General features: G+C 35.2%; 4 protein-coding genes and 1 pseudogene across 4 annotated transcripts in view; 3 read left to right on the top strand and 2 right to left on the bottom strand.

Moving 5' to 3' along the window:
• Nucleotides 1-2,807: 2,807 nt before the first annotated feature.
• Nucleotides 2,808-3,829, top strand: LOC143594118 (S-adenosylmethionine decarboxylase proenzyme 4 pseudogene; annotated as a pseudogene).
• A 31,288-nt stretch (nt 3,830-35,117) lies between these two features.
• Nucleotides 35,118-37,245, top strand: LOC143594108 (putative protein phosphatase 2C 35). The gene is made up of 3 exons (XM_077073504.1): nt 35,118-36,014; nt 36,774-36,905; nt 36,979-37,245. The coding sequence occupies exons 1-3, from the start codon at nt 35,118-35,120 to the stop codon at nt 37,168-37,170; spliced, it is 1,221 nt and encodes a 406-aa protein (XP_076929619.1). The 3' UTR covers nt 37,171-37,245.
• Nucleotides 37,246-39,444: 2,199 nt separating this feature from the next.
• Nucleotides 39,445-47,557, bottom strand: LOC143594097 (AP-5 complex subunit mu-like). The gene is made up of 7 exons (XM_077073496.1): nt 47,484-47,557; nt 47,299-47,415; nt 45,820-46,131; nt 41,721-42,004; nt 39,859-40,751; nt 39,702-39,758; nt 39,445-39,625 (listed from the first exon to the last, which is right to left on the bottom strand). The coding sequence occupies exons 1-7, from the start codon at nt 47,555-47,557 to the stop codon at nt 39,506-39,508; spliced, it is 1,857 nt and encodes a 618-aa protein (XP_076929611.1). The 3' UTR covers nt 39,445-39,505.
• A 9,163-nt stretch (nt 47,558-56,720) lies between these two features.
• Nucleotides 56,721-62,262, top strand: LOC143594088 (uncharacterized). Its single transcript, XM_077073492.1, has 12 exons — nt 56,721-56,846; nt 57,555-57,719; nt 58,480-58,598; nt 58,701-58,775; nt 58,855-58,948; nt 59,058-59,117; nt 59,211-59,276; nt 60,752-60,850; nt 60,937-60,981; nt 61,056-61,158; nt 61,487-61,575; nt 61,938-62,262. The coding sequence occupies exons 1-11, from the start codon at nt 56,724-56,726 to the stop codon at nt 61,573-61,575; spliced, it is 1,038 nt and encodes a 345-aa protein (XP_076929607.1). The 5' UTR covers nt 56,721-56,723; the 3' UTR covers nt 61,938-62,262.
• A 9,457-nt stretch (nt 62,263-71,719) lies between these two features.
• The window catches only part of LOC143594590 (peroxidase 24-like), a 1,540-nt gene continuing 1,170 nt past the window's right edge, over nt 71,720-72,089 (bottom strand). Inside the window, exon 4 of the mRNA XM_077073859.1 lies at nt 71,720-72,089. This exon is cut by the window's right edge and continues 40 nt beyond it. Coding sequence (XP_076929974.1) covers nt 71,720-72,089 — 370 coding nt within the window.

Raw genomic sequence — 72,089 nt, 5'->3', positions numbered from 1 at the left:
GGTCCGGTTTCGAAAACGGATTTTGACGAATGTCACAAAAGTGATATACTCGGGACAATCACTTAGGAAAATTCACGACCTTACTCATGATAAAGTGAAGTACTCGAGACTAACACTATCATTCCTTCTGGTCATCCAAGTGTTCGGGAAACACCAATGTATTCGAGGCTCTGTACTTAGGGAATCTCAGTGATGTTGGAAACTTTCATTCATCCTTTGACGCAACATAATTTTGTCTAAAACTAACTTGTATGTTCTGATTTTGTGTGTTTCTTATGATTTTGAAAGAGTAAAATGTTAAGAACCAAAAAGTAGGAAAATTTGTTGCTCGGCTTTTTTATTTAGGATTACTAGGATAATTTAAGATTATTCCGATTTTATTCGAATCTGATACGAATTGAATTCGGATAGCTTCAGATCGGACATCCCTAATTCAGGTTGGATCAAATTTCGGATATGGTCCTAAAGTTTTCAAATTCGAAAAATACGAACCAAATAACCCGTTATCCAATCAGATGAACACCCCTAATCACATCCCATGCTTTATAAATACTACATCTTTATATTTTAGAAAAAAAATAAAAAAATATGCAAATTCACATCTCCATCTCATTCTCTATTTTAAATATAAGTTTTATGGAATGTACTTTATCTCTCTATATTTATAGAGTTATTTTATATAATTGTTGTTAGTGTATTACAAAGAGGAAAAATAATAAAATAAGTGTTCGTGAGTACGATAAATATAGAGGTGATGAATGTGGAAGGTTTTTCAAAAGTATATAAAGTTTAGAAAAAATGTGTTTTTTGATTAAATTTTTATAGATAGAGATAAAGAAAATGATGTGAATCCTCTAACATAGATTGAATGGTGGAAAGAATGTCAATGTGATGTTGCTATAATGAATGGTCTATAATGGTAAATGATATATATAACAAATAGCCTTTGTGTGCTTCGTACGCGATTAAAAAAATTAGCACACCAAAACTAAAATTAATTAAGTACAATCTGGTCACCAAATGTACACATTTCCGTTCTAACCACTAATTGGGGTTGTTTAGCAAACTCTGCACAAGTGGGGAGTTAGTAACAGGCCTAATGGTTTAAGGGCTCTGAGCCAATTAGTGTTGAGTATGCCGATGTGGTGATGGTTGGTCGAGGATGTGGTGCGTGAGCGACGATCTGAGGTTTTGAACACATATAAAAGGACAAATGAGTAAATTTTTTATTTAACATATTTTGAAACTTAATAAGTAAGAGGTTTGCTGGGCAATTCAGAGGTGTCCTTCTGATAAACTAAACATACTTAAAGGGTGTTTGGGATTGCTTATTTTCACCAACTTATAACTTATAAACTTTTTGAAAAGTAATAAGGTGTTTGGAATTGCTTATATTGTGAGAGAAAAAGTTTCATAAGTTACACCTTTATAACTTATTAACTTAATAAAAAGTTATAAGAAGGTAAAAGAAGGAACCCCAAACACCCCTTAATGTTGGCAGATTCAGAGATAATTTATTAATAGAATCATTAACAGGCTACCGAACAACTCCTAATGGTATGATCCGTATTTTAACTCGCACTTGTCTTTTTATTATATATAATATTATAATTATTATAATATTATTATAACTATATTATTAATATTAATAAATATTCTATATATAATATTATAATAATATAATATTGATATATATATATATTAATATTTTAATCTATATTAATATATATATTAATATTAAATATATATATATATAATATTAATATATAATATATTATATATATTAATATTATATATATATAATATTTATTAATATTAATAATATAATTATAATAATATTATTATAATTATAATATTATATATAAAACTAGTTTTTCTAACCGGCGCAACGCGCCGGGCAGCTGACAAAACCCTAGTGTTAAAACATGGGCGTTGGTAGCATTACGACGATGAGTCGATACGAATTTGATCAGTATCGGCTGCGTTAAAACGCTAAAAAATAATTCGTCAAATTAACATATAAGAAAACAAAATATTTAATACGATGTTTATTTGGTTGGCAAACACAGGCGGTGGTAAAACCCAAGCATTGAAGCAGTGACTTGACACGAATCCGGTCGGTTTTTATTGCGTACATTAGGATACCAAAACTAAAAAACGAAAATAAATATAAAAATTGAGGTGGACCAACGACCAATTTTTATTTATTTATTTATTTATATATTTGGGGGGGGGTTCGGTAAACTTGAGCATTGGTAAAACCCTAGCGTTGTCGGTCATAGGCTATAAATAAGGCCGCGAGTCTGTGTGAACTTGGTCGGTTTATTTCAGGTTTGTTATGGTACCAGAACTTAATATATATATATATGACGTTTGATCGGTTCCCATTGCATTTATTATGATAACTAAACTAAAAATAAAATTCATTGAACGATACGGTGACGTCAAGTGGCATAAGAAGCCACTTACGTCACCAAACTTTTTGATTATATTATATAATAATAACGTAAAAGATTGTGTAATATTCCAAAAAGTATTAATATAATAGGAGATAGCTACAAAATCTCCCTTTCCAAGTACAGTTCTTGGGTCTAGTTGGAAGAACCTAATAATGAGCCAATGCCAACTTTATAATCTTTGTTGAGCACTGCAGAAGCTTAAATCTTGTACGTATTCATTATGCTATCAATCATATCTCTTTGTTGAGCATGCTCCTCCCACCACCTCTTCTCTATCCATAACCACACCCCTATATAACCCTCCCCTACCTCCACTCCATTCTTCTACCATCTCAAAACACACTCATAACTTATATTCAATGGCTGTTTCTGGCTTTGAAGGCTTTGAAAAGCGCCTAGAGCTTCAATTCTCCAGTCATGATTCGGTTGTCGGTATCGGTCTCCGTGAACTCGACATCAACTCTCTTGAACAAGTTCTTCATCAAGTGCAATGTAGTGTTGTTTCTGCCCTTGGCAACCAACACTTTGATTCCTACGTACTTTCTGAATCATCACTCTTCGTTTACCCTACTAAAATAATAATCAAAACATGTGGCACCACACAACTCGTGAAATCTGTTCAACCCTTCATTCACCATGCTCAAACTCTTAATCTTCACATTGTTGCTCTTCGGTACACGCGTGGAAGCTTTATATTCCCACAAGCTCAACCACATCCTCACACTAGCTTCCATGAAGAAGTTGCGTATTTGGAGGACAACATACCTCAAAACCTGTGTTACAGAAAGGCTTCTGTGATTCCCTCAAAACTCACTTCTCATTCGTGGCATTTGTATTCTGCTGGATCCGTGGAGTATTCGGATAAAGTGGCGTACACCGTTGAGGTTTGCATGACAGATCTTGATCAAACCCTGGCTCGAAAGTTTTTCCGGCATCCTAATGACGGGAAAAATGGGGATTCCGCTGGAAGAGAGATGACGGAAGCAACCAGTATTAATCGTATAAACCCTAATTCACAAATATGTGATTTTGCTTTTTACCCATGTGGGTACTCAATGAATGGACTAGACTGCGACCGTTACTCGACTGTTCACGTCGCACCAGAGGATGGATTTAGCTATGCGAGCTTCGAGTGTGTGGGGTCGTTTTATAACGACGATATTGCAGATATGGTGAAGAAAGCGATAAAAGTTTTTGGACCGGGAACTGTTTCCGTTGCTAGCACAGGCACTAGCGACGATATGTGCATGCGAATCAAGGGCGCGGTAGAGCAACTTGGAATGAAATGCTGGAGTTGGAGTATGGATGAGTTTCCGGCCGCCGGAATGGTGGTGTTTCAAACGTTTGCAACTCGCCGGAATAGAATATAAGGAACATAAGGGGCCAATGGACCAAGAGGTTACGATTTTGCATGAGTGGTAACAATATGCAAGTCATTGGATGGTGGGGTTGACTTGTGTAAAAAGATATTTGAAAACCCAAAAAAGAAAAAAAAAATATTTAGAGAGAGGATCTTAATATGGAAAAAAATTGAAGGGGATGGTGTGCTTGTTCGTCGCATTATGATAATGTACCCACTTTGGCTTGTCACGCCTAAGATTTTGAGGAATGTGTTTTCAAGTGGAAAATATATATTTTGTTCTTTATGACGTTCTTTTAGTCATAATACTTTTGTGTTTACATCAACTCATCATTTTTGAAACGTATGTAAAAGGGTTTATAGTCAAATTAACGATATTAGTATATACATAAAAACATATTATTCATTGAACTCTCTTCTTATTAGATTAGTTATGAAACTAGAAATTTTCAATCAAGTGTTCGAGTAGAAGTTTTATATCCGTTACAGTCTTTTTACCAACAATATTTAGGAGTTAAGTTATTAGAAAACAATAATGCTACAACATTTCGGTTTTGATGATCTTTTAAATAAATGTATTTGCCGTTAAAAAAATGAAAAAACAAATCGTTACTCATGATAAATCTTATAATTAATAAATTAGTTTTTTCTTAATTAACAAAATATCATAAAATGAATTAGTGACATTAAATTATTGTGTCTGATAGATAAAATCTTTGTTGAAGTTGGTGGCACGTAGGTAAGTTCAACTAATTACGCGTGCAAATGCACGAGGGCGACAACACATATGCGACATCATATTATTTATATACATGCATACATGCATATTGTCTTTCATGCGTCCTATTATAATCACAATGCTCCTTCTACAAATTAACACAAAATAGCCTTCAAGGGTGGCTTGGTTTGGGATATGGTATATTTATTTATGGATTACAAAGAAAAAGGTTTTAGAATAATATTTGATGGCTATACATAGAGGCAATGGCAGACCTAATACATAACTAGGGCTACCCTTCACTACCCCTCAACTTTTCACCGGTAGTACAAATTTTATACGTTTTGATTGGTTTTTCTATTTCGATACCTCTGAAAAATATAACGTTACCCTGTTTGTTTAAAGCCCAACTAAATTAAAAGCCAAAACTAATTAACGTCCAATCAAATTTAAGCACAAACTAATTAAAACCATTTGTTTGTTTTTCCTTTATGCTTAAATGTTTGGTTTAGGTTGGACATCAACATTCAACAAAACAAAATTTCATTCAGTCGTGGCTTCCACCCCACACTGCGCCAGCCCCCTGCATGCTGCAGCTGAGTAGCCAAAGGTCGGTGCTCCTTCAGTCCCTCACTCTCTCGTCCACGGTTTGAATTCTACTTGTTCAATTTAGGTATTCTTCTTCTACTTAAAATTGTAATTGTTAACTTGCTTATATAAAATTGTTAATTTGGAATTATTTATGGGCAATTAAATAATTTTTTAATAGTGAATTTCTTTTAATTTTTGTAGCCTTTAGGATTTGAAACCAAGATCTCACCTCCAAACTCAGGTGTTTTAAAGGTTTTACCTTTGGTAATAGAGTATCACCCCATTGGTACGTAGCAATTGAATGATTGATGATGGTTTTTTGGATATTCAGATAATATAAATTAGAAATTGTAATTGATTAGGGATTTATGGTTTATGTGTAAATTGAAATTGATTATAGATTTATGGTTTAAATTTTGTCTCTTTTATAATTAAGGAACTTGGAAGATAAAACAACAAAGTCTTATTAGCAATCATTTTTAGAAGAAAATTACAAGAAAATGATGATACGGACCAAATGAAAGTTAAAAAAATCAAAAAACTATTGTATGAAATATCATAAAATAAATTCGGTTATTGTATGAAATACAAAAAAAAAGGTTTGCATTGTATGAAATACGGTAAAAAAAAATATTTGAACGTTACACCTGATATTATGGTTTAAATCTACCACTTCATAGAGGGGTTAGTTTATCGGAGAAACAAAAACAAGCGGGAACTGGGGAGCCGTTGACCAAATGAACTGTGGTTGAATTTGTTTCAACGACATTGAAACCGACTCGCTGTACCGTAAATAAATATTGCTAAACCCTAAACCCTAACTCTATATGTAAACCATAAACCATACTTCTAAACCCTAACGCTAAAACCCTAAAATCTAAACCCCAAAAACTAAACCTTAAATAATATATTTAAGCGACAAGTCGGTTCCAATGTCATTGAAATAAGTTCAATTTGAGTTCGATTGGTCAATTGTTCCTCGATTCCTACTTTGAACCTCATGTTCTCTCAATTCCCCCCCCCCCCCCCCTCTCTCTCACTATATATATATATATATATAGAGTGAGAGAGAGAGGTGGGATCTAGTGAAAACTCCTCTTAAAGAGAAAACTTAAAAACTCCTAAAAAACTATTTTTAACTTTTTAAAAAAAAATATTTTAAGTTTCTTTTTTTTCCATTATTCTTATATGTTGTTATTGGTTCAAAAGAAAAAACTCTTGTCGGTAACCTCGTCGGTATAGTGTGCATTGCATATATGCAAAAGTGTTTGTATTGCATAGAATACAACACTATTGCACATATTTGAAACACACTATTGTATATATACAATATAAGACTAATACACACATCGAGTACACATTAGTAAGTATGTGTAATACAACATTAACACACATGTTCACCACATCAACTTTTATTTTATTGTTAATTTTTTTCCATATAATACAACACTACAACACATATACAATACACAAATATTGAATATATGCAATTAAACACTATTAAACTCAAAAATACATAGTAATACACTTGTGTAATACAACGGTATCGCACAGTAATACGTATGTGCATTATAGCAGGGGGTTTTTTTTCGAGAAAAGAGTAAGAAAATATAAGAATAATGGCAAAAACAGAAATTTGAAAATATTTTTTTATTTTTAATTAAAAATAATTCTTTAGGAGTTTTTAAATTTTCTCTCTATTATTGAGTTTTCTCTTGATCCTCTCCATATATATATATATATAATTTGAAAACCTTGTTGAGTTTTAAGAAACTCATTCTTAACCACACATTTAATTATGATCATTCTTAATCCGTTCTCTAAAATTATGTGAGGGGGATTTGTAAATTATATGGTATGATTATGAGTGATTATGAGTAGAGAAGAGAGAAAATTTATATGGAAAAGTTAAATTTGGGGTTTCACTATAGATACTATATAATTTTTAATATTTTTATAAAGTAGTTGTGAGTTAAAGAGAGATAAAATATGATGATAAAGGTATAAAAAATATTATTTAATTAAACAGAAAAGAGAAAATATATTGTTTTTAGTGTAATTATATGATATATATATATACATATATATGGATATAGGGTAGGGAACAGACTGAGAATGCTCTAAATAGGTTAGATTATGTGGTTGAGATTAAATCTGATTAAAAAATTAAGTAGGATAGAGAATAAATATGTACAATGATTATACTAATTTAAACATCTGTTACACCTATGTAAAAAGTCGATTCGGTGCGTAAAAAATGTTATGATTTTTCTACGTACATGTAACCTACGTATATTACATATATGTAAAAAAATTCAAAAAAAAATTGTTACATTAAGTTTTTTTGAGTTCTTAAAACTCAAATTGGTTCTCAAAATAAATCAACCCTATATATGTATATATATATATATATATGTGTGTGTGTGTGTGTGTGTGTGTGGATAATTTGAGAACCTTGTTAAGTTTTAAGAACTTTAGAGTCTCATTTTTAACCACATATTTAATTAAATATGTTATATTATATGATCGAGATTAAATCTGATTAAAAATTTTAGTAGGACAAAGAATAAATATGTACGGTGATTACACTATTTCAAACGTCCGTTACACCTACGTAAAAAGTTGATTCGGTGCGTAAAAAATATTGTAATTTTTCTAGATACATGTAACCTACATATATTACGTATATGAAAAAAAATAAAAAAATTGTTACATTTAGTTATTTCGAGTTCTTAAAACTCAAAGTGGTTTTCAAAAGAAATCAGCATGTATATATACACACACACAAGGCCGGCTGGAGGGTGGCGCCGGTTGGATTGTTAGCCGGGGCACGTAATTTTTAGGGGCCAAAATTTTTTGTATGTATATTTTTATATATATATATTGAAAAATATAAAACTTATAAAATATGAATTGTTGTTTACCTTCTTATAATTATTAGGCCCGAAATTATTTTTTATCCATAATCCATTTAATTAAGTTTAAATTATTGGGCCCAAACTAAACTAAAAACTAAAAAAAATAAATAAAAACACGATGCAAAATAAAAAAAAATTACGGTCAATTGAAATTTCTCTTTGGTTCCTTCCTTCTTTTCGAATGCTGAACAACGACCAACCCAGCTGACCACCACTGTTGGTTCGTTGTTAACCACCAGGCTCCTTCACGGTTGACCAAGCTAGCCACCAAGGACCAAGCTATTTCTTTTTTTCCAATGTTAGGACTTAGGAGAGTTTCATGAATCATTGGTTAATCGTTAATTATTACGGTATTTGATTTTAATAATATATTTTTTTATATTTATTTTTATAACATTAAGCATCGTTTAAAAATTTTAGCTTATATATTTCGTTACCCGTTAAGGCTATGGGCCATTTTTTTCCAGCTCGGCTGAGGTATTTAAATCCTCGGAGACGGCCCTGTATATATATAAATATATATATATAAAGAGAGAGAGAGAGAGCAAGGTTAAAATAAGAAATGAATATTTCGTAAGAAGTGTAAGAAAAGATCTGAACCATTGAATTGATTATCACACACGGGGGTATGATCGTCCATAATTCTTTTATTTATTTTTGGAATAAATTCTTTTATTATTTTTTGAAATGCATTTAAGTATCTTCTTTTCTCTCTTTCACCTTTCAATACCAAATTACCATCAGTTCATGGCTTCCATTATTTTCCGGCGACTCTATCTAGAAACACCTTACTGCCTAGCGCTGCCACCGTCCTCATAACCCGCCACCGTCCTCACCTGCCACCATCCTCATAACATCAGTTCATGGCTTCTATGGTTTTCCGATGACCAAATACACCCATTTCTGCCATAAGTTAAATCCTTTTCCGGCGACTCCATCTAGATACACACCATTGCGTGCCGTCCCCCCCCCCCACTTCACAGCGCCGCTGCCACCGCCACCGCAGCCGTCGCCGCATTCAGCCATCCACCGCCACCATCGTGTTCGTCCACCGGAAGTCACCACCACTTCCCACTCCGTCACCGTCGCGTTCAGCCCGCCACCATTGCGTTTAACCACCAGAAAGTTATGATTTTATGCTAAATGGGTTGATTCGTTTGTATGTTGTTTGTGGTTGGTTAGACGGGTGGGGTGATGGTGATGTTGTGGTTTAGCGGAGTGCCGATACAGGAGTTAGGATGTTATGTGGATTGCGGTGATAAATAGGTATGTGAAGATAGGGAAAGTGTAGGTTGCATGCCAACTGTTTGATGAAATGCCGAAGAGGAATAACGTGTCATGGAGTGGATTAGTGTGTTTCTGTTAATAAAAGTTAGTTTGTAGGTTGGACGCCAACTGTTTGATGAAATGCCGAAGAGGAATAACGTGTCGTGGAGTGGATTAGTGTGTTTTTGTTAATAAAAGTGTGTTTTTGTTCTTGATGTTCTTGACGTTCTTGGTGTTGTGCTTTAAATTTTGATTAAAATTTGGTGTTTTTTTTTAATTTTGATTATTTCTTATTAAAGGACGCTGTTATATATCTTGTTATGTTCTTGATGGTATGTTTTAAATTTGGATTAAAAAATGATAATTATAGATTGATAATGTTTCCATATAAAAAATAACACATTTTGACCATAATACCCCTAGAGTGTTATAAAGTAGATATTAAAATAAAACACACCGCCTAAAAAATACACTTTCCATCTAGACCATCAGATCACTTAATCTAACGCACCAGATTATTTCTTACACTTTTTAGACACACTTCACATCTTATTATAACTCCACCCTATACATATATACATACATATATATATATAATTTCGGGCGATAACTGATATTATTGCGAGAAATGCGAGAAATAAATATGGGCCACTAGTTTTATTTAAGGTTTTAAATGTTTAAAAGTAATTGAAAAATATGTAAATGCAACAATAAATGCACTCTCTATTCAATTAATACAATTAATATAATCATAATAAATCTCTCTCTAATTAATATGCCTACCTAATTTCATTATAATAATTAAAAAGATTAAAACACTAATTTTAGTTTTATAATTTATTTACCGCTCTTCATTTTATCCAAGAAAAAAATACAATTTATTCACATAATACTATTTCTTTATATTAAAAAAACAATTTTTCACCTCAATTTTTAGTATATATAAACGCGTAATTTTTAACAATAAATATCAAAATATAATATATTTTTTTTCAATTTATGTACCTCGAAAAATTATTGTGATAAACAATAATCAAAAAAATATCATACAAATGTATCCATTAAATAAACAATAAACATACAATTTACACAAAATTATATAACATACACTTGGTTTGAACAATAAAAACGTACAACATACAAAAAATTATATAACTATATATGTAATTCGACATCAACAATTATATATATAAACTACACAAAGATACACATATCCTATACGTTTGTTGGTTATATCTTTTTCGTGCGTAGGTTAGGTGTTTTCTTATTCTTAGAACAAGTGTAGGTTATATGTTTTTGTATAGGTTGTGTATTTTTTATTGACATTTTGTCAATACCGTGAGTCGAGTGAAACCTTAGAAAAGGTTGACAAGAACACACCGATTATGTAACCCAAAGGCCTATTGAATATCCCGGCGAAATCAAGATATCCAACAAGTGGGAACGAAGGAGTGAAAATAACAAACACGAAACGATAATAAGTAATCAATAAAATCACATTCAAAGACAAAGATTCACTGTATTAAATGATTGATTAATGAAACAGTGAAAGGAATGTCTAGGGTTTCGTGCGTGACGACGGCGGTGGCACTACAAGGAAACTCGAAGCCTTAACACTTAGAAGAATCAACCATTTAAGGTTCTAAAGACCTTGCTCGAAGTAGTAAAACCATGCTCGATCGTCTAGACTTGCTCGAAGTCCATACTTAGCCGTTTTCTGAGGAGGTTGAGAAGATTCCAATCTTTCTTATAAAAAATCCGACCCAACAATCTCCCCCTAGATTGGAACAAGCTCAGATGCACCAAAACATACCTGCATAGAGTTACACATGTATCAGACATCAAAGATCTATCATTTAGGAATATATCATTTCATTACATAGTTAGGAAGCCTCTTGGCCATTACACATTAAAGTTTTTACATCAATTACAACTTAAACAAAAATTATAAGATAAACAGAAATAAATTTAATATTCACTAAGCTCCATTCTGTTATCTTCTCCTGCCTCTTGTGTTGGCTTTTTCCTTTTCCAGTTTGACAAAGGCGGCCTTCTGTTTGATTATGTCAAGCTCCACCGAATCTTGAGAATCATGAGGGAATCTGGCATCTATTATATCTTGAAGATCTTGCGGATGTATGAACTGAAGATCACTGTCATATAAGATCACAGCTATTGTGCCTTCAGATGCATTCCTCAAGCTGATTGAGTCATTGTGTCTGTTATAAGTAAGGTAAGAGATTCTTTCATTTTGCTGTGCTATGGAATTTGTTTCCATCATCTCCCTTCTCATTACCAGACAATTTCTCAGAGTCATGTTTTTTGTTGAAGGGCTGCTAGCTTGAGTTTTCCTTCTTTTTGCATCAAAAAGAGAAAGCTCCACTCCTTTTCTCTTTCTTAGCTTGGCTGTGTATAACTCTCTTCTTTTGTTTTAGGAATGGAAATCCTTTCTCAGCTTGTTCCTCAATAAATTTTGATAGCTCATTCCTTGGTTGACTAGATGGTTGATTTCTGATTTGATTGTCATGCAGTGTTAATTCAGCCATCTTTGTTAATTGTTCTCCTGTAAAGTCCCTCAAGTCGTCCATGAAGATAATCAGAGTTTCCTCTTTATCTTTAGTGATCACCCTAAGAGTCTTGGATCTTTTATCAAAGAAGAGATGTGTGGGTAGATTTAGATTTCTTGGTTGCTCAGGCATCACATTCTCAGATCCAATGGGTATTCGGCTTGTGCTTGCTTGTTGAGTTTTCTTCTGTTTGTCAAGCCCCTCTTCCTCATACCATCTCTTCAAGGTTTCATCAGATTGGGTCATTAGTCTTCCCATATTCACACCTTTCTTGTGCAATGCACTCATCATCTCAGCTCTGACTAAGTCCTCCATCTTTCTTTTCTCTTCTTCTAATCTTCTTTGTGTTTCTAGATACAGTTTCTGCTCTCTATTGTATATGTCCATCAATTGTTCATGAGGCATGTTGTGAAACTGTTCTTCCATCGTTCCTTTCTCCATGACAATCTTCTTCAATATTTCTACCCTCTGAGGGTCTTCAAACCACCTTTTCACCTCCTCTTCTTTCTTCTTAGCTTCTTCTCTTTCTCTTGCCAATCTCAACTTAGCTCTTGTTCTTTTTCATATTCTTCCTGACTTTTCTTGTTTTTGTGAGAGTCTTTTACAAGTTGAATTTTTCTTTTTAGTTCTTCAGGAGAAAGCTTTATCAAGGACTCATAGTTGTAGCCATATAGTTGAAGAAACTTTATGTCGTTATGTTTTGCCTTTATAGTTTCATATTCCGTTTCATCACTGGCTTTCTTTTCAGTTCTCCTTTTGCTAATGTCCGACTCTTTTAACACCTTTTCTCCCTCTACCTTTTTTTTTGATACCTTTTTCACATAGTCTAAGATGTCATCCACAAGAGCATTCCTGTATAGTCTGTCTATTGTGTCAAAAGATTGTAAGTTCAGGAATGCAGGCTTGTGACCGGCTTTAAGCAAAGATTCTCTTTTCGTCTTCCTCATTGTCCAACCTTTAGCTTCTTTGGCTATGTCTTCTTTGGATATTCTTAGAAGGTACTTTAAGTCATAGTCCAAGCTGATCAGATAGTTTCTGTCTTCATTCTCCTTTTAAACACCTTTCATTTCACCTTCACTATCATCTTCTATATCAATTGTTTCTTCAAGATTGTGGAGAGCCCCAATCATTGGTTCTTCATTACTTGCAGATTGAGCCCTTCTCCTTTCTTCAAGTTTATCCAATCTTATTTGTACACCATTACCTTTACTGATTTTTGTCTTTTGGACTTAGGTGTTTAAATCTCAGCCGTTTCTTTTCTTTTTAGAGATGATTGAGATGGAGTGGGTGTGTTAGGTTGTGTCACTTCAACTTCTGGCTCTTCAATTATAATTTCTTCATCAACTGATTCAGAGGTCTTAGATTCTTCATCACTGATCTCTTCTGTTTCATGATCATCTTCATCACAAACTTCATCTATTATTGGTTCAGCTTTGTCTTTCAGCAGGAGTTGGCTTTTCTTCCACTACTCCTGTCTTTGTTCTTCTTAAGCTCTTCTGACGGCAGCCACAGTTTCTGGTCTAAACTCCTCAGGATGTAAGAGAATGTCAAAATGTGTTCTAAGCATAAATAACTGAGCAATGAACTTTTCATACACCTTCCATGGCATTTTTGGCACCTCATCTCTTTCAGGTTCTTCTCTTAATCCCAGACCAAATTCTTGTTCTTTATCAGTTTCCATCTCAGTATTGACAGGTTCAAGTTCCATAAACTCTTCAGGCTCAGTTGTCAATGGTTCTTCAGTTGTGTCCTGTTCTTGTTCATCAACATTCAGATTTGCTCTTAGAGCATCCAGTGTGGCCTTGATTACCTCATCTGCCTCCTTAATCCTTCTTTCATCCTCTTTTTCTTTCTGCTTCATATGGATTAGTGCTTCAAGCACTTCTTGAGGAATTTATTCCTCATCTTCTTGATTTAAAGACTCCAAATCTTCATTCATTAATCTCATGGCATTCTTGACAGATTCAACTTCTGCTACATCAGGATCAATTACATTTTCTCTGTACAGTATATCATTAGATTGAACTTTGTGTTGGGACAAGGGATGTAAGTCATCATCTGTAAAGGCAATCCCTTTCCTTTTTTCTTTCCTTTTCATCTTATCCTCTTCAGTTTCATCTTCACTTTCACTCTCCCCCTCATCACCAGATTCTCCATCTTCTATGCTTGATTTATCATGTTTAGTGCATCTGATGGTCCAACCTCCATAACTTCTTCATCAGAACTTTCATATAACTCTCCAATTATTTTTAAACCTTCTGCACATTCAATTTTCTCCCCCTGTTTTGGTGCATCTGAGGTCTTCTCAACCTCAGACTGCCCCTCTAGGGTTCGAATTTTCATTAGTGCCTCATTTAACGCAACCTCCAAAGCTTTGTTCCTAGATTCCAAAACCACATTCTTCTCCCTCAGCATGATATTTTCAAACTCCAGTTTGGCATTTTCACTGATAATGTCATACAAATTCGACCTTGAAGGTGGGGTTTCTTGAGTTGGCTTTGGTGCGTCAAAAAAGGATTCTGATTCGGCAGTTTCTGGAGATGGGACAATATAAGGCTCAGGTTCTATGGGAAGTGGTTATGTTGGCTGGGTAGTGGTAGTGGCATGGGTTTCTTGTAATGGAGAGGATGGTGGGGTTTGAAGATGTGTATCTTGATCAGGTTGGGCAGGTTGGGAAATAGGTGTTGTGATGATGGGTACAGTAAGTGGTGATGTTGGTGGCGAAGGGATATGAGTGTCATTAATTGGTTCAGTGTCTGAGATGGCTGGTTCAGTTGTAGCTGGTGAGGAAGGAGTATTGTCATTTACATCATTTAGGTCAATGGAGTCCGTGTCATCATTGTAAACTTCAGGTGGTGGTGAATCTGGTTGAGTTATCTTCTCAATGGTATCAGCAACATCCGATATAACATTTGCCACAAATACGTCGTCATCCAGACCTTCTGCAGCTCCACCCTTAACTAGTTCAGCTGTTTCTTCATTTACCTCCAAACTTGCAGTAACATCCATCTCAGTGTCTCCACCCATTATCTCTGCATCATCTCCTTCATGAGCAATAAATTCAATTTGAGGCATAGTCACATCTTGAGCATGTTCAACATTGACCACATCCATAGCATTATCACCATTCGGACCATTATCTCCTCCATCATTCTGATCATTGTCATCATCAGCACCATCACCATTTCCATCATCATCCTCTTCATCATCATTGTTCCCAGGGGTTCAAGGTACATTAATAGCTCCTAGTGCTGGCACAAGCAACCATGGGAGTACATCCCAATCATCATTGTCTTCAAAGTTACTCTTGGCATCTTTCATTCATTTGCAGATGTTGGGATCTTGTAATCTCAATATCTGTCCTGTTCGTTGAAGATCCGGTAAAGCTCTGTTTATCAAGATTTGCAGGAAACGAGGATACATAAGAAATCTCTGATTGACTTCTTCCTTTGCATTTGACACTAACCCTTGAAAGATTAGTCTTGAAATGTTGAAGGGTTGTTGGTAGAGTATCGCCACAGTGAGAGTCCCGAGCTCTCTGCTCAATAATCTCCAAGTCCCTCTCCTAGGAGATAAGGACTGGATAACGTGATGGATCAGGAACCGGTAGATAAGTGGAAAACTTCCTTTCTGAAATTGTCCCTCCATCACGCCTCCTTAGTATCCCATAGTCTCTTGAAAGACTCTCAACAGCCTTGGGACCGAGAAAGATGGTTGAGCATCAAAATTGTTATTAAGTTCTAATGCAGCTCTGATAGAGGCTTCTGTTACTTCAATGTCATTATTGAGGATAGAGGCCTCAATTCTCTTTCCGTTCACGTCATTGACATAGGTCGCTGACCCCCAAAAGTCAATAATATGGTTCCTGTAAATTGTGAGGTTCTCAGTTAGTGCTATCCTCAAGTTGGAGTTTCTGAGAAAAGTAATCATGTTTCCAACTCCATGTTCTCATCATCAAGCTCTAACTGAGCGCACATATTGTGCCTCTTCACGAATTTAAAGGCCATCAGCTCTGTAAAACAAGAAAATATGTCAGTACACAAGATTGCAGAACTAATAATCGAAGATAAGTAGATGATAATAGTGTCTTCAATAACCTGTTCCGTAGTAATATGCGTACCTGCAAAAACAAATAAACAATTAGTTCGTGAATCAATTGGAAACCCTAATTTCGAAATCGGTGTGACGATTATCGAATAACGATGTCTTACCGAAGCGAAACAGAGCTAATGGTTGTATTCGAAGTGAAATCGAGTAAGTATTAGAGTATTCGAGCAAGCGGAAGATGACACGAGCAAAGGAGTTTGCGTTTAGGTTTAATAGAGAGACGAAGAAATGTGTGAAAAATTTCTAAGTCCCCCTTTTATACCTAATGTTTTGGTGGTACAGTACCTCCTTTTGTCGTCTAGTGCACGACAGTTGTCATTTAATTCAAATTCAATATACCTCCCTTGCTTGAGCATACAGCCAAATGAACAGCTGTAACCAACTGTACTCGAGTACTTAGTACAATCCCTTGCTCGATGTGCTTGAGATATACTGCCTGTGAGCACTAGTATACTCGAGACAGTGTGCTCGAATAGACTTGTGCTTGAAGCCTTAGCCAAATGTTTAATGATCATTAGATTACTTGCTTGAGTATTGAGTCATACTCGAGGTATAATGTGCTCGAATGTACTTAGCAAAATTTATTCAATATATATGCCTGAGACACACCTGTAATCTAACCCTATTCGACTCCTCATCATGCTCGAGATACTTAGAAATCTATCATGACAATACCCTATGCTCAAGATGCATTCTTAATAATGTTAGAACCTTTGCTCGAATCACTTAGATTACTACCGGTTAATGTGCTCGATGTACCCTTATGCTCGAAAGCCTTAGCATATTAAATCTTTCCTATGCCTGTACTCGAACGCACAACCTAAGTGTCTAGCTCACAAGGTTGCTCGAACTACTTAACAAAGTGATCCATTTTCTTAAGCTCGAACTTTCATGCTGAAACACCTAGTACACTTCTATGCTCGAAGACTTAGGTCTTACAATTCATCATGCAGTCATGCTCGAAACACATAACGTCATATTTTCACATCATAGCAGGTGCTCGAAAGTAAGATGCATGCTCGAAATACATAGATAATTCACACAAGTCACATAGTATACTTGACACAATGTTATCATGCTTAGTAAGCAAAGTTCCTCTGCTCGAATTAAAGATGATCAATTCAACTTGATCAGCTAACTTTAGCATTTTGTTTAAGGTGAAATAAGAGATCAAAATCCAGTTCAAAATACATTTTAACCTTTTTGAAAAGATCTCAACATGGGATCAGATTATCTAATAACTGTCACACCATTTCATTTTCAGCCTTATTATGACTTAAGTCAGGTTGACACTAGGTGGAAGCACTTAACATGATTCTTATGACTTTCGTGATATGCTTAAGTTTCAATTTAATTGCTTGGGTTAGAATGGTTACACTTTGGATTTCAGGTTGTCCTTTATCTCTTCTCAAAGCTTATTCAGCTTTCTCCAATCACCCCAATTTGACTTCAACCCCCTGATGCTTTGGTCAAAATATTTATTTATTCAAGTAGTAGTATATAATATATATATATATATATAGGGAGAGGATCAAGAAAAAACTCATTTTTAGAGAGAAAAACTAAAAAACTCCTAAAGAATTATTTTTAATTAAAAATAAAAAAATATTTTCAAAATTCTGTGTTAGCCATTATTCTTATATTTTCTTATATTTCACTCGAAAAATATAAAAATAATAAAAAAAAACCGTTGTAATGCACATACGTATTACTATGCGATACCGTTGTATTACACATGTGTATTACTATGTATTTTTGAGTTTAATAGTGTTTTATTACATATATTCGATATTTGTGTATTGTATATGTATAGTAATGTTGTATTATATGGAAAAAAAATAATAATAAAATAAAAGTCGATGTGGTGCACATGTGCGTTAATGCTGTATTACACATACGTACTAACGTGTATTCGATGTGTGTATTAGTCTTATATTGCATATATACAATAGTGTATATCAAATATGTGCAATAGTGTTGTATTCTATGCAATACAAACACTTTTGCATATATACAATGCACACTATTACACATGCGCACTATACCGACGAGGTTACCGACAAGTTTTTTTTTTAACCAATAACAACATATAAGAATAATGGGGAAAAAAAAGAAACTTCAAAAAAAAAAAAAATTTTAAGTTAAAAATAGCTTTTTAGGAGTTTTTAAGTTTTCTCTTTAAGAGGAGTTTTCACTAGAACCCACCCATATATATATATATATATATATATATCAGACTTTAAGGTTGAACGTTGGACTTACATGCCATCCGGACTTACATGCCTTACATTCAGAATGTTTACAACTTATTTGAATGCCTCACTCTTGTAGTTCCCGAAGTGTCCCTTAAAGTCATGATAATTTATTTATAAAATTATAAGCTTTTTTTTTGAAGCAGTTTTGTAGTTTCTTTTTCAATACTTTTTTTTTTGCTTCTTTTTACTTCTGATAGCTTTTTCCACTACATTTAGCACTCTTATCTGCTCATATATATATTTTTCATAAATTTGTTTTCATGGACCAAAACAGCAACGGGCTCGTGTATGACTGGATAATCACCTTTCTGCCTATCATACGGAGAGATGTGTAAGGAGACATACCTTAGTCTTCAAATGAATCACCACATCAAACTTGGCATGATTAGTATATTTGTATTACTTCCGTCACTACACTCATGAGAAGATGCCACACGAATTGTCAGTTTACTGAACAGATACCTTTTAAGCTTCTAATCCATGGGTTAGGAGATTAGACAATATACTATCATTTCCCATTTTAGTTGGATTCTATCTTCGTTGAAGCTTGGAACTTGGATAATATTATCATATCTCTTATGAGATATCACCAAAAACAGTGTTGCTTAGTCAAAAACATTTACCATTTTCAAAACCATTTCTTTTGAAAGTTCAATTTGAAAAACATTGATTTTGAAAGCAGTGTTGTCAGTTAAGCACATTTAACAAGCGCACACTATCACAATATCACAGAGGTTTGTCAAGCATGCTCAGAAATTCATCGAGCATGCTCAAAAGTCTATCGAGCAACCTTAAGATTTATCATTTCAGTGCTTGTGCTCGAAGGACTTAGCTGAGTGCTCGAGCAGTATACTTATGCTTGAAATACTTAGAAAGTTTTCCACAACACATGTCCATGCTCGACCACAAGTAACAGAACATTTGTGCTCAAGTTACTTGAGAAACCTCAAGTATGGTTTGTTTGTGCTCGAAAAGCATTAAACACACCATGCAACACAGAATTATGCTCGAAATACTCGAAAAAGTTTTCAAGTCCAAATTCTATGCTCGAGCAGCTGAGTTATGACATCTGTGCTCGAAGGACTTAGAATAGTCTTACAAGTGCCTTTGCTTGTGCTCGAGGAGAAACAAACACAATATCAATCACAGACTCATGCTCGAAGTACTTAGAATCACATAAATACATCATGCAAGCACAAATCAGAGTACCAAAAGCTGTAATTAGCCATTTCAACAATATTTTCACATAAGAGCAGTCACATACATGATTCATGCAATTAGACTAATCAGTTAAGCATAGAAAAACATCATGCAAACATTCAAAGTGAGTAACACAGATAATTAGTAAGCACCTCACTTAAGCATACATCCTGAATCAAACTTCATCAGCATTTATCATTCGTATGCATTTTAACAGAAAATGAAACCTGGTTTTATCTAAGGGTTTGGTGAATAAATCAGCCAAATTATCAGATGTGTCTACCCTTTTCATTTCTATTAAACCTTTTTCCTGACAGTCCCTAATGAAATGATGTCTAATTTCAATGCGCTTAGTCTTAGAATGTTGGACTGGATTCTTAACAATGAACATAGCAGCAATATTATCAATTAAAATAGGTGTAAGTAAGAAATTCAGACCATAATCCAGTAGTTGATTTTGAATCCCTAGAACCTGTGCACAGCAGGCAGAAGCAACAATGTACTCAGCTTCAGCAGTAGAGATTGACACTGTAGTTTGCTTCTTGCATTGCCAAGACACCATCCTGTTTCCTAGAAACTGGCATCCTCCAGAGGTTGATTTGCTACTCATATTGCAACCATCATAGTCACTATCTGTGTAGGCCATCAAGTCAAAGGTAGTGTTCTTTGGATATCAAATCCCCAAATCTGGTTTTCCCTTTAGATATCTGAAGATCCTCTTAACTGCTAGCATATGTGAGACCTTGAGGTTAGCTTGGAATCTGGCGCAGACACACACGGCAAACATAATATCTGGCCTAGATGTTGTGAGATATATCAGTGATCCTATCTTGGCCCTATATTCATACTGGTCCACCGGCTCCCCCTTTTCATCAGGTACCAGTTTTTCATGTGTGTCCATTGGTGTGGACACTGTCTTGAAGTTTTGGCACTTGAGCTTGTTAAGAATCTCTTGTACATACTTTGATTGATTAATGAAGATTCCATCAGCTTTCTGTTGCACCTGAAGTCCGACGAAGAAATTCATTTCCCCCATTGAGCTCATCTTGTACTTGGATTTCATTACTTGCTCAAACTCCTTGCACATTTGTTCATTTGTAGAGCCAAAGATAATGTCATCCACATACACTTCCAAAAGCAGCAGATCCTTGTTCCTCCTTTTGTAGAACAGAGTCTTGTCAATGGCTCCTCTACAAATGGTTTGATAGCTCTTCATACCAGGCTCTTGGTGCTTGATGTGGTCCATACAAAGCTTTGCTGGGTTTGTAAACCTTGTTGGGATGAACTGGGTCTTCAAATCCTAGAGGTTGAGTGACATAAACTTCTTCATCAATCTTTCCATTTAAGAATGCAGATTTTACATCAAGTTGATAGACTTTAATGTTTATTGATGCTGCATATGCCAAAAAGATCCTGATAGCCTCTAGTCGTGCAACTGGAGCAAAAACCTATTCAAAGTCCACTCCTTCTTCCTGTAAGCATCCTAGAGCCACCAATCTTTCTTTGTTCTTGATCACAATACCCCTTTCATCTTTCTTGTTTCTGAAAACCCATTTTGTTCCAATAGCATATTTGCCTCTGGGCTTGTTAACCAAGTCCCATACATGTAAGTCTCTGAATTGGGCTAACTCTTCCTGCATAGCTTCTACCCAGCTGTTGTCTTTCAAAGCTTGATAATGTTCTTTGGTTCAACTTGGGATAAGAAGCAGGCATACAAACAGATGTTTGCCTTTTCAGAAAGCTTCTAGTCACTCTTTCATTCAAGTCTCCTATTATATTTTCTGTAAGGTGATTTCTTTCAACAGAGGTGGTTGTGCAGAAACTTCTGTCTCTAGATTGGTCATATTTAACTCAGCAGATTCACTTTCAGTTCTCTCTTAAGCTTCATCAGTTGCTTGAACTTGATTAAACTCTGATGATGATGCTTCATTTGACCCAAATTGTAGAGAGTCAAACAAAGACTGAAACCTATCTTCAAATTGATTTATCCATTCAGACTGAACAGGTTGTTAACTTTGAATGGGTTCACTCTCTACTTCACTTGGACCTTCATTAGAAACTTCAACTGCTGCATCTTGTTCATTCAGATCAACTTCAGCAGTTTGTTGGTTGCCTCTTTCAAAGTTAAATCCATTTGTTTCAGGAGCAACAGATGACCATAGCTTGTCCAGATCAACTTGTTTTTGTTTTCCCTTATCTTCAAAGCTGGTTATATACATGCTGTCATCCATATCTTCATTGTAGATTTTGAAAGATTTGATCATCTTTTCCAAGTCAAAAAGCCACTCGGGTCCTTCAACATTGTTAAAGTGGTTTTCATTGAATATTATATCTGAAGACTCAATGACCACCATCTGATCCTTCACATATACTCTGTAAGCCTTTGAATGAGATGGGTAGCCCACAAAGAAACATTCCAGAGATTTTGATTGGAATTTGTTTAAGTAGTCCTTTGTATTCAACAGTGAGCATCTGCATCCAAAAGACTTTAAGAACTTCACATAAGGCTTTCTCTTGAAGATAACCTCATATGGAGTCTTGTTTTGAGCCTTGTTTAGTAGAACCCTGTTCTGCACATAACATGCAGTGTTGATTGCTTCTGCCCAAAAAGTGACTAGCAGATTTGCATCAGCAATCATAGTCCTTGCAGCTTCAATCAATGTTCTGTTTATTCTTTCTGCAACACCATTCTGTTCAGGAGTTCTAGGTGCACTGTATTGTTGAAAGATCCCCTTAGAAGTGCAGAATTCATCCATAATTCCATTCTTGAATTCTGTCCTATTGTCACTTCTAATGACCTTTACCTTTCTTTCAAGTTGATTTTCCATTTTCAGCACATAGGTTCTGATCAAATCTGGGGTTTCATCTTTGCTGCCCATAAAGTAAACCCAAGTAAACCTTGAATAATCATCAGTAATCACTAGGCAGTATCTCTTCTTTCCAATACTTGGAACACTTACTGGACCAATAGATCCATGTGTAACAGTTCCAAGACCTCATCAATGGTGTTTATCATTTTGCTCTTATGTGAGGATTTATGTTGTTTCCCTTTGAGGCAAGATGTGCATTTTTCTTCTAGCTTGAATTCTCTTGTGGGAAGGCCTACAACATGTTCACCTTTCACTAGCTTGTTCATGTTCTTCAAGTTTACACGACACATCTTCCTATGCCACAGTTTGGTCTCATTTTCAGTGGCTTTGGAAACAAAGTATGAACCACCTCTAGATGTAGCAGTATTCATTCTTAGCTCATAGAGGTTTCCATTTCTTGGTGCCATCATCATGATCATCTTAGTTGGAATCAGAAACTCAGGCTTCAAAATCAGGCAGTGTTCATCATTGAAGGCTACTTTGTACCCTTTATCACAAACTTGAGAAATGCTGAGTAGATTGTATTGTAGTCCTTCAACATGTAGCACATCTCAAAGGATACCTTGCCATTGGTGAGTGTTCCTCTTCCAACTATCTTCCCTCCATTTTTATCACTTTCAAAAGCAACTGGCCCTTCATATTTTATTTCATAGTTGATGAGAATACTCTTGTCATAGGTCATGTGTCTGGAACATCCATTGTCCATGTACCATAAGTCATTACTGTTCAAGGTCTGTTCCTGCACATATATACAAAACATAATTAGTTGGATTCTGAGTCACAAACTGCATCAGTTTGTAATTCAGTGTCAGGTGAAGATTCATCAGGAGTTGGAGCTGGAACTGGAAGTGGGTCTTCATACACAACTTCACATTCTTCTTCTGAGTCTGAATCTGACCCAGTCTTCACAACTTGTGACTTGATTAATTCTTCAGTTTGCTCAATCACATAGTCTTTCTTTTTAGTCAACTCCTTCTTGGAACCCTCTATGTTCATAACCCTGCTTCATCAAAAATTTCTCATCCCCATTAAGAACACCAGGTCTAATCTTTTCCTTTCCTTTATCACTTGACCTTCTGTTCTTTGCAGGTTTGCATGATACTCTTCCTTCATCCTTGATCTTCAAGACTTGTTTCAGTCTCTTTTCTAGTACTGACCTTTTCTCTTCATCATCTGAACTGCCTTTTTCTTCATTTAAGTATCTTTGATACATTTTCTTGTATCCTTTCATATCAAACCCATAGACCACATCAGGAACTACAAACTCTTCCTCTTCAAACCAGCAAGAGTAAGTGTGATGACATATGCATCATACTTCTTGCACCAAACCTTGCCATAACTCCCCATGTCTTCAAGCAATTGCTTGTCTTTAATTTTGTCACTAGGTTTATGGAAGTCAAAGCCTAGGGAAGTTTTAGGACATAAAGAGTTGCTGAAGTCCATTTTGATTGGTTTGTTCAGATCAGGCTCCAGATGATATTTCTCTTTAACAAACACTACAGGCTTCAACTTGGATGAGGTTTTTGAATAGCTTCCCTTTTCTTCTCTAACAAATTTTCTCATTGGTACATACTCCACATCTCCAATGTCAAATAGTTTATGATTTGAGAAGACTGGATAGATTGGAGGATGTGACTGATCATAAGAATATTTCATTGCTTCTTCGGTTCTTCTTTGTTTTCTGGCTGTGGCCTAGCACACATGTCAAACATCACATGTTCTTTTCTAATCTTTTCATAGTTGCTTTTTCAACTTTGAAGTCATCTTTGGCAAAAAAGGAATCTTTTCACATTTTCTTCTTGCCCTTGGATGATTTTGTGCTCCCACAGCTACAGTTACTATCCTCACTTGAGTACTCACTCCATTTCTTTTTCTCACTTTCCAATTTTTCATTCTTCTTAATCTCTGGTTCCTCACTCTGTTTCACTGAAAACTCTCCATTCTTATCCACAAACACATGATCATACTGTTTTACAAACTCAGGCTTATCATCAAACACATTCTTGAACAGTTTCAGATATTCACTTCTGCTCTCCTTGTCTACTTTTAGTGGGTAGCTATCACAGAAAGGTGGTGGCACCTTTTTATACTCCTCTTCCTCGGTCATTTTATCCACATAACCCACTATATTTCCTGTAGAAACAAGGTTCTTCAAGAATTCCATTTGAATTAACAAGTCAGCATTTTTCAATTTCTCTTCAACATACATCTTCTTCAACCCCTCAATTTCAATTGTCATTTTTTATTGGGTTTGGTATGCCAGCATACAATCCTTTTCAAGCCCCTTGATTTGATTTTCATAAGTTGCTTCACTGGCTTCATATACATTCAAGAATGCTTCCTTTATCCCACACTCAGTTTTCCACTTTCCAATCTCCTGATTTAGTTCATCAATGGTAATAAGAAGATCAGAAATTGAAATATCAGATTGTACCTGCACATTTGAAGATTCAGGCTTGTCCTGCACTATGGCTATAAAAGCAACATTTGTCTTTTCGATCTCGGCTGCATGGTTCCTCCAATCAAATTCCCCATCCTGTGGCACCCTGGTTACTGAAACATTTCCTTGATCTCTCAGCTGGTTCACATTGTTCTGATTAGCTCTGTTCTGATTAGTGTGAACCTGCATTTGATTGTTTCTTTGGGGTTGAAAGGTTTGTTGCTGGGGTCTGTTTGGATTTTGATAGGGGTTTTGGTTGGTAATCTGATTTCTCTGGTGCTGGAAGTTCTGATTCTGGTTTTGATAGAATTGGTTCTTATTCACTTGATTACCAGCTTGCTTTGGCATGTTGCACTCTCTAGCAAAATGTCCTGGTTGTTGACAATTATAACATATGGCCTTTGATTTGTCAAAGTCGATTCTTTCATTCGGTCCATTAAAGCTTGTTTTTCCAGTTCAGTTATACAGCCTTTTGCTCCTCACAGCTAACATAGCTGCCTGCCACTTTATGTCCATGTCTTCCAAGTCATCAGCATCGCTTTGCTCAAGATCTTCCTACACAATACTTGTGTTGATCAGGTTCTTGGCGACAAAGGCATGATATGACTCAGTAAACATAGAGAACAAAGCTTGATAGTCTGTTCCTTGAGCATTGTTGTTCTGCATAAATGTTGACTGCCCATTTGCTGCAGAGGTAGTATCATCTTCAATCAGCTGAACATTAAACCATGACTGGCCACTACATGTTGAACATGTTTCTGATGGCTCTTCGATAATAGGCTGCTGGTTCTTGATTGAGAGTTTGCCCATTGGTGCTACCAGAGCATTATTCACTTGAAAACTTGTCTTGTCCTCTCTAATCATATGATTTTCAATTATCTCATGTTCTGCGGCCTTGAGAAATTCAATTACATCATCCAACTTAAAGTTGGGGAAACTGGCTTTTTCCTTGATAAACTTGTTGGCAGTGTATCATTCATAAAAGTTTTTTGTTCAGCTCAAAGCCAGAGATCTGCAGATCAGTTGTTCTTATGTCATTTATAATCATCATAAACTTCTGCAAAACTGATTTTAATCTTTCTCCGTCTTTAAACTTGAACCTGTCTAGTTGTTGCTTCAGTCTATCTTTCTTGATGTCTCTTAGTGCAGTATTTCCTTCAAACATGTCGATAACTGCATCATACATACCCTTTGCGGTCTTATGATGATTGGAAGTTGTCCAAATTTCCCAAGAAAGCCCTAACTTCAGCATAGACAAAGCTTTATTGTCTCGTTTCTTCATTTTTAGCTCAACAGTGGTATTGTTGTTCGGAGCTGGAGCTGTTGAAGGAACATAGTTTCCTTCAGTGATGGAAGTCTAAAGCTCTGGGTCGTTGTAGTTTACTGCTGCTTCGAAGATCACCTTCCATTTGATAAAGTTTTCTTGTCCAAGCAATCTTGGAATCTTGTTGGTAGAGACTTCTTGGTCTTCCATTTCAGCAGATCTGGAATTTGTAGTAATGAAATAGAGTAAAGCTTCAATCTTTTTCACAAACCTTCTGTCCCGTGGCCTTTAGCGAGCTTCCAGAGCTCTGATACCACTTGTCAAGACCGTGAGTCGGGTGAAACCTTAGAAAAGGTTGACAAGAACACACCGACTCTGTAACCCAAATCCCTATTGAATATCCCGGCGGAAGCAGGATATCCAACAAGTGGGAACGAAGGAGTGAAAATAACAAACACAAAACAATAATAAGTAATCAATAAAAGCACATTCAAAGACAAAGATTCACTGTATTAAATGAGTCATTAATTAAACAGTGAAAGGAATGTCTAGGGTTTCGTGAGTGACGACGGCGGCGGCGGCAGTACAAGGAAACAAATAGAATATTCTTTTTGAATGTTTCTTGTATTCTATGCGTCCTTATCCGTCTCCGTCTCGTTCCCCTAAATGGAAACCTAGGATACTATTTATAGACCCTGACATTCCTTCTAGAAGTTCCTAATCATTACATAATGAAATACCAAATAATACAAGTGTTGAGTCCTCGAGTAAGGTAACAATCTTGCTCGAGCAGACTCACTATGCTAGGTATGCTCGATGATTGTCCTCGAGCATAATTTACTTAGAATATCTTCAGTGAAGATATTCTCCTCCAGGAAGCTTCATTCCTCTTGACTAATCCATGCTTTGCTCGAACTAGTCCATCGAGCAAGCTCATTCTTCTTGATGTCTTTAGTATTCTTATTCAGCAATATTTAGCATACTCGGATGTAAATCTTGCTCGGGGAACTGAACTGTGCTCGCAGTCCTTGGTTTGATCACGTGACATCTTCTTATTGCATCCATGCTTGTCCCCATGTGCTCGATCATCCTGTGCTCATAACACTTGGTTAAAACTTGTATGATCAAGCTTTTTGCTCGATTGGAAATCCATGCTCGATAGAAGAATACTCTTGCTCGTTGAAGTGTAGCTTGCTCGAAGCCTTAACACTTAGAAGAATCACCCATTTAAGGTTCTGAAGACCTTGCTCGAAGTAGTAAAACCATGCTCGATCATCTAGCCTTGCTCGAAGTCCATACTTAGCCGTTTTCTGAGGAGGTTGAGAAGATTCCAATCTTTCTTATCAAAAATCTGACCCAACACATTTAATGCAAACATGTGTAAGATAGTTTTTTGTATTATTCATCACAATGTAACTACGTGTTGATGGATATTGATATATTAAGTTGGAAGAAATTGATTTTGGATAGAAAGAAATTTTAATGTATGAATAAATTGTATTTGTGTAGGATAAAATTTTGTATGTAGGTTATATGTTTTTCGTATGTAGTTTATACATTTTCGTGTGCGTGTGTATTTTATTGATGCTAAATTTTGTGTGTAGGTTATATGTTTTTTTATTCTTAGGACAAGTGTAGGTTATATGTTTTTGTGTAGTTTGTATATTTTTTTGTTGTTATTTAGTGCAAACGGGTAAGATAGTTTTTTGTACTATTCATCACAGTGTAGCTACATGTTGATGAATATTAATATATTGAGTTGGAAGAATTTGGTTTTGGATAGAAATAAATTTTAGTGCATGAATAAATTGTACTTGTATAGGATAAAAATTCAAAAGAGAAAAAATAAATTATAAAAATAAATGAATTCTTAATATTTTCTAATTATAATAATTTGATTAGTTATATTATGAATTGATAACTATTAGGCTGTGTGCTATGGTGGGGGGTTTCGAAGCCCCTCCACAGTGCCACGTAAGCGTCATGTGGGCACTGGGGGCATGGAAGCCCCAGGGCATAATGCCCCTCTATGGTGAGGGGGCTTCAAAGCCCAACCTTTTTTCTTCTTTTTTTTATAAAACAAAAAAAACAATACAATAATATATAATACAATATATTTCATTGTATTATATATTATTGGTGTGAAGATGAAAGTTGTGAAGATGGTTAAATTTGGTGTGAAGATGAAAGTTGTTTGAGTAAAATTGAGAAAAAGGTTTGAATTTATATAGAAATGTTAATTTTAATTTTTTTTTTTTTAACGTTGGAGTGCCCCCCCCCCCACCTCCCTTCCGCGCCCGCCTTCCCCTCCACCGCTACCCCCTCCGCGCCCCACCCAACCGCGCCCCCAGCGGTGTTTAAAGCCCCATCGCGCCCCTCTCCCCCGTCCACGGCGCCCATAGCGACCGGTCTTATTGTTTATTAGTTATATTAATTGAAGAGGGAGAATTCATTTATACTTTCTTTATTTATCTTTAATCATTTAAAACCTAAAATAAAACTAGTGACACATATTCATTTCTTGTAGTAATATCATTTCTCGTCTGAACCATCCTATATATATATATACACACACACACACACTAGATTTTATCCCCCGTATTACGGGGGTTGTTTTACATTATTCGTTTTTAATATTTATATATGTGTATTTGGATTTTAATTTTATTTATTGTAAGAAAGTTAATAATTAATATACTTGAGGTTTGATGATAAAATAGTTTCACAAATAAATTATATGTTACTGTTTAAAAGCTATCTGGGTTTGGTGATACCCATTACCCGTTTATTTTCTTTATTAAAAAATTGTTTCTAAATTATAAATAATATCTTTTTTTAAAATAAAATAGGATATTAATTTTTAGTATATACCTATTTTATAAGATTTTCATATTAAATATTTGATTAGATTATTTTTCAATATAATGAGATGTTATAACCCGTTAAAGAGCTATATGGGTTTGGTGAGACCTTTACCCGTGAATTCGGGTCAAATGCATGAGAAGCCTTCATTTACAAATAAAGTAATCTGATGGCTTGAGAGAATGATTGTATTACATTTTTCATTTTTTAATATTTATTTTTTGGATTTTAATTTTCTTTATATAAGAAAGCTAATAATATACTTAGGGCTTGATGATGAAAGGGTTTCATAAATAAATGATATGTTATAATCCATTTAAAAGCTATTTGGATTTGGTAACCCATGACCCGCTTATGTTTTTTACTATAAAATTGTTTATTAATTATAAATAATATCTTTTTCTTTTTAAATTGGATATTAAATTATATTCCTATTTTGTAGGATTTTCATATCAAATAATTTTGGTAAGATTAATTGTTAATTTAATGAGATGTTATAACCCGTTTAAGAGCTATCTGGTTTTGGTAAGACCCATACCCATGAATTTGGGTTAAATCAATAAGAGGCCTCCATTTAAAAATCAAGAAATCTGGTGGCTTCCATAAAAAGGGGGAGCGACCACATCGCGACACATAGGATTTTTGGGTTTTCGTATATATATATATATATATATATATATATATATATATATATATATATATATATATATATATATATATATATATATATATATATATATATATATATATGGGTTAGGTTATAATAGGAAGTATAGTTTTTGTAGGAAGGATAGGAAGTAATCTTGACCATTGATTTTGAACATAAAGGGTTGAGATTAGTTTAGGTGGAAATCATGTGTGAAAATAAGGGGAAGGGCATAAAAGGAATAACACATTTGTTGACTTTCTCTCTCTACATGCAAGGCACATGCCAAATTCCCCTATCATTTTAAAACGTCCATAACTTTTTTTACGACGTTTTTATTGAAAAACAATTTAACCATAATAACGGGTGTCTTTTTATCTTTTATATGAGTACCATATTGTTATATAAAAATTAAAAAAAAGTAGTGGGTTTTTTACGTATTGTGTTTTACCAAAATTTTGTTTTACAAAATTGTGTTATACAATTGTATTTATCATTGTGTTTTTTTTCTCATAATGTTTTTTTCCATTATGTTTTTTACATTGTGCCATACAATTGTGTTTTTATCATTGTGTTTTTTTTTTTCATAGTGTTTTTTTCCATTGTGTTTTTCATAATGTTTTTCATTGTGTTTTTTCGGTGACTTTTCTACGACGACTTTTCGGTGAATTTTTCGACAATTTTTCCGGCGAAATTTCTCAGGGATTGTTTTCCGGTTACTTTCCGACGACTTTTCGGGTGAAATTTTCCGGCAAAATTTTCATATACTTTTCCGGCGAGGTGGCGACGGTGGGTGACGGTTGTGGTGGCGGTGGGTGGTGGAGTGGTGGTGGTTGTAGGAGATGAGTGAAGATGTAAGTGGGTTTTGTAAGTGGGTTTTTGAAATTAATTTAAGTGGGTTTTGAGATTAAAGTAAGTGGGTTTTGAGATTAAAGTATTAAGTCTAAAATACACTCATTCCTAGATTTTTTAGGAAAATCAAACTTTTTATTTGAACCTAACCCTATATATATAGATATATTATATAGGCTAAGTAAAAAATGAACACCCACTTGAGTTGTAAAAACTCTAGAAACTCATTCTCAACCACATGTTTTTAATTATTGTTTAAATCTTGTGATCCACAATTAAAGTGAATAAAAAATGTAAATATAAATATAACTTTTTCTCTCTCCTGAAAACATATATAAAAATTAGTAAAAAAATGTTAAAAAATAGCAAAACATTTTTTTTTATGTTTCGATGTTTTATATTAAATGTTACAACATATATTACATGTAACCAAAAAAAAAACGATGTTACATAGGGTTTTCGCGGGTTTTCACAACTCAAATGGGTTTTCATTTTAACCTTACCCTATATATATGTGTGTGTATATTTATATGTATATGTATACGTAGTATGGAGTTAAAACATCGTCTGTTTAGATGTCAAACATCTCTAGCTAGTGGATTTAGTGGGTTAGTCTTAGTTAGGTACAGAAAATAAAAAATTGTCGATAGTCCATCGACAATACACTTTATTAGGTTAAGTTTCAAACGGTCATAATTATTGATTTAAAAATTGAAGTATAAGTTTAGAGGGAAAAAAATAAGTAATGATTGTAAAGAAATATTATGATGTGATCTAAAATTTGATGGATTGAGAAGTTGCCATATTTGGCCTTGTTGTTTGGTAACATAATAATCATGTTTCTTGTTACATTTAAATGTATTTGAGAGGAACGACAGTTTGTATACTGTAATGTGCCAACAAAAACCAAAGACAGGATAACCTTCCTTAGCATAGCTAAACAGAATATCCTCCACATAGGTTTTACTTCTCGACAATGTTGTTTTATTTTTCCTTTTTCAATATTTATGTTTTGGATTTTAATTTTTCTTTATTATAAGAGTGTTAAAAATATACTTAAGATTTACGATGAAACGGTTTCACAAATAAATGATACGCTATAACTCATTTAAAAGTTTTATGTATTTGGTGGCCCATGACCCGCATCTTTTTTTTTACTATAAAATTGTTTTTTAATTATAAAAAATATCTTTTTAAAAAAATCTAATGTTGATTTTTAGTATATCCTTATTTTATAGGATTTTCATATCAAATATTTTGTAAGATTAATTTTTAATTTAATGAGATGTCATAACCCGTTTAAGAGCTATCTGGGTTTGGTGAGACCCATACCCGTGAATTCGGGCAAATGTATGAAAAGCCTCCATTTACAAATAAAGCAATCTGGTGGCTTAAGAGAATTTAGGGAGCAACCAGAGAGCTTTTAATGGTTTCGTCTATATATATTACTAGATTTTATCCCCCGTATTTACGAGGGGTTTTTTACATTATTCGTTTTTTATATTTATATATGTATATTTGGATTTTAGTTTTAATTATTATAAGAAATTTAATAATTAATATACTTGAGGTTTGATGATGAAATTCTTTCACAAATAAATGATATGTTATAATCCGGTTTAAAAGCTATCTGGGTTTAGTGATACCCATTACCCGTTTATTTTCTTTATTATAAAATTATTTTTTAATTATAAATAATATCTTTGTTTTTAAAATAAAATAGGATATTAATTTTTAATATATTCCTATTTTATAGGATTTAATAATTAATATACTTGAGGTTTGATGATGAAATTCTTTCACAAATAAATGATATGTTATAATCCGGTTTAAAAGCTATCTGGGTTTAGTGATACCAATTACCCGTTTATTTTCTTTATTATAAAATTATTTCTTAATTATAAATAATATCTTTTTTTAAAATAAAATAGGATATTAATTTTTAGTATATTCCTATTTTATAGGATTTTCATATCAAATATTTGACGAGATTATTTTTTTAATATAATGAGATGTTATAACCCGTTTAAAAGCTATCTGGGTTTGGTGAGACCTTTACCCTTGAATTCGGGTCAAATGCGTGAGAAGCCTTCATTTACAAATAAAGTAATCTGATGGCTTAAGAGAATGGTTGTTTTTTAATACTTATTTTTTGGATTTTAATTTTCTTTATTGTAAGAAAGTTAATAATATACTTAGGGATTGATGATGAAAGGGTTTCATAAATAAATGATATGTTATAACCCGTTTAAAAACTATCTGGGTTTGGTGACCCATGACTCGCTTATGTTTTTTACTATAAAATTGTTTATTAATTATAAATAATATCTTTTTCTTTTTAAATTGGATATTAAATTTTAGTATATTCCTATTTTGTAGGATTTTCATATCAAATAATTTGTAGGATTAATTTTTAATTTAATGAGATGTTATAACCCGTTTAAGAGCTATCTTGTTTTGGTAAGACCTATACCCATGAATTTGGGTTAAATCAGTGAGAGACCTCCATTTAAAAATCAAGAAATCTGGTGGCTTCCATAAAATGGGGAGTGACCACATCGCGACACATAGGATTTTTGGGTTTTCGTTTATATATATTATAGATAGATAGATAGATATATAGAAAAACGATCAAGAGAATACTTTTCCTTATAAAGAAAACTAATTTGTAACTGCTCTGTTAGCTGTGACTATCACCCTTAGACTCATCAGCTCTTTCACATATACAAAATGAAGAAGATAATATCTTCATCAACACTTTACACAACTCTCTAAAAGTACTGTGTACTAAAAACAGAGAAGATAAGCTAAGGGTAAGAGGGAGCAATCTAATTAGTATTCATTTGTAATAATAGAAAAGATGTTTTTCCATATAAATACTTAGCTTGTTAGTTTGTTTAAATTCCGCTGCACAATTATAATACTGACTGATTCGTAACAAAAAAGAATTTAATCAAAGTGTATCTATTCATTAAAGGATAGAACAATATGTTCTCCGCAAATTGATTAGGTGTTCAAATTGATTTGGTGTTCATAACACCAGCTCCAACCTTCGGTCAGTTAAACTCAAGTGTTGTCGGTCATGAGCGTCCCGGTGGTGAGTCAATAAAACCCGAGCGTTTGTAAAGGCTGAGCGTTGTTGGTCCCAAGCATTGTAGCGGTGAGACGACGCGGATTATATCAGTTTCAGTTACGTTCAACGATATTGTATAAACAATGTTGGTAAAACCCAAACGTCAAAATCCAAATAATAAATTCGTTGAATTAATATATAAAAAACATTAACACACAAAAAAATTGAAATATTAAAACGACGTTTATCCGGTTGGTATAACCCGAGCGTTGGTAAAATCTGAGCATTGCGTCGATGAGTCGGTAAAACCGAGACGTTGGTAAAACCCGAGCGTTGTCGGCTCCAGGCTTTGCGGCGTTGAGTAAAACGAATTCATTTAGTTTCGGTTACATTCCAGAAAGGTTGTTAAACGAAGGCATTGGGAAAACCAAGCGCTATCAGTCCCGTCGTTACAGAGGTCAGTCGGGTAAAACCCAAATGTTGTCTGTCCCGGGCTTTGCAGCAATCAATCAGTAATGCTCGAGCGTTACTTGTCGATATCAAATGTTGCAGCAGTGAGTCAACTCGAATACATTCGATTTCGATTATGCTAGTTACGGTACAAAAATAAACATAAAATCGTAAGAAGAAAAAAAAACATAAATTTGATGTGGTCTAATAGTGGTCCGCCTATTGGCCCAGCGAGAGACTTTGGGAACCAACTTTCTTAATTACATAAATATGTAACAACTTTTAATTAAATACATACAGTTTCAAATGTTAAATTTATAAACACAATACGAAACAATCACTTAAAACGACACGTTAGAGAAACTGCACACACCATTGGCGTAATATAGTGATGGTAAGATACCTTGGTCGTCTAAGGATACAATAGCTCTTTGTACCAGATGTCGACAACGTCTAGTCAACTCCTCAAAAGAGAGGTTTTGTTGTTATTATATTTAAAAAGCATAGAAATAAATAAATAAAAAGAATAATTGGTTTGGCATTGGTAAAATTCGAGCGCTGCCGATCCTCGGCGTTGCGGCAATCGATCGGGTAAAACTTGAGCGTTATCGGTCAAGCGTAGCAACGATTAATCAGTAGAACCCTAGCGTCACTTGGCGGTCTCGGGTGTTATAACTACAAGTCGACGCGAATACAGTTATAATCGTTAATATAACAAGATTAAACATAATAATAAAAAAAAATAAACATAAACTTGATGTTGTCCAATAGTGATCCGTCACTTGACCGCACAAAAGACTATGTGACACAAATTTCTTATTTTCTTTTTTTTAGAACTAACGCCAAATATGTTAATTACTCTACAGTAGTAATTATTAAATTTATTTTTTCTTATTTAAATAAACATTATATTTCATAATTCTTTTTTTACAACCATAGTGAATTCATTCATTGTTTTCTTCAATTTTGGTTTCTCAATGTTCATTTTCCTTCAATTATCAATTCCGACATGATCTAAATTAGGTGTTGATTGGGTCATTCTCCGACAAAACAAAAGACCAATTTCACAATCATCGTTGACGAGGCAAAGAATATGAAAAACAAAAATCCTTTGCTTTGCTTTGGTTCTAGGGTTTGGTTCTTCATGATGCATTTGCATTTGTTTCAATCAATCCTGTGAGGACTTTTCACCAAACAAAACAGGTTAGGTTCTGGGGGCATGGGTTGTGTTTGCTGCAAGTCTCGTCCTGGAATGTCTTTCGGCAACAAAACCAAAGGGAAAAAAGATAAAACTGCAACTGCAGAGGAGCTGTTAGAAGTTGTCCCAATCCCTTCACATAATTTCAAACTCGAGTGCGCGGTGCTCACCCGCCGCGGCTACTACCCCGACACGCCCAACAAAGAAAACCAAGATTGCTTCTGCCTTCAAACCAGCCTTCAGGGGAACCCCAACGCCCATTTCTTCGGGGTCTTCGACGGCCACGGTCAGTCCGGCAAGCAATGCTCCACTTTCGTCCGAACCAGGCTCCTCGAGCTTCTTTCGAACGACGACGCGTTGATCGAAGACCCCGTCAAGGCTTTTCACTCGGCCTTTGCCATTACGAACAGCGAGCTTCATGATAACCCCGAAATCGACGACTCCATGAGTGGCACCACTGCGATTACTGTTCTTGTGATCGGGGACAAGCTTTTTGTCGCCAATGTGGGTGATTCACGGGCCGTCATTTCGTTTAAGAACGGAAACCATGCTCCTGTTGTGGCTCGAGATTTGTCCCGAGATCAAACCCCGTTTAGGAAAGATGAATGTGAGAGGGTGAAACAATGCGGGGCGAGGGTTTTGAGTGTTGATCAGGTTGAAGGGGTGAAAGACCCGAGCGTGCAATCGTGGGGGGATGAAGACAATGCGGGGAGTGATCCGCCACGGTTATGGATGCGGAACGCCATGTATCCTGGGACTGCGTTTACGCGTAGTGTTGGAGATAGTATTGCGGAAAAGATCGGTGTAGTGGCCGTTCCGGAAGTTACGGTGGTTCAACTCACGCCTGATAACCCGTTTTTCGTACTCGCCAGTGATGGCGTGTTTGAGTTTTTATCGAGCCAAGCTGTTGTTGATATGGTACGTTGTTATCGGGGGTGTAAATCATGTCGGGTTGTTAAAACCCGTTAACCCTTTTATTCAAACCAGTTAAATGGCAACGGTTATAGTTAAGTTGCAAACGTGTTAAACAAGTTGGAGGGTTGTAACAAATTGGTTAAACAGGTTGGTGGGCCGACCTGTTTAATTCAATTGGGTGACATTCGATGTATTTAGTTTAGTAACATAAAAAGGTTGGCCTGAACACAACTTGTTTGTAAATGAGTTTAATATGATAACCCAAAACTTGGTTATTTTCGTGTCATATTAAGAATTGCAATCTAACAGGAACACGAATCCTATAATTATTTATGTTAAGGATAACCCTAACCCGGATACACTTAAAATCGTGCAACCCGGACACAACCCGGTTTGACTCATTTAATAAACGAGTCAAACGGGTATAATCAAGATGGAAATGTGTTAAATGGGTTGGAAGGTTGTAATAAATGGGTTAGTGGGTCGACCTGTTTAAGTAAACGTCTTAAACCAGATTGGCGGTTTGTAAACGGGTCGTATAGGGGTTGGTGGGTTTGACCATTCTTTAACTGATCGGGTTGACCAGTCAATAGTCAACCTGTTTAATTGAACTGATCAAAAGGTCACGCAACTTGTTTATCTAAACGGGTTAGATATGAATCTAAAACCTTATTATTCCGTGTCGACTCAGGAATTACCAACTCATTTTAATTAAAAAAAAAACATTATTTACCAACCGGTTTTTTGTCTGATGCTGTCTAGGTTGATAGATACATGGATCCTAGGAGCGCCTGTGCTGCAGTTTCTGCGGAATCATACAAATTATGGTTAGAGCACGAGAATCGGACAGACGATATAACCATTATTGTTGTACATGTTAACGGCTTACCCAATGTGAGAATTGTTATGAACATTTCATAGTTGCTGTTCTGATTACAACTTAAAAACAATAATCTTATTGCAACAGTCAGGTGTTCAAAATGGTGGTGAAAAAGGTGGGACCAGTAGTAATGTCCAACCAACAGAAGTGAAACCAGATGTTACACCACCACGGTCAGAAATGTGGCGGTCGGTTGGAAGCAGTTTTTCACAAAATCTTCATTTTCACCAGGTTTTGTTAAACAATGATCAGAACCTGCCCGTTGAGCAACCCAGATGATATTTTGTGTGCCTTGTAAGACATGTCGCCCCGTTCATTGTAACACTATGTGTTATTGTTAGTTTAGTTACCATAGGTGGACATTTTAACGATTCAAGAGAAATGGAATTTTGTTGTAAGATGACACTAATGTTTGATGGCATTGCAAACAATGTTCTACTTTATTTGTGGTACAGTGATCATCATTTGGGTTATCGGATTACACATCTTGTGAATTAGGCTCAACATTGGCGATATATCGGGTTTTAAAAGGCAAGGGCGAGATATTTTCGTTTTAGAAAGCATGTGACAATGTGGTAAGGCCCTGAGGCGTGAGACCCATCCTTGTGTATGAACATAAAATCTATACATACAACATTCCCATGAACAAAACTTTCCTTGCTACAAGAAAACATGCCTCAAAACCGCACCACAAATTGTTTTGTGCTCCTCGCTCGCCTTTTGTTCACCTTACGTTTTTAGAGTCATAAGCGATAATCAACCACATGCGTGCTTTTTAAAACTAAGTTACTGGTAGACATACACATGCATACTTGCGAGAGGGTGGATCAATTTTAGTCTCTCTACATGATGCAACCCTGCGGTTGAAACCGCAAGACACAACAAGACTGGTATGCTAGGAAATGTAGCAACATTGTACACAATCATTACATTTTCCTTTGATTCTTATATCTCAAACACAGTTTCTACAATTAACCATAGAGCGTTAATAAACCGCACATAAGAAGATGCTTTTTAAGGAGTTCAAGACTGACCAAACAAAACCACATGCTTTTTGGAGTTCTTTTATTAAGAATTGCAATCTGACCGGAACACGAATCCTATTATTATTTATGTTAAGGATAACCCTAACCCGGATACACTTAAAATCGTGCAACCCGGACACGACCCGGTTTGAGTCATTTAATAAACGAGTCAAACGGGTATAATCAAGTTGTAAATGTGTTAAATGGGTTGGAAGGTTGTAATAAATGGGTTATTGGGTCGACCTGTTTAAGTAAACGTCTTAAAACAGATTGACGGTTTGTAAACGGGTCATATAGGAGTTGGTGGGTTTGACCATTCTTTAACTGATCGGGTTGACCAGTCATTAGTCAACCTGTTTAATTGAACTGACAAAAGGTCACACAACTTGTTTATCTTAACGGGTTAGATATGAATCTAAAACCTCATTATTCCGTGTCGACTCAGACCAACTCATTTTAATTTTAAAAAAAACATTATTTACCAACTGGTTTTTTTATCTGATGTTGTCTAGGTTGATAGATAGATGGATCCTAGGAGTGCCTATGCCGCGGTTGCTGCAGAATCATACAAATTATGGTTAGAGCACGAGAATCGGACGGATGATATAACTATTATTGTTGTACATGTGAACGGCTTACCCAATGTGAGAATTGTTATAAACATTTCAGTTAGTTGCAAATTATGCTTTTATAACTGTATTCTGATTGCAACTTAAAAATAATAGCCTGATTGTAACAATCAGGTGTTAAAAATGGTGGTGAAGAAGGTGGGACCAGTAGTAGTGTCCAACCAACAGAAGTGAAACCGGATGTTACACCACCACGGTCAGAGAAGTGGCGGTCGGTTGGAAGCAATTTTTCACAAAATTTTAATTTTTACCAGGTTTTGTTAAACAATGATCAGAACCCACCCGCCCTTGAGGAACCAAGATGATATTTTGTGTCTTGCAAGACATGGGTCGCCCCATTCATTGTAACATTATGTGTTATTGTTAGTTTAGTTACCATAGGGGTGGTGATTTTAACGTTTCAAGAAGAGAAATGGAGTTTTGTTGTAATTGTAAGATGACGCCAATGTTTGATCGCATTGCAAAACAATTTTCTGCTTTATTTGTTGAATGATGACTGTCATTTCGGTCATCAGATGACACATAATTTTAGTCTCATGTTCCTTACATGATGCAACCCTAGACTTGAACATGCAAGACGCAGTCCAACCTTAGGACAAGACCGATCTATCTGCTAGGAAATGTGGCCCCCGTACATAATGTTTACATTTTCGTTTGATTCTTATATCTCAAAACATAAGCAGCATGTATAGTTGTTTCTACAATTAACCATAAAGCGTCAATAACAGCACATAAGAAGATGCTTTTGAAGGAATTCAAGAACAACCATACAAAACCAAAAGAGTGTGACCAACGAAAAAACAAATAGACGTTTAGAGGAAAATGCATCAACAAAATGCAAGTGCTGGAAGTCTCACACCACTAGAGTCGGGTTTGAATCAAACCCCAACGCGTCAATACATAAAAGAAAAGAAACCATGCAACTCACGATCAAACATTTGCAAGATAGCGCAAAAGTTGTCAGTTTGGTGGTATAGCAGCAACCGGACATTTTCCTAATGTATTCCACAAGATATAATCCCCAGAATGGACCTGCGTCGAATACTCCACAGGGACCTTCACAGATGGGAAAATGTTTACCTGCATATCAATTGCTCATAAGAATCCTTTTATTTTTCCTTTTAACGTAAATATACCTTAAATCAGGTACACTCACAGATTTAGGATCTATCGTCATCCCCGAGAAAGATGCCCCTGCCATCTTAAAAGAAACCTGAAATTGCCAATTTTATAAACTTTAGTTTTGTCTGCCCCATCAAACTTGAATTTGAAAAAATAAATAAATAAATAAATAAAACCTTAAATTCACATACCTTTGCGTAGTTATACGCATGCCAGCAAAACGGTTCTTCTAAATCAACAGCTGGAAGCTGCTTATTCATTTTCTCCATCAAATACTCCTCCAAGTTAACCATATTATTCCCCTGCTCAATTTCCATATCACTATCTTCATCACCACCTTGACCAGACCCTGAGTCACCCAAGCTTTGACTTTTCCATGGACCAAACTTAACCGTTCCCGGAAAAGTCGCTTCAATACTCTTCGCACCCACCCCCCGACCACTTGCTATAATTTTCCATTCAACCGAATGCTTCGTATACGAAACCGTACCAATCGAAGGCGTCCCGTCAAATGAAATCACCTTTCTTCTCGGAAAAGGCATAGTAACTGTACAATATTCCATAGTTAACGGTGCCTTGTAACCTTCCATTAATGACAATTTAAACAAAAATGCGCCTTCGTTTTCAGACACCATTGACAGCTGGTAAAATCCCTTAACTGGAACACCTATAGAGCACGGGGCTTGATACCGTAACAATACAAAGTTACCGAGTGGCGGTGAAAACATCACAGCCTGTTTATCACCGCCGCCTTGTTCAGGAACTTGAGCGCACGGGTGGAACGATAATATGTCGATCCGATTACTGTCTAACCCGGTCAGGGGGAAGAGGACGTCAGGCAGGCCCTCTAACTCTGCCCGACAGTTGACTTGACCCAAGATTGATAAGCTATCGGGAATCTCGTCTCGGTCATACATTGCTGCATTAACGGTCTCATGAACTGTGAATAACAGCCTCTGTTTCCCTTTGTAAAGATACGGTTTCCATGCGGGTTGTTTGCAGTCTGCAGGAGGTAAGTCAGCTGGCGAGAAGCCATTGGTCCGAATTGCAGTAATGTTTGAGTAGCTGAGGTCCAAGGGTGTGCCTATATGTTAAATTGTAAAAAACGAGCTGGCTCGGGTTGTGGCTCGCTCGTTTAAACTAAACCCAAAATATCAATATGTGTGCTGTGTGTATGTGTGTATGTATATCCTTAGGACTTATTCCTTAATTTAATTGAATTTTGTTTGATTAGAGCAAAGAAGTTCCTTAAAAGCCTCTTCCTTTCTAAAAAGTTTCTGAACAGTTCCTGTAGGCTCAGCACCTTTTTCAAGTAAGTAGAGAATCGTGGGAATGTTTAAATAAGTTTGATTCTTGATAGGCACATAAAGACCCACCTTCCAAAGATCACTCCCTTCTATATATAGGGAGAGCTTCATTTCAAAATTTCTAAATAGTTTTAAGAACTTTCAACAACCAAGCATTTTTATTATTTATTTTATATATTTAACATAATTTGAGGATGGTTTTGTCATTTGTTATATGTAACTTTATGATTACACATATGGAAATTGCAAAATTGGTCACTGTGTATGTAAGTTGGTTATTACACATATGTAAAGTTGTAATTGCATATATGTAATCACAAAATTAAATATAGCAAATGACAAAAATACAATCAAATAATATTAAATGCATAAAATAAAATAAATAATATGATTGATTGTTAGGAATTCCTGAAGTTCTTAGATTTTTTGGAGTTCTGTAGTGAACCTAACCGTATAATAAATAACATATCATAAAAGTTCAGACTTCAGAAGAAAACAAAAATAATTATTCTGTTTATCTGTTATATATCAATTAGTAAAAATAAATTCTTAAAACAAACGAACAAGCCTACTCGAACATGTTACGAACTGAAATTGAGCTCAACTTTTCAGCTTGTTATTTGTTTATATTCTGAGCTCGAGCCCAACCTGTCTCAGCTCGGCTCATTCACAGCCCTATATGTAATAATGAGCACGTTGGAGACGAAAATAAGCATTTTTAATTTGAGATATAAAAGTGTACCAACCGAAGGGCATTGCAGTGCTGATGAAGCTTCGAAGTGCATCTTTGTCAAGGTTTCTAGTAGCAGTTTTTGGAGCGTCTGATGTGGCAGAGCCACCGCCAATGGTGGTGGAATTAGTGGAAGCTGCAACCGGCGGTGCTACGGGTTTTGGTCTGGCAGAGATGCCAATACTTCCGGTTAAAGAATCCAATAAGCCTCCAACCGAAGGTCCTGCACTTACAACCACTTCTGGTTCTGGGAGATCTGATGTTATTATGTCGCCTAGAACGTGGGCCACCATGAATGCTCTGTAGAAGAAAACATAAAACCTTCTTAATGTATTTACAGCTAGTGTTTCTAAGCACGTCTTCTCATCTAAATGGATACTTGTTTACTGAACTACAAAACACATGTACTTAAATATATAATCATATCAACTTAAAGCCTCCCTCTTTTCCTTCCAAAGTAATTTTTAAACACCTGGTTCCTATAATTACCAAGATTACTATATTTCGTGATTTCTCCTTTTAACTTAATGTTGACGAGCAAAAGTAATCATGCTATAAGTTGTTCTATCTTGGTCTTCTGAGATTATTGTTTGTTTCAGGAGCTTATGACGAAGCAAATTATTGGTAAAAATTAAAAATAGGATATGTATACGTGAAATCTGTTAATGGTACACTCTGGATACTCAAACACAAGTGCCCAGGTTCACTGCTTGTTTTCTCAGCTCAAGTTAATGACCCTAGGGCATCCTTCTTTATCCATGTTAACAAATTTAGAACATGTCATGTACAGAGAGTTGTCACTCTGAAAAGCATATCATTTGTCTTGTGTCTCTAGAGCCAAATAAAAGAACTAGTTCTCCCTTTCCATTAGTCCAAACACTTCCGGTTAATAATGTTCCATTGCTTGTTTTCGTCATTAATCATGTCTTCTTCAGTTCTTACCATTGAGATCCCTCACAGCACATTGTTTGCAAAACATGCACTTCCTATTCTCACTTATTGGGTTGCAATTATTTTGTCCCTCATATGTTAAAGTTAGTCCAGTCAATCAAGTGTGCTTTCTAGGATTACTTGTGAATACATAAAGAATGTCAATGACTCAATATCATTGATGCAGGAGCATTAGACTTAACTGGAATATTTTAAATTGTTACTTTATCTTTTATTCTTTTATGTATATCGCAATTCCAAGTTATCTCTTTTCATTGTGTAGTATAAATAAATAGGGTTGAAGGTTGTTTGTTTTCAATAGTTTTTGATTGAGTTTAACCTAAAAGAACTTTGTTCTCGTAACCTTTGGTTCAATTTATCATCTTTTATAATCAAGAATTTCTCGAGCCATTGATCGCTTCCAAACTGCACCAGTTATTGCCCTAGGTAAAACAATACCCTGGTCTACTAATGTCTCTTTTCTAGAGCATTCCCTTTTATTTCCTACTCTTTTGTCAAACTTGACACCACAATGAAGTTGGTGGCACCAACACCACACACACATATCAACCATGTCTATTCTAGAAGACAAGATCCTTTGTTACATGTCCGGAACCAATTTCTCCTTATTCATCAGTTAATGGCATTTGATAGTCTGACTGTTCTCTGGACGGATAAATGACAATCATTTATCACCTTATTGTTCTTTGTTGCATCTCATGAGAGACTGAATGCTTTAGATGTTGATTAACAGGAATATATTAAGTTTATGTATTGGTAAAAGGGGGCCTGGACTTATAGAGTGTTAATGGGTGTTTGTGGTTAAGTCAGGTTTTGTGGCTCAGTTGAAATCTTGTTTGGCTCATAAAGGTTATACTTCTACCTGTGGGGTGGGGTGGACTATCCTAGGACCTTTTCTAATTTCTCCTATAACTTTCTTGTGTTTGTCAATCTTATTTTCTAGACTGCTACTAGTTGCCGTTGAGCACTTTACCACCTTATTGCATTTAGAAACTTACTTGAAGAGTGCATGGAGCCATTGCTTATTGGAGCCCAAGAAAATGTACAATGTTAACCAGTCGTATGACTTGAAGCAATCTCCAAATGCATGGTTCAGGAGATTTAGTGCTATTCTGACTGAGTATGGCTTTCAAAGAACTGCATGACACTTAGTATCGAATTCTGGAGGCACTTTTACTTCTTTATATCATCAGGTTCTTGATGAATTTTATTTATTATGTATGTGGTGTTACAGTGATTGCCAAAAGTGATGATGAAGCTGAAATCAAAACATTGAAAGGTTAACTTGGGACTTGCTTTCAAACAAAGGATCTAAGCCCATTGAAATACTTCTTCAGAATAAAACCTCTCAATTGAAAGGGAATGCGCCTACCTAAACAAAGGTAAGATGAATAGTGAACCTATAATACCAAAGTCAAATGCCATATGTGCTCACCAAGGCATGCCATGGGAATCAGGTTAGTTGCAGTATTTGTATTAGGAGTTTAGGACTGTTAGGGATCTGATTTGATTGCCTTCTTTATTTAGAGTTGAGCACGTGTAAACATTCATATGATTATATGTATTGATGTATTCCAAATATGCCAAAAGTAGGTTTTATTTGAGTTTGCTTACATGTTACACATAAGAATTGATAGATTTTGACATACCATTAAAAGAAAACGTATGATGATGCGATAGTCAATGATACCATCTGAATCATAGTTATTAATCGCGCTAGGCGTACACAAGGCGCATAGGTCTCGCCTAGGGCCTAGGTGCAAAGCGCAAAAAAAGCGAGGGCCTAAGAAAAAAAAAGCGCACTTAAATGAAAAAAATTAAAAATATGTTATGTATTAGAAAAATAATACTATTATTCATATATAAAAAGCAAAAGCTATTATGTAATTATATGCATAAAATTTAAAAACTAAACAATAAGTTAAAATTTTTAAAATATAGGGATTAGAAAGCTAAAAAGATTCTTAAAACCTTCAAATATTATTTTAATAGATAGTTTTAAAATTAAACATTATTTAAGTTAACCTATCATTATTTATAAAAAAATAATCTTAAGGTTACTGTAGCACACTAGCATCAGAGCTGCAGCAAACAGTGCACAGCTGCAGTATTACTTTATAATATGAAACAAAATGAACTTGTTGCAGTTTTTCTATACTTTAGACCCATGTACAGAAAATGATAACACCAAAAAGGCTCTCTTCCGCTTCCTTCCAGATAATTCTCCTCCATTTCAGGCCGGAATTTCCAGGTTTTAGCCGGAAACTGGCCGGAATTTTCAGATTTTAGCCGGAATCCGGCCGGAAGCACGCCTTGACCGCCACCAGGCGCTTCACCTTGAATTAGTGCCTAGGCGTGCGCCCAGTGCGCTTTTAATAACTATGATCTGAATAGTTATTAGTAATGCTTAATTACTCCTCAAAACATCTAAAAGAATTAACATATAATAGATGCTTGGGATAAAGGAATTTAATCCATTTCAGTCATGCACTTATGTAATTCAAGATAAGCACAGCATATGAAAAGCCATATATTAAAAAGCAGTAAGACTTAATGAAACCAAAAAGGAAGCAACGACGAAGCAACAATCAATGCAGTAGTAAACAAAATTTCATTTTATCAGGATAAAATAGGACTATCTTTAGAGGTTGCAAACATATAGGCTACAGTTACTGGACAAACCAACATCTTATATAGGGCTGTCAATTTTTTACACGAGACATGACACGGTTTTAACATTTTTGAATTTGAGCTTAACAGGTTTCGTGTCTTAAACCGGTCAAGATTTGCTTCTATTGTTTTTTGTTTCAAGTATGTTATGGAATTGTGGTTTTTTGTTTCGTATATGTTAAGGATTGTGGTTTATGTTTCAAATATGTTATGGATTATGTATTAATTAAGACTTTTATGCTTGTTTCGAAACTTTTTGTTTCATTACACATGTATTACTCATTGTATGTTTAAACAGGTCCCTTAACAGGTCTTAACAGGTTAACCTGTTACTAAACAGGTTCGTGTTCGTGTTCGGAAAAAATGACAAGATTAGTTATGGTGTCGTGTTCGTGTTTAGTACCACAGGTCATCGTGTCTTATCGTGTCGTGTCCGGCATGTATAGGATTCCTATACACAAGAAAAAATAATCTGCAACTACAACTTACCATACCCTGTGATGCAAGGAAGTTGAAGCAAGAGTGAAGATAAATTTTCATCAACTCCAACACCATCGCCACAATCAGACCTCATACATAGTGTGGTGTATGCTTTCAAATGATCAGGTTCAACTAAGGGCAATACAAGGATGTAATATTGACTTTTGGCATGCAAAACAAGCGGCCATAACGTATGATCTTCCCCATTTTCCTCTTTCCTAACATGAAGACTTACAATATGGCGCATAATAGGATCATCAACCCATGAATCTGAGCCTTCAGTTGACTGCTTGACCCGTATTCCATACCCATGAGCAGACCCTTCCCTGCATTATGTCATAAATCATAAATCTGCATTATGAATGTGTATAGGGGATGATTACTTTGAGAACTCACTTGAGTTGTGAGAACCCGAAAGAACGCCAATCATGTGCATTATATGCAAGTTACATCTATGAATATAAAAAGAATATGTGGATTAACTAACGTTCATTACATCTATGCAAATTACACTGTTCACGCATATACGTAACCGTTCGTTACACCTATTTGTATAGTCAATCGACATATATATATAATATATTTTTTTCGTAGATGTAACTTGCATATAATACATATGAAAAAAAACACATAAAATAGGAAAAGAGTAGCATAAACAAATCATTTGTATATGCAGTTAATGCAGAAATTTATCAGATATCGGTCAATGACCAATATTTGAGATATCGGTTATCGCGGTCATAGTTATCAAAATCGAGCGCTTTTTGGGCTTAAGCGAACGAGGCGAATTAATTGCGACTTGCATGCCTCAGATATTTAAAGCGCCATATTTTTATCCCATATTTCCCATGTGTATTAAATATCATTTAAACAACATGTTCCTATTCTCTAGGAGAACCTAAAACTCCACTATTTAAGGGGTTCCATAATCAATCTTATCACACACAAAATCATCGAAGAAACTTATAATTTGCAGGTTATTTTTGTTCTTATTTTCGGATTTCTTTCTTTTTATTCTGCATTTTATGTTATTTATTTCTTATAATCTAATCTAACTTTAATATTTGGTTCAGCAAATGGCTAGTCAATCTCAGTTTTATGTTCGGTTTTTGGTTGTTTTTTGAACTTTTTCAAGAATGAATGCTTGCTTACTTACTAAGATGTTCTACTTTAGTTAAAATTTTGTTTTTTAATGTGCGATTTTTTTTTTAAATTGGGTGCTCTTTCAATGCGCTTATCGCCTGGGCGCTAGGCCCCACCTCAACGCTTTCAAGCGCTTGTCGCATTTGATAACTATGATGGCAGTAGGATATTGGTAATTTTAATATCATGCAGACTTTATATACATAGCAATTTAACACTAACAATTCAGTATTCTGATACTCTCCTACCATCAATAAATTAACCAACACTAACAATTAAACACCAAAAATTAACAATTATGAAGACTTAAAACACTAATATCGGTGGTCAAATATTATCGCAAAGAAAACCTCTTATTTCGTAGGGAAAACGCAACGGCGAGCTCTGAATCGGTTGGAAGTTGAGACAAGAGGACATTCGCTCGCCTAGCAGCAACACTCCAGCGTCTCTCAACAACCGAAAACCTCCTGGATATAGAAATTGAGCATAAGAGCAAGGAATTGGATCGGATGTATGAAACCCTAGAGATTGATACCTTGAGAAGACGACGGTGTCTTGATTGTTGAGGATCCAAAGACCTCGAATGCTGCAGCAACCACTACTCGCCATCCTTAATTTCAATTTCTGGGTTTTATGTTTATTCGACAGGTTGGTTTCATTTCATTTCATTAAAAATAGCCGACCTCCACTTGTTTGTCTCCAGCTTCACTTGTTTTGATTTTATTTTTGGATTATTTTACTTTTAGTATTTTTTTTATTGAGTTGTTTGGGTTACTATATGTTGGGCAATGGATCTTCAAAATGGACGCCAAGTAATCTGTGAATTTACATTTCTTGAGGTTAAATGTGTTCTAAAGATTTTCATTTAAGTTTTGATTGTAGATGGTGTACTTAATCTTTGGATTTTAGATTCCTCACGATTAAATGGGCTTTATAGATTTTATTATTTCGGGCTTGATGGTACATATAATGGGCTTTAATTAAATTGATAATTTTGATTTTTGTCTGGCATATATTTTCGTTCATGCTTGTTTGTTTTAAAAAATCAATATGTTGAACTCAACTAATTTTGTGTTAAGAGGTTTGGTTGGTTTGAAGCATTTTAATGAATTCAAGTAGAGAGCTCATTATAAGACAAAAAAAAACTCACACTTAATTTGATTATGATGTTATAGGTGCTGTTTGTTTTTCAGAGGTAAAATGTCAGAAGACTGCGAAACCACATCTGCCAACATCTGTAGCAGAAGAGGTGGACCAAAACTCTGCAGTCTGTAACAAGAAGATTGTTTGTTTTTTAACATCTGCAGACTGCTAAAATAAGCTGATAATAATAATTTCTCTTTTGTTAGCAAATTAGCAATGGCATGAGTGAAACATACATATTAATTGATCAACAACATTATTAAACAACTTCAATCTGAATCAAAAGAATAACAAATCAATACATAAACTATAAATCAATTAATAAGCATTCAATCTCCATCAGGTACTGTGTTCCGGTAAGTCAACGAAGAAGAAGATGACGTTGACTTCTTCCAATTCAGCACTGGAAGAAACAATTATTATTATTATTATTATTATTATTATTATTATTATTATTATTATTATTATATGTTTCTATTTGGTCCTTACTGTATGAATACAGTCGGAATGCACCAGAGGAGGTAGAAAGGCGGGTGGCAGGGTTGCAGCGGTGGGGCGGCGGCGCTGAAGCAGTGGAGCGACGGGGTTGCAGCGGTGGGGGAGTAGGGCGGCAGTGGAGCGACGGGGTTCGGTGGGGAAGTTGGGTGGCAGTGGAGAGAGGAGGGGATTAGGGTTTGGGAGTTCTGATGGAATAAGAAGAATGATGGAAAGAAATTGGGTTATAAGAGGTGAGAAGTAGCAATACCAACACTTCTGGGAGAAGAGGGCGCGCAGACGTTTTTTAATGAAACGTCTTCGAAAAAACAAACACACTGCAGAGCCCAACGTCTGCGCGCCCTCTTCACAGTGCAGACAAAAGAGGTGGAGAAGTACAGCACCATAATCTGATGATTATGATTTTCATGGTGAAGATTATGGCAACTTCGGATTATCTTATGAACTTTATTAGTTAACTAGTGTTTTACCGGCGAGTTGCGCCGGACAAACTTGGACAGTGGTAAAACTCAAGTGTTGTCAATCCCGGGCGTTGAGTTTGTAAGTTGACGCGAATTCCGGCGATTTCGGTTACGTGCGTTATGGGGGTAGCGCTGTTGATCCTGGGTATTGAGGCGATGAGTCTAAACAAATTTGGTCAGTTTCCGTCATGTTTGTTATGTTACCATAACTAAAACAAAAAAAAAGTATACATAACACACATGACCCCACCAAATTGAACTTAGCAAAAAAAGCTATTTAAACAAACAATAAGAGCATTCACATCCTATCCCCTATCTCTAAATCAAAAATTACACTAAAACTCACTATATTTTTTATCTCCATTTCAATTAAATAATACTTTTTATACCTTTTATCATTACCTTTTTTATTTCCTCCACTCACAACCACTTTTAAAATATATTAAAAAATTATAGGGAATGAACAGTAACTTTTCAAATATACAGAAAAATCACTATTTTTTCTAAAATATAAAAACTTTTCACTCACAACACCCTGAATCACTTTCTAAATTATAAAAACACCTCTCACACAAAATGTGGTTGGATGAGAATGCTCTAACAACCCTTTCTCGTTGCAAAGATTCGAACCTGGGTAGCAAACCGCATTAAACATAAGAACATCCCCACACAACCAACCGGCCAGAAGTCAAGTCGTTTTCTAAGTGGAAACTATCTATTATAAACCAAAACAAAAGTTTATCAAAATAGCAAATTTGTGACACCAACATTCTCTTTTATACTATATATATAATGTGTCTAATGTCATTATATGTATCTCTATATCTTGATGTATTAGAGTATTCAATTAGTGTAATATTGAACGATTTTTTTCAGGTTATGATGGTTTATGAATGGTTTGTATAGTTGAAATGTTAAGAATACTTTAAGATCAGTCTAATTTTTTAATTTAACAAAACTTTGTAAATCATTGTTATGAATGGTATGCTTGTTAATATTATGTTTAGTTTTGGTGTTTGTACATATATATATAAGTGTTATATTTTTTACACATTGGCTGATCATGTATTATTGTTAAAATAGAAATGCTAGTAAAGTTGGATTTTAGATGTTATATTTGAGTTGTATGGTAGTACATTTGGAGTTATGTAGGTTTTTGATTTGTTATTGTCAGCCATCCATATTTAGTTATTTCAAATTATAACTATTAACTATTAATGACAAAAAATATGATTAGAAGTGTGTATATATATATATATATATATATATATTACCGAGCAAGATATTCCTAGCAAACTAGTGTAATCCGAGCAAATCAAATGTTTCTTCAAGCAAGATAAGCCTTATATGTCTTCTAACTGGATAGCTCGAGCAAAGTAACCCTTCTTCGAGCAATTGATGTTGACGAGCATATAAGTTTTGTTTTCGAGCAAACTTAATGTCACGAGAGCAAGGACTGTCTTGCTCGTGGTAACATGGCGAGCAAAGTTTTTGTTGCTTGAGAAGATTTAGACATGCTTGAGACGAATGCTTGCTCGATGAAAATTTCAGTATAAGGCTGTTGGTGTTTCAATTCCTACCAACCAGAAGCCTTCTAATAAACGTTTGTGGAAAGATATGAGGCGAGAGTACAGAGAAAGAGTGTTTGGGATGAAAGAATGAAGTTGTTTGAAGACTAAAGACCTAGCAACATCCAAGGGGGAGTTTGTTAGAGCATAATGTATATTGCTAGGGTCTTAGTATGTTTTGTATACCTTAATTGTCAAATGTATGTTTGTGTATATGTTAGTAGCGCGTAAGTCACCATATGGACGGATATGTTATGCGGCGCATAACATATGCGCCGGACAACTTACACGCTCATATGTGCCTTTCATGTTAAACCTATAAATAGATTGACTTATGCGTGAACAACAGCTTTTGATGATTAATGTCAGTTGCTAGAGAGAGAAAATGCTTTGTCAAGTCATATCTTCTGTAATTCTTTGTTATATTAATAAATATGGACTTAACGTTTCTTGTGTTCTTCCGTCTTTGTTGTTTTTCGCACCTCAAGGCTTGAGCGATAACATATTCGATCCGTACGTACATTCTACGTCACACGACAACGTCTTTTCACTTAGCATAGTCAAGTACCAAAAAGTCAACTAGGTAGCAAAAATCCTTCACATGAACCATCAAATTAGTCACCATACCCCGGGGAAGTGTATGAGTCTGATCAGCTAACACCATTGTGGTGTTCGCTTTTTTTAAAGGACCGAAATCGTACTTGTCATACAAACTTCCTGGCATGATACTAACAAAAGCTCCAAGATCTAAAAGTGCCCGATCGGTTTGAAATCTCCGATTTGTATTGATAATAGGGGCATTCCTGGATCTTGAAACTTACTCGGGGTGGCATTAGTCTCCAAATGCTTATCCTCCACTCCCGCTTTGGTTAGTTTATCATTTAAACATTTTTCACAAAAACAATTTTCACAAAAAGAACTTTTAGATTGTGTCAATTTATTATTATTTTGTGAAATTGTTTTGTTTTCACGTTCACATTCAAATTCATTATCGATACCTTCCACCACCCCATCGACAAATTATGGTGGTGGATAAACATCAGTACTAGAAATTTCAATAGATGGAAGAAGACTTACCGCGTTGATATGCACATTCTTGGAACTTGAACTTCGATGTCACGGATTAACAATTGTGTCACTTGGTAGCTTTCCCGCATTCTTCTTGATTTCAGCTACTTCCTCGGCCAATTGCCCCTTGTTTTTCCAAATCCGCTTGAGATTTCTCTTGAATCTCCATTCTTTGGATCTATTTCTTATCGGTTTCATGTTGTTTTTGTGCCATTTTTGTCAACATGGCCATCATGTCATCAAGGAAGATTAGACGGTCTACTATATTCTCTCTTACTCCTAAAAGAAACCAATGCTTATCATTAGGTCAGAGATTGTTCACATACGAACCTAACATACTAATCTTACAAATTGTTTCTCATCGCTTCGTTCACGCGATACAAGGCTAATATCCACAAATCATACAATTACAAATTACAATTAGATCAATAACATGAAATGTATCAACACCCTTTAAACTTTTAATCTTAACTAATATCTAGCCCCGTCACAATACGGCGGGATGTGTAGAGGCTATTTCAAGATCAAGACACAAAATCCAGCAATGTTGATAATAATAACATTATTATTTTGAATAAATGCTTTTCACATTTTAGAGCTTCGTTGTGTTATAATAAACATACATCTTATATACAAAGTTCTTACAGTTAGAAAAGAGGCATGTAGCATTGACTTTGAAACATAGTTACAAAAGTGGAAAGATAAAAGACATCCAAATATATGCAGTGTTGCAGGTAAATTTAAGATGTACAAAATGTGGTGGTATCATATGTTAGTTCCCCTTTTGCTACAAAACCGTAGACTGCAAAGTAAAAATATATCTGTTAGGATAACTAGTTTTGACAATAGCTACATAGGAAACAGATAAATAACCATGTAACAAAAGTAATAACACAAACTGCAAACAAATCAAGCATAGTCCACTTTAAACAGTAAAAGTGTGAGACTAGAAACTAACCATTTCGTAAGGCAGAAACATCCCACCAAACTCCTTTTATAGTTCTCATTTTGCTCATTAGATTTCTATTACGTAACAACAAACCGCATGAAGTTAAATTAATGATAAGATTGTGGCAACAAAAACCTATTTACTTCTGAACTGCCACACCAATTAGGTGGCATCTTCCGAAACACGAATTTTAATACACACAAAATATTCATAACTCTATGATTAGGTTTATAACTTTTTATTTTCATTAAGATTCAATATACTAAAAAGCATATAGTTTATAAAAATTAATCTAGTTTTGCCTTTGATATATGAAGAGTGTTATCTAACTGAAACATTGATATACATATTTATAAGAACAGATACCTCATAGCATTTTATACATATAAAAATATAGTATTATTTAAAACAGAAATGGTAAAAGGTTCCTTATAATCTTGAATGCTGGGTAAGATGAGAGTAACCGAGCATGTAATCTCCAATGACTTACCTCGAATATGTTTTCAAGATGAAGCTGTGTGTAACATCCGGCCCTCGCACCACCAATATTGTCCGTTTTGCCCACGAAGAGCTCACAGATTTGTTTTTGGTTGCCCAAGTAGAGACTTCCCAGGAGGTCACCCATCCTGCTACTTCTCCCACCTGAACACGCTTAACTGTGGAGCTCTCCTCTCGTCCACTACCATTAAGCCCAAAACGCGTTGGTGATTTAAGAGGCAGGGCATTTACTTATGAACCAAGGATCTTTCTTGTCCACGGCCGATGTGGGATTTGCCTAGGGTGTTACAAACACCCCCCCACTTTTGGACTCATCGTCCTCGATGAGGTTTGCCCCACCATCCAATCCAGGATGTGGGATTCGCCTAAGGTGTACCTCGCGACACCCCCGGGGACTCACCGTATCTAATGAGGTTTGCCCCACCATCCCGAACGGCACAAGAGTGGATCTGATACCACTTGTAACATCCGGCCCTCGCACCACCAATATTGTCCGCTTTGCGCATGAAGAGCTCACGGATTTGTTTTTGGTTGCCCAGGTGGAGACTTCCCAGGATGTCACCCATCCTGCTACTTCTCCCACCCGAACACGCTTAACTGTGGAGCTCTCCTCTCGTCCACTACCATTAAGCCCAAAACGCGTTGGTGATTTAAGAGACAGGACATTTACTTATGAACCCAGGATCTCTCCTGTCCACGGCCGATGTGGGATTTGCCTAGGGTGTTACACTGTGTGTGATACAGCCTATGTGGTTTCCAAAAGAACACACGTAAAAAATTCTTGATGAATTTATAATAAAAGTGTACAAATCGTCTACAAACTTCAAAATTCATGAATATTGGATTAAAATAAAAGATACCCATCTCTTAGATGACCACCACTGATTGGAAAAACTTCACTATTGATAGGCAAAAACTACTCATAGCAATTAGGTCTTAACCGATTATCCCAATGATGTATCTAACATGTTCTATCATTAATTACAAAAAAAGGTTAGTTATCACTAACAATCCAAGTTGATTAGACACGAACATGTCGCATGCAATCAATTTTTCTTTTCATCAAATCAAATAAACATTTGGTGATAAAATAAGCATGCACGACAAAGTTGCAAACCTGTTGCTTGACCCTCGCCGGAAGCGGAGGTCACTACTGAAATTAGGGCTAGCATATCTTGTATACACGTACACGAAAAGACACAAACACAAAACATGTATACATGTGCACGACACGAAAACTTATCGTCTACCTGTATCCAAACCTGAACATGCTAATATCAGGTATACACGATAAAACATAAACCTACCGGAGAATCGGAGAAGGATTCGGCCGTTCAGTGGCCGGTGGAGCTGCTGGAATTGCGAGGAGGCCATACTTGCGGAGAATAGGAGCTGTTGAGAGGTAGACCGGAGAATCGAAGGGTTACGACTACCATAGATGTGGAGGGAAACCACCGGAGATCCGGAGAGGAAGAATTGGTGAAAGGTTTGTACACCGTCTACTTGATATTGGATTGGAATAGTGTGCATCGTGTTCAATTGTTTGATATAAAAATTTTGGGTTAACTATTTAGGGTATATAACATATTATATTATTATATATTTTTATTAATAAAATTTATTATCAGGTACTAAGGGTACTCAACAGGTAAACAAGTATTTTACTTGTTAACTGTTAAGACACGAAAATTAACAGGTCAATTCGTAACTACCTGTTTAGTACACGAAACCTGTTAAGGCCATACCCGATACCTGTTAAAGTGGTGTAGGTTCGTGTCATGTATTCGTGTCTCCTGTCTAAATTGCCAGCCCTAGCCTACACTGATGGCTCCGCTGCTATCTGCCGCTTCATTCCTCTCTATTTATCTCTCTCTCTAAAAAGTGATGCAATACGGTGGAATTGAATCACAAAATGAGACCATGAAGGCAGTTGAAGTGCAAAGAAAAAGAAGACGTGGAATGACTTAATGATCTATGTAACAACGCGTGAAGGAGAAAACCCTAAACCACGCAGGATGTACAACATGTGATACAACTTCAGGCGTGCAACAAAAGATGCTAGACTTACGAAAGAATAAAGCAGAAACAACCATCATAGTACATAGAGTAAATAAATGAGAGTAAATAAGAAAGTAGAAAATTAACATATTATAGTATAATAATATAATATAATATAATATAATAATATATGGTTGAGTTATTCTACAAAGCTCAACAAAAATGAGAAGTGTGAGAAGCATAGTTAATTGACATGTGTCTAATAGGGACCAAAGATAAAAGGGCATAAAAGTAATAGTACATATTTTCTCTCTCCACATGCAAATCACTATCAATTCTCCCATCATTTTAAAACGTCTATAACTTTTTCATATGATATTAGTTTTTAAAACAAAAATCACCATAATAACAAGCGTTTTTTATCTTTAATATGAGTATGACTTTGTTGTATAAAAATTAAAAAAAAATTTACGTCATTGTGTCATTGTGTGTTTGCGTCATTGTGTCTTTCTGTTTGTTATTGTGTCTTTTCGTCATTGTGTCTTTCTGTTTGTTATTGTGTTTTTTCTTCATTGTGTCTTTCAAATCATCATTGTGTTTTTTTTAAATGCTAGAAATATGTAATAATAATACGTAAATATAATGATAAAACAACAACAAATTATCTAATACATAAACATAATGATGAATACATATTACACAATTACATGAAACGTAATACACAATGATGAATACATATAACACAATGACCTGAAATGTAAAACACAATGATGAATACATATAACACAATGACCTGAAACATAAAACACAATGGAAACTACATATTACACAGTGTCATGAACATAATACACAATAACTAAAACACAATGATAAGTAGAAAGACAAATGATGAACACAAAAACACAATGACAACAAAAAGACACAATGATTTAATCTTTGTTTTAATAGCTATCTTTAATACGAGTATCAATTGATAACACAATGACCAAAATATATAACACAATGCATACGCAAACCCAATTAAAAATCATAATGAATAACCAATAATACGATATAAAAAAACCCACTAATTTTTTTTTTAATTTTTATATAACAATATGATATTCATATTAAAGATAAAAAAACGCTTGTTATTATGGTGAAATTAAAAAAAAAATGTTTCATGAAAAAGATATGGGCGTTTTAAAATGATGGCGAAGTTTGACATGTGCGTTGCATGTGGAAAGAGAAAGTCAACAAAAATGGGTTATTATCTGTATGCCCTTCTCATCAATTTATTTTCTTAAATTAATCTTCATAATTCAAATATAAGATTAACGAATTAGATTAGTTCTCACCCTTCTCATTTCTCATTTTTATTGTCCTTTTTATTATAAATTTATCATAATAATATAATAGCGTCATTAATTATTGACCAATTTAATAAATTAAATCAAATCAAATGAAATAAGAAGAAAAAAGGTTGTTGGCATGTCCCCTAATAATAACAAACGGGCTTTAATTAATTATTATTATTATTATCACCATTTCTTTCTTTCTTTCTGCTCTCACTGATTCATTTCCCAGAATTGATCGAAGCCCAGTTGGTGAAAACGATGTCGTTCTCGTTCTTCAAGGCCTTACGGCCTAAAACCCCTCAAGAGCTCGCCAGAACAATCAAAGACAGCCTCATGGCCCTCGACACAAAAACCGTTGTTGAGGTTAAATCACTCGAAAAGGTTTCTCATTCACTTATGTTTGCGATTTTGCATTCTGGGTCTTCAATTTTAAAACTTTTTGGTGAATCATTTTGGGTGGCAGGTGATGTTAGGTTTAATTTAGAATTAGGGTTAAAGGGTTTTGTGGGAATCTTGATATATCTGCAATTGTTGTTGAAATCGCCAGTCCCGAATCGGATTGGAAATTATATGCAGTTTTTCAAATATGCATGTATGCTGCGACTTTGACCAGACTAGTGATTAGTCGGCGTTCAGGCGGGATTTTTACAACCATATTCTGCATGGATACACATACAGATTTTGAAAATGTAATGTTACTCAGCTAGTTCTGAAACAAGGATTTATGTTTGAATAAGCATCCGGCACACTTATGCAATGAACATGTGTATTTTAAGTCATTATGTGATTTGTGGCTTGAAGTTGTAATAATAAGATGACGCGATGTTTGAATCTTGTGTACACTTTGATCATTTAATGAATTAATCAACAAATCAACGAAAAGAGATATGCATATGTTTTTGAAAATAAAGAGACGCTTTTTGGGTTGAAAGAACGGATAGATTAGTAATTTATGGGTTTTGTTGTGATTTATCAAAGAGTGATTTTTGGCCTCTTAATGTTTGTAAATTATGTAGAATTTTATTTGAAGTCGGGGTTTGGCATTTTTCAAAATTCAGGGCTAATATACAAATGCATATGCGATTGCAGGCATTAGAAGAAGTTGAGAAAAATTTTGGTGCAATGAAAGTTATGCTTTTAGGAGATGGAGAGGTTGAACCAAATGTGGATCAAATTACACAATTGGCTCTTGAAATATGTAAAGAGGATGTAATTCCTCTTCTCTTTCACAAATTATCCATACTTGGGTGGGAGGTGAGCAGTTATGTCATCGTTATCTTTTTCATATGTAGAGGAGGGTTCTAAGCAGAACACAGTCTTTGGCGAGAATGGGAAGAACAAAATAAGTCATTCAATTTTTCATTCTAAAAAGTTTTGAAATTTAAGAAAAGGGTTGAAATGCAATGTTTATCTATCTCTTCTGGTATTCTAAAAAGGTATATACAAATTTCGTTTAGTTATCATGTGTAGGTTCCTACACATAACCTACGTATATGCAGTTAAAAGTTTAAAAATTAAAAAAAAAAAGAAAAAAAAAGAGCCATATGAACTAATAGTTCAATAGTTGTTTATATGCATACAATAGACATTTGCATGCAAGAAGTAAAAGTTACAACCGTTGATAGTAAACTTAAACGATTTAGGTTTGTTTTTTTGTGCTCGTAATAACCTAGTCTTCAATAATGAGCATCTCCCTATTTATGTGTGTGTGTGTATTGAAGATTTCAGCTAGCAAAGGAAATTTTGCCTAAAACATGTAAAAAGGAAACTATGATCGTACATTTAAAAGTTTATAATGGTGCGTCAGAGCATTGTTTTTCACCAGTGCGGTAACGCATTTTTTTTGCAACAGTGCGTCAGCATGTTTTTTTCCTCCAGAATTCCCTTGGATTGGCGTCTCCTGGTGTCTTCCTACATTTTTAGGTGTAATATCCTTTTTAGCATAACCCTCCCTACATATTTACATTCAGCTGTTATATTTGTTAATATATGATTACATTTTTTTTTGACATAGACAAGAAAAGATTTAGTCCAATGTTGGTCAATTCTGTTGAAGCAAAAGGTTGGATCAACTCATTGTTGTGTGCAATTCTTGGAGAATCACTCTGACTTATTAGATTTCCTTGTTGCAGGGTATGACGACTGACGAGTTACTTTTCATTTCCATTTTCATTTTGTCGGTTTAATTTCTCATTCATGTTAGAATATTTATTACCTTTTCTGAATGTTAAACAGTTATGATAACAAGGAGATAGCCTTGCATTGTGGAAACATGCTGAGAGAATGCATCAAGTTTCCGACTCTTGCAAAGTAAGAAACTTGTGCTTTTATTATTTTATAGATATCTTTTCAATGAAAAACATATATGATTTTAATAATATGATTTCAGATATATATTGGAGTCTCCAAGCTTTGAACTTTTTTTCAAGTATGTGGAGCTTGCTAACTTTGATGTTGCTTCGGATGCGTTTTCCACCTTTAAGGTCAAATCTTTGATTCAAAACTGTTAGAATACTGTGTGAAAAGTTACAAGTTACGTTTAAGCTTTGTTGAATGCTGATTTTAACATATTATTATACAATTGTTGAGCAGGATGTGCTTACCAAACATCCCGTTGCAGTATCTGAGTTCTTAACTTCTCATTATGATGAGGTTCCCTTCTTTATTTAGAATATGACATTACTGTATTCTGTTTTATCGTATTTTGTGTAAATAAACAATTTTCATTCGTTAACATCTTTGCAGTTCTTTGAGCAGTATGAAAAACTCTTAACCTCTAGTAACTATGTAACAAGAAGACAATCTTTGAAGGTAAGCTGCTTAACAGTTTTATATATTTGTCTTTGCGGTTCATTTACTTGACGGTAAAATAAATAAATAAATATATATAAATATAAATATATATATATATATATAGGATTAGGTTCATTTCAGAAGTGTTTTTAGTGTGAGAAGTGCGAGAAGTAATTACAACCAATCATAATTTTTCTTTTATTTATGATTTATTTTAATAGAAGTGGCATCTTTTTTTTCATATATGGCAAGTAACTTATGTGTTGGATAAGTTACATATCTTTTGTTTTTAATTTAAATACTTTGATAATATAACTAGTTTCATTTACCATAAAATAATCGATCTTCATAATTCCATTTTATCAACAAATATAACTAAGTTACAAACTATTTTGTTCTTTAAAATTGTTTGTTTTTTTGTATTTTTAATTTATGATTAATTCGTTCCTTTTAATTTTTCGAACTTAACCAAATTTAGGAAGATTTTCAACTTTATACTGAATTCGTAAAATCACATACACAGTACATAAATGATCAAACACAAAATAAAATTTACACATGTAATTCGAAATGCCACCTCCACAGTGTATATATATGAACCTATACACGATAAAATTACACATATACAATTAGAAATACCACATACACAGTACATACATGAACTTACATAACTACATACGATAAAATTTACATATACGCAATTCGAATTACCAGGATCATGGTACATATATGGACCTACACACGATAAAATATACACATACACAATTCGAAATACCACCTACACAGTACATATATGACCCTACATAAGATATAATTTATACATACACAATTCAAAATACCACCTACACAGTACATATATTAACCCACACACTACAAAATAATTTTTTTTACATTAAACTACATATAATAAATAACATATCATGCTAATAACCTACACTTGTAAAATTTTCAAATACACATTCGTGATATCACCCACACAGTACATATATGAACTTACACAATATTATTTGTATAAAATAGTTTGTAAAATAATTTCATGAATCACATTATTTATTATTTGAAACAAATGAAAAAAAAAAGAAAAAACAAGTTGAAGTTATATCGTGATGTATTTCAATATTTGTCTATTTGAAACAAAAGGAAAAAAATGTAGTCAAACCTTGGTATTAAATTCGGATAGGAATATTATGTTAATATTAATCATTAAATGAATTATTAGCAAATGTTTAGGGAATTTATTGATTGTAAACATTTGTTATGGTAGAATAAAACCAAAGTACTCATTTTCTAATAAAAGCCTCATAAATGAATCCATATTTATTACAAGAATGCCATTATGATTATGAACCATAGATCAAAATATCAATGGCCCAGATTTATTTCTCGCACTTCTCGCTATAATATCACTTCTCGCAAGATCCATCCCCTATACATACATATATATATATATGTATATAAATTAAAACTAATGAATGGATCTTTTTAAATTGTAGCTTTTGTCAGAGTTTCTTTTGGAGCCTCCGAGCTCTCATATTATGAAAAAGTATATTGCAGAAGTTCAGCACATCAAGGTCATGATGACATTGCTAACGGTATTACATACATACATAGATACATATATACATACCTACATGCATATACACTTATGCTCTTTATTTGTGACTATGGTTTGTGACAGGATACAAGCAAAAACATCCAGATCTCCGCATTTCACATTTTTAAGGTAGGAAAACGCACTCCTATAATGCATTTAATCACTTACATTTGGATTCATATTCTGTTGGTTTGTATATGTAGATATTTGTGGCTAACCCAAATAAGCCTCGAGAAATAAAAGTTATATTAGCCAAGAACCATGAAAGATTGCTGGAATTGCTAAACAATCTATCTGCTGGAAAAGGTAATATTTTCTTAACGTATGATAGAAGTTTTATTATTTCATTAATAATCTAGTTTTCTGAATAAAATTATATAAGAGAATTTGTGCATAAGCCCATAAATAATATACTTTAGAACATCTTCTATTAAAAAATAGTAAACTTTTTAATAAAAATTTAGCAAATGAAATATGATAACAAAAGTTATATTATTTCTATAATAATCCAGTTTTCTGAATAAAATGGTTTAAGAGAATTTATGCATAAGTAACACACTTTGTTTGACTTTGAACCTTTTTCTTTGTAGCCATTTTTAGTCTGTCTGTTTGACATATAACATATATGCTTTAGGTGGCGATGATGATCAATTTGAAGAGGAAAAGGAACTTATTATCAAAGAAATAGAAAGAGTATCTCAACTCTCAGATCTTGATCTTTAGGTAACAATTCTAATGTGCCACATTTATGTTTATGAAGATCACAACCGAGGTTTTGTCCATTTTAAACCATTTTTAAATTATTAGCATGCTAAGCCAATATTAAACAGTCTTTGCACAAATTACAAGAAATTAATTATTGGCCACTTTCAACTTGTTTGACTGATTACCCTTTTAGCTAAACCTTTTGATTTGACCCTCAATGAATCAAGATTACCGCTTCTGATAAATATAAACAGTGCATCTCGGTTTTCAATTTACAGTTAAAGAAATACACACTAAAAGATATTGATAAACTTGGTTACGAATTCAAATGGCTACATGAAATTGAAGGCAGCTTAACCTTTTTTGTAGCTTGTTTTCAGATACAAAAGCAGCAGTTGACCATTTTTGGTCAAAATAATAGCCACCGCCTGTGTTGGGTTTTTATCTGGTTACGCGCATCAGTTATTGAATATGAATCTAGTGATCTTTTGGAGGATTGGTTCTGCGAGCTCACATGTATGTAACTATGATGCATTACCTTGTATTTCCTTTATAGCCATAACAAGTTGGGGCATTGACTTTTTGTGGTCAAACAAAGCATTTTTTATCAAGAGAGTGCGTATTAAGGTGTTAGCATAGTTAATGTTTTGAACCTTTTTGTTGCATTAAGATATTACCAACATTGTTCGGATTCTGAAGACAAATGCCGCCGGTGAACCTGCTCAGGCCCACTCTGTTTTGACCCGACTCAGCTTGCCCTGTAATTTAAAATCTGCCCGTTTTGACCAAACCCGTCGCAACAGTTTTGCGGCTCGACCCGTTCCTTTTGCCAGTCTGAGTTGAAACCAATCAAACCGTTTTTTTTCCTAGTTGTATGTCTTAACTTATATAACATATATAACATAATTACTAGAAACTAAAAGATATTAAAAGCTTGAGTGGGTGTTGAATAATTTTTCTTGATTTAAGAATGCAATACCTATGAGTCTATGACCTGTTGGCCTAGCTGTAAAGGTGGAATTTAAGTTGGTAAGAAAAATTGCCATTCAAAATGACAAAAGAATGCTAATTAAGCTATTTTATAGTAATAATATTAAATGCAAGAAGTAAAGGGTTTAAAGAATGAAGATGGCACAACTGATTTATAAATGTTCAAATATGTTAACGAATCTATTTTAGATTTTTTCTTGATTCTTTGACTCTTTAGATGGTAGGGATCATCAATTAGACATTTCACTTTTTAGAGGAAATGATCACCTTTTTCAATGCACTACGTCAAGATGGTGTATCTTTATAAGTCTTTTAACTGTTCATTTTTTGTTGCTCTTTCTTAGTGGAAATCTTGTCTCATGGAATGGTAAAAAGAACTCACTTAGATCATGGTCGAGTTATGAATTTGAATACCGAGCTATGGTTAATGTGTGCTTATATTGTGTCTATCACATAGCTTTGCTAGGAACTCTATGTTTTGCCATCAAGTTGACTTACGATTATTTGTGGCAATCTTAGTGTGATCTTTATCAGTCAATAGCATCTTTCTCACAAGTGGGCTAAACATATTGATATTGACTATCGTTTTGTTACAGAACTAGTTTTCCCCCGAGCCATTACCCATTAAGTTTGTCAAGTTTTTTTTCTCTAAAAAAGTGTAGTTGGTAAAATTATTTACCAAAATGTACATTGAGAAACATTTACCAAAATTCTGTTGTTTGAAAACTTTTTGTTCCTTACTCCTAATCTTATTAGATAATACCAAGATATGCCATGTCATGTCTATTTTTTCTTTCTATTTTAAAATAATAATGTTAAATTTATCCATTATATCGTTATCTACAGTTGAAACACATAATGTGATTTTAATTGTTGATTTCTTGATTAATGCATTACAATATATCCCTATATATAGAATAGAATATTACATTCAACTACCATCTAAAATCAAGATTGTAACTACAATATCTAACATAATATATTGTCTAATATTCCCTCGCAAGTTGAGGGTGGGGAACAACCTGCAACTTGGACCTTAGAAGTAGAAATCTTTGTGACGGTAGCGGCTTTGTGAACACATCAGCGATTTGATCATTTGTAGATATGAATTGAACTTTAAGTTTGCCTCGAGCCACCTTTTCTCTGACAAAATGGAAATCAACTTCAACATGTTTTGTGCGAGCATGAAACACGGGATTAGCAGATAGATAGGTGGCACCTAGATTGTCACACTATAGCATAGGTGAAGACTTGGTGACAATACCGAGTTCATTCAAGAGAGCCTCCAACCAAGTTATTTCAGCAACCGTGTCAGCAAGAGCTTTATACTCAGATTCAATTGATGAACGAGAAACCGTAAGCTGTTTATGAGCATTCCATGAGACAAGATTGGACCCTAAATAGACAGCAAACCCCCCGGTGGATCAACGATCATCTGGACATCCTGCCCGGTCAGCATCAGAGTATGCTTTGAGATTGTTGTGCCAATGAGCATCGGTAAAAGCATGAAGAGTAGATCCAGAGTCATGTCGAACGAGCAACCCAAAATGAGATGTGCCCTTCAAATAGCGCAGAATCCGTTTAACAGCTAACCAATGGTTATCGGTTGGGGCATGCATAAACTGGCAAACTTTATTCACAGCAAAAGTGATATCGGGACACGAGAGGGACACATATTGAAGACCCCCCCCACAATTTGACGATATTTGGTAGGATCAGTAAGTGGAGGGCTGTCACCAAGAGATAAAATTTGAGAACTACTCATCGGTGAAGAAATCGATTTACAATCAGTAAGCCCAGCACGCGTAATTGAGTCACGGATATACTTTTGCTGAGACAAAATAAGACTTTTTCCATGAGGAATGATCTCAATACCCAAGAAATAGTGAAGATTGCCCAAATCTTTTACAGCGAACGAGTTGCTTAACCTGGTAATAACATCATCAATAGCTTTCGGATTGTCCCCTGTGACAATAATGTCATCAACATAAACAAGCACATACACAATAGTGCCCTAAGACTTCAGAATAAAGAGTGTCGGGTCAGTTTTGGAACCCAAGAAACTGAGTTGGTGTAGAGCAGCAGATAGGCGTTCAAACCAGGCCCGTGGAGCCTGCTTCAAGCCGTATAAAGACTTATGAAGAAGACACACATGATTTGGATGAATCTTGTCAACAAAACCAGGTGGTTGATGAAGGTAGACGGTTTCTTTCAAGTCACCATGGAGAAAAGCATTTTGGACATCTACTTGGCGAAGTGACCATTGATTGGTGACCGCAAGTGATAGTACGACCCGAATGGTAGTAGCCTTGATAACGGGACTAAAAGTCTCTTGAAAATCAACACCAGTTGGCGAAAACCTTTAGCCACAAGTCGCCGCTTTGTAACGAGTGACATTACCGTGCCGATCCCGCTTTAACCTGTAAACCTACTTGGAATCAATAACATTAGTATTTTTAGCATAAGGAACAAGAGACCATGTGCCATTCTTAACAAGAGCACCAAACTCTTCACGCCATGGCTTGATGCCACTCCGAGAATTTGTTAGCGACGGTAAATGAGGATGGTTCAAGAGAAGGAGTTTGACTAGTGGATGTATGGAAGGAAGAGGGATTATAGCGAGTGGTGGTTTTGGGATTAGGGCGAAGATTAGCTAGACGAGTGTGAGATGGTATGGTAGGTGTTCGAATGGGAATGGGCTGAAGTTCAGGTTGTGGAGTGGTGGGTTGGTTAGAAATAGGGACTGGTGCAGGTGGTGCAGTAGAGGTTGTTTCAGTAACAAGGGCTGGTTCGGTAATAGGGGCTGGCTCGGTAGCAGGGGCTGGCTCGGTAACAGGGACTGTTTCGGTAACGGGGGTTGGTTCGGGCCGGTTCGGAGTGGGCGATGTGGTGTTAACGTGTGTTGGAAAGGTGGAAAAATAAGGGGCGGGATTGGTGGTAGGCTCGGTTAAAGGAACTGGTGTAAATGGAAAAAGATGCTCGTTAAATCGAACGTGACGTGCAATATACACACGATCAGTAGTCAAGTCCAAACACCGATACCCATGATGAATAGGACTATATCTGAAAAATACACAAGGTGTTGACCGAAAATCTAATTTATGTCGATTATATGGACGGAGGTAGGGAAAACATTGACATCCAAAAAACACGAAAAAAAGAGTAATTTGGTGTTAGTTTGAAGAGATGCTCAAAAGGGATTTGTTTGAGTAGGTTTGGGAGGGTAGTCGGTTGATTAAGTAAGTGGCTGTTTCAAATGCAAAATTCCAAAAACGTAGTGGAGTGTTAGAATGAGCAAGGAGAGAGAGGCCCGTTTCAACAACGTGTCGATTTCGACGTTCAACGATACCATTCTGTTCACTCGTGTGAGGAAAAGAACGATGATGAATAATACCGAGTGAGGAGAAGAAGGGTGTGAGATTGCGAAACTCTCCCCCCCAGTCAGTTTGCACATTTTTAAGTTTGATATTAAACTGCCGTTCGGCCATTGTCACAAATGATTTAAAAGTGGAATAAACATCAGATTTTTGTGCTAATGGATAATACCACATATATCTTGAATGGTGGTCAACACATAACATAAAATATCTATATCCATCAAAAGAAAGAGATGAAGCAGGGCCCCAAACATCACAATAAACCAAATCTAAAATACTATTACTACGAAAATTCGAATTATTCAAAGATAACTTAGAAGATTTTCCCATTTGACAAGCAGAACATAAAGCTGGAAATAGTTTTGTAGAAACAAGTAAAGAACAACTAGAAACAATAGTTTGTAAAACACGAGCATGAGGATGTCCGAGACGTTGGTGCCAAATGGTTGAAGAAGCTCTAGTGGCGGTGAAGGAAAGACGTGGAAGAGACTTCAATTGGGGAAGATGGATCGAGTACAAACCACCATTACTTGGACCCGTGAGTAGGATGGACCGTGTAACTCGTCCTTCACAACAAAAAAAGACAAGTGAAACTCAAAGAAAACATCATTATCGATACAAAATTGTTGAACCGATAAGAGGTTCTTTGTAACATTTGGTACGTGAAGAATATTAGAAAGATTAAAAATATTGTTTTTGGAAGAGCCAATATGAAGAATGGGTAAAGGGTTACCGTCGCCAACATGGATTTTGTCGTTACCATAATATGCCTTGGAGTTATCCAAACTTGTGAAATCCGGTGTGATGTGACTGTTGGACCTGTGTCGGGAATCCAGGTAGAACCAGATTGTGACCCAACTTCAGAAGATTGCATAGTTTGCTTGAGGTGATGCACGAGCAGCAGAGGTACTTGACTGATTAGGGCATTGGGAAGGCAAATGATGGATGCCACAACGGTTATAGTGGCCATAAACTGTGTTCTGAGTGGAAGCCCATGCAAACTGCTGCTGTCGGTTTTGGCTGCTGCCGTGTCCACGAGAATCATCATGAGTTCTGTAGGAATGATTACCACGTGTATTGCCATGTGAATTGCCACGCCTATTGCAACGGTAATTGTTTGACGGGCGATTTGCATAGAATGCTTGAGGTTGAGGGTTTTGAGAGACGGTGGGTTGAAGTTGATACCCTAGTTGGGATGCTAGCTGATGCCAAACAGTTAATTGAGATGGCGGGAATTGCAGCAGGGGATTGGTAGTGGAGGCCATGAAAGCTTGTGGAGAGGGTTTTATGGTTTTGTTTACCAGAAAGTCATAATCAGAAATAAGGCCATGCAATTCGTTAAATTTTACCGGTGGGTATCGGCCTAGAAGATTTACCTTGAGGCCATTGTATTCATCACGAAGACCGGAGATGGCAAGCATAACCAAGTCTTTGTCTTTGGTTGGTTTGCTAATGTTGGCTAGGGCATTGGCATATTCTTGGGCGCGGTTGAGATAGGAGATTGGAGTTTCATCTCCTTTCATCTCAAGCTTTAAAAGTTGAGTTTTGAGAGTGTATTCCCGGGAAGAATTTTGTGGTGCATATGCCCCCTCAAGCGAAAGCCAGAGATCTCTAGATGTTATTCCTTGAACATGTTGAAAAGAGGCTTCAGATATTGTAGAGATGGCAATAATTCGTACGTGTGCATCATTGGAGATCCGATGATGATAGCTAGGGTTATCAACTGATACAACATCAGTTGTGGAAGCTGTTTTAGGCAGTGGGCATGGGATTGTCCCATCTATGCAGCCAAATAAATTGTTAGTGACTAAGAAGGGATGGATCATGGCTTTCCAATACCCATAAATGGTGGGTGATAGTTTGAAAGCGAATTTATGGGAGTTATGTGCTGTTTTCTCCTTGGTTGTAAAGGTAGTAATCATGGCCATGATGAATTAGGATAGGGTTGTTGATCGACTGAAAAAAAATGATGTAGGCTACAATTGGTTGTTGACGGCAGCTAGGGTTTGAATACCTTGGCTCTGATACCAAGTTGAAACACGTAATGTGATTTTAATTATTGATTTCTTGATTAATGCATTACAATATATCCCTATATATAAGATAGAATATTACATTCAACTACCATCTAAAATCAAGATTGTAACTACAAGATCTAACATAATATATTGTCTAACATCTACACATCATCATAACTGGAGATGAGATTTTCACAAACCCACATGGTAAGAGAGTCGTGCCCAGATAAAGAAGAGAAATTTATATATTGAATACTATGTTAGTGTCCCCTGTAACACACGGTGAAAAATATAAAAAAAACATTAAATATACATATATGATAAACTTGGAGAATTCGATGAAAAATGCTTTAATTTTTTTAACTGAAATGATATTGTTAATCATTTAAAACATTAATAACACGTATCATATTTCTTAAAATACATAGATTAATAAAAATAATTTGTATTTGTATTTTAAAATAAATCAAAATGGGAAGTTGTGAATTTATACCTATTAAGGAAAATAGAAATTTAGCATCAATTCATCATAGTTGAGTTGGTAAGTCGCAAACATTTTAAAAGTAAAGTAGTGAGTTTGATTTCAACTAAAATGTTTTTCATTTTATCATTCCAGTTCAAAACCATATAAAGTGGAACGCTTTTAATTAAACCAAAATAGATAATTAAGTGAATTTTTTTAAATTAGAAACTTGTACACATAACAATTGATGTGTTGTAAAACACACTTATTTTCGCAACCTTTTATCTAAGTTTGTATATTATATTTAATGTATTTTAACTTATTTTATCTAGTTTTTACATAGTTTTATTTATCTTGTAGGTTACGGGTTAAAGGAAGAAAAACTGGACTTCTCGAGGAGCTTACGGGCCTTGTACGCATACGATTTCAAGAAACAACTCAAAGCCCGGCCCATATGCATATTGGACAAGCCCAAGACCTTCTTTTATATTATAATAACAAACATAAAAAAACCCTAGCCCCCTAGACCATTTCCGATCGGGATTTTAGGCAGCAAGAAAAAGAAGAAAAAAGTTTTGGTGGTTAGGGTTTGGAGCTTGTGTAGTCTAAGGAAGAAGGAGGCAAGAACAAAGGCTCGAGACGGTTTTTCATCAATTATTTCAGCCACAATCAGCCTCGAAACATTGCATATCCTTTCTCTTATAACATTGTTCATCATCTTTAATTTTCTTGTTCAATTGCTAAGTAGTTTTGCAATTACTTTGAAGGTTGAATTGTTTTTGATTATTATTGATTGGTGAATGATTGAATTGATGATTGAGATGAGTTACATAATGTTTTTATTGAGTATTCATGGCTGTCCAAAAATGATTGTAGGCTAAACTTGTCGGTTCTACCTAGGAATGATGATTATTGTTAGTGTTTGGTGAGTTTATTGGATTGCTTGATTGATAGACTTGAATTGTTATTGGAAAGTTTGGTTTAGACATGAAATAGGTTGTGTTTGATGGTTGGAAATTTTGTTAATTCATTGCTTAAACACCTTGCGTTGGTTAATTAGTTTTGTATTGATTGATCGGTGCTTGTTTGATTCTAGACTTTGTGTTTAGGGTTTGTTTGCGGTAGGTACAACCGTAGTGTTTTGTTGCTTGAATTATTGGTTAAAGTACAGCGGTTAGACACCTTCTTAGAGACCGAGAGGTGATAAGAAGTAGGGTTGTCTCATTACCTTTGCATGCTAGAATAAGGATTGCGCGAGAGCGGGTTCGTTTCTTGTCCGGTTTAGGTGTTTTGAGCGACTAATTGATCTATTTTGGTTTAAATTAAATTGTTCCTCTATCCTTGGTTGTGTAGTATTCATTACCATTAGGGTCGAGTGTTGGTGAGACCGAGAGGTGAGTCAACATTAGAACACGTTAACAATTGTTTTCCGGTTGGGTCGTTTTAGCCGATTAGAGTAGTTTAGGTTTGTTGAGTGAGATCGAGAGGTAATCCAGTGAGCCTGAGCGATCCTTAGTCGTGTCATCTTTAGGAACCGGTGTCTTGATATCATCCAATCCATTTGTTTGTTAGACCTACAGTTTGATTCAGACCTAGGTAGACGTTTTTCTCCATCCAAAGTCAGCATAGTTAGTTCTCCGTTAAGTATTCTATTTTTGGTAACTTTTGTCAGCCAGTCCAGTTAGTCCAGTTAATTAATTTAAAAAAAGAAAAACTAAAATTAAAATCAATTAAATATTATTCTTAGGTAAGTCTTGTTTAGGGTTAGTGATCATTAGCGTTTTTACGTGTCCTCGTGTTCGATACTCGGACCTCCTAGGTCTATACTACTTGTGACCGGTACACTTGCCGGTTGTGTGTGGTTAGGATTTTCATTTTAATTTTAAAGCTTAGTTGTGAGGGTCATTCATTGTTATAGACATATCTGACGCACATCAACAACCTATGTGGATGACCTAATTGAATGGCATGTGGACAATACATCTTCTTTTAGTAGTATAAGTTAGAAGATTTAAACTATTCGTATAAGGAAAATTTACGAGAATAGCCTTGTTGACCCTATCTTAATTAGACTGTCTGTTGCGGGCTACTAATGGCTGCCACAAACGGGTGGCACGAGCCACCTGGATGGCGAACACCGCACCGGGATGGCACATGCGGAGCAGCAAACAGCACACGTAAGCCAGCTAGTGGTCGCGATAGGCAAAAAGTGAAGGGGTCGGTGGCACGAATGGCTATCGGACCACAACAGGCTCAAGCGAACGATGACGCAAACGACAAGCGGTGAAGGGTTAGAACATCTTAGCGCCATGTGACACTATATGATAGGATGAATCTTAGTGATGAGTGATGACTTCAACCACCACATGTAGCCTTAAGAAAAAGATATGACATTTTGAGTATAATAAAATAGCCATTTGGCTTTATTTTCAAATTTTTTTTTAATAAAATCTACCAATCTCAATTAGGCACTCGTCACATATGTTGCGTCAACTCAATTTGCGCCGCCTATTTAACTGCGACAATTCTGTTTCACCGACGTGTTCTACTACGCAATGTTTTAAAAACCGGTTTTTTACTCGTACCGGATTAGGCTAAAAAGCTGTACAACCGGTTGAACCGGGTTATACCGGGATGTTCAACCGGTTGAACATTTTACCTTATAATTTCCTATAAATATAACTTTAACTCCAAAAATAACCAAAAGTAAATGATTTCATAACAAAAGATAATCCAAAAGTTAATCCATATTAAAAAAATAATATAAAAGCACTCAATTTTAAAAAAACAGTCTTAAAGTTTACACGTTAAAATATTAATTGTTAGGTTAAAAGTAATTATGATAAAATATGAGCCATAAATATCAAAAATTTCTTGGACATAAAACCAGTTTGCCGGTAAAAACCGGTATTTTAGAAAAAACCGCCGGTACAATGTTCTAGCAAACCGGCCAAAAATACCGGGCTCAAAATACCGGTTTGCTATGTGAAATCCGGTTTAACCGGTTCAACCGGCCGGTTTTAACCGGTTTTTAAAACACTGCTACTACGCCAAGGTGACCTGTTGCGACAAGGTGAACAGATGCGCCGCATTGATCTGCTACACTAAAATTATACATTTTCCTTTGGACACATTCTTACAACAAATCTTGACAGTTATATCTAGAATTTAGGTCAAAAACACACTTTATTTTATTGAATTTCAACTCTTACGAGTTGTCACAAGAAAAACATTACAAAAGAACTGAAAAGAAAAAAAAAAAGAAATCATTAAATCACAAGGAATCAAGTCTTAATGATGGTTATAATCATTGGCTATATATTATTAATCACACGACAATTTTTCCTTACTTCTCCTTGACCACCTGTAAGAACTTCAACAGCCCCCATTTTCACCATAGATCTAGCAAACTGAGCGAAGAACACCAAAGGGTTTTCTAAAACCTTTGCCACCCCAGCCGATTGCCGGTTTGTGAGTAATTCTGCATCGGATACAAAAAGACCCTTGTGATTGTTTAAAGCGCGATAGTAATCCGAATCGAATGCGAGGGAGCTGTTAGGATCCATTTCAAGAGCAGTGGCCGGGTTAATAGGGTTCGGGCATAGTTTCCTCAATGTTTGTGCGTAATCCTTGTTAAGAGACGGATCAGCGTCCCCTTTTCCTGTGAAGTTGTAGAGTCTTCTC

Source organism: Bidens hawaiensis, unplaced genomic scaffold, assembly GCF_021521415.1.
Source record: "Bidens hawaiensis isolate Kalapana, Puna unplaced genomic scaffold, B.hawaiensis_p1.1 tig00001692_1, whole genome shotgun sequence".
Lineage (NCBI taxonomy): Eukaryota > Viridiplantae > Streptophyta > Magnoliopsida > Asterales > Asteraceae > Bidens > Bidens hawaiensis.
The sequence above is the reverse complement of the archived record's forward strand: the minus strand, read 5'-3'. Positions and strand labels throughout refer to the sequence as shown.

Excerpts from the sequence above, each read along its gene's own strand:
- LOC143594108 (XM_077073504.1), top strand. The coding sequence starts at position 35,118 with ATGGGTTGTGTTTGCTGCAAGTCTCGTCCTGGAATGTCTTTCGGCAAC. Across the intron at positions 36,015-36,773 it reads GCCAAGCTGTTGTTGATATG|GTTGATAGATACATGGATCC; the intron begins GTACGTTGTTAT and ends GATGCTGTCTAG. Across the intron at positions 36,906-36,978 it reads ATGTTAACGGCTTACCCAAT|TCAGGTGTTCAAAATGGTGG; the intron begins GTGAGAATTGTT and ends TTATTGCAACAG.
- LOC143594097 (XM_077073496.1), bottom strand. The coding sequence starts at position 47,557 with ATGGCGAGTAGTGGTTGCTGCAGCATTCGAGGTCTTTGGATCCTCAAC. Across the intron at positions 46,132-47,298 it reads TTTTCCCTACGAAATAAGAG|GGAAGGGTCTGCTCATGGGT; the intron begins GTTTTCTTTGCG and ends GACATAATGCAG. Across the intron at positions 42,005-45,819 it reads CAACTTCCTTGCATCACAGG|AGCATTCATGGTGGCCCACG; the intron begins GTATGGTAAGTT and ends TTTCTTCTACAG.
- LOC143594088 (XM_077073492.1), top strand. The coding sequence starts at position 56,724 with ATGTCGTTCTCGTTCTTCAAGGCCTTACGGCCTAAAACCCCTCAAGAG. Across the intron at positions 58,776-58,854 it reads AAGTTTCCGACTCTTGCAAA|ATATATATTGGAGTCTCCAA; the intron begins GTAAGAAACTTG and ends ATATGATTTCAG. Across the intron at positions 59,277-60,751 it reads CAAGAAGACAATCTTTGAAG|CTTTTGTCAGAGTTTCTTTT; the intron begins GTAAGCTGCTTA and ends TTTAAATTGTAG.